The sequence below is a fragment of the Chelon labrosus genome, assembly GCF_963514085.1.
Source record: "Chelon labrosus genome assembly, chromosome: 13".
Taxonomy (NCBI): Eukaryota; Metazoa; Chordata; class Actinopteri; order Mugiliformes; family Mugilidae; genus Chelon; species Chelon labrosus.
Genome location: NC_140346.1, coordinates 8965533 through 9026480, shown reverse-complemented (window position 1 = coordinate 9026480; position 60948 = coordinate 8965533). Strand labels below are relative to the sequence as shown.

Below are 60948 nucleotides of genomic sequence, written 5' to 3'. Positions count from 1 at the left end.
TTAAACTAAAAAAAAATTTTTTTTAAAAAAACCTATTCACAACCTACCCAGCAGTCATTGACACACACACACACACACACACACACACACACACACACACACACACACACACACACAGTTAGCTAGTGAAAGTAGTATGGTATGTTCATATCAAAATATATGCACATTCTTCTATTTTAAGATATTAATATGGTTTTACAGGGCAAACAGGTAAAATCAGTTTCATAGCATCCAGCTTTATGAAATTTAATTTCCGAGTGTGGGAATACTACTTAGCGCAGAAGAATAACTGCTTTTACTTTTGACATTGGCCTACTATAGGTCTTAAAACACGTCATTATAGAAAAAGTTAGAGATCTTCATAATTTATACTCATATAAGTAATATAGGTCATATGAGTTACTAAGTTCAATATGTAGTTAGGCTAGGCCCCCACTGAATAATGGAAAGAATATTTATGAAGGTTAATATATCCCCTGCATCCTGCTGGGTATTGCTGCTGCCATCAAGGAGTGTCATTGCTATGGGGTGGGGATGCCTGGTCTGGTCTAGGTGGGTGGTAAATGTTGACAATGACATTGTATTGTCACAAGATGGTCAAAGTTATTTTCTCCTCCTGTCAGTGGTTTTAATCTCGTAGCTGATTGGTGTACATTGATCACGTATTTTACCCCCAAAATAGCATTAAAGATGCACTTTATAATGTTTTCCAAAAGATGGCAATTCCTTTTTTGCTATCAGACGAAACAACTAAAAAACTAATGATTTCAGACTTATTTCCATGTATGAATTATATTCTGGAGCATCGTGGGATGTCTTTGACCTCACTTATCTTACAGCACAGAGCTCTGTGTGCCCACGTGCCTTCGCGTGAGCCCAACTACAGTATCTGTGAGTGGAGAGGTGAGACAGGCACTGGGCCGCCACGCAAATAACTGTCACTTTGCACCAAACAAGCTTGGGATCACATTCGCTCACACACACACAGGGACATCTCAGTGCAGCGAGTAGCCGAGTGTTTTAGTGGTTTCCTCCCCGGCTCGGCAGACCAGAGGAGTAGTAATCTATTCTGAAGGCGGTAATGAGTGAGTGCACACACACGTAATCCACCCTACCCCATACCAAGACAATCTGGCAGAACCGCGACTCACACGTGAAGAGAAAAGCTGAAAGGAAGGGGGGAGAAGAAAAAGAAAAACAACAACTTGGCCGCAATCTGTCTCTGGCACGAATGTAAAAGAAGACAACAGGATCTAACGGTCTAATATCCTTGTACGGAGCTAAGCTCTAAATACTATTTTATACTGCTTAAAAACATGATACACGGTCTTTGGTGTTGTTGGACAGCTTTGGCCCAAAGTGAAATATTTCTAGTCGAAAGCATTCACTTCCATAAACATTCATGGTGCTCAGAGGCTGAATTCTCCTCCAGTAGGTTAATACCTGGACTCATGACATTAAATACAAAGATTCACGTCTCTCAGGACAAACTCTAATACCGGTTTAAGGCAAAGTATCTGAAAACTAATGACAAAATTGCCATTATTCTTAGCTTTATTTTATGTTTAGTGCTTATTGGCTTATGGTGCTAAACAACCTAAAGATCTTAAGAAAGCTGCTAGAATGGCTGTAGGTCCTTCTGCTTAAATGCAATTACTCATGTCCCCTATGGGATTCCATAGATTTGCTGTTGCAAGGCAAATTCCCACTAAATCTTGGGTTTATATTTACCTCTTTGTACAAGGCCCACTGGATTCAGATAAAGATGTGAGAAGGTAGATATTGATATCATTTTATATCAACATCATCAATGGTTTAATGTAGTTACTGGCAGCAGTATGCGCTGCAGCTGCTGCTTGTGTCTTAGTGAATTTGCAGTAAATCCTACAAGTAATGGACGACTTAAGAGGCAAGGAGGAATTATGAGTCAGCAGGTAATTGCTTTAAAATCATTGATAAGCCAGTGAAATCGGACGTAGTCTAAAGCCCACTTTGTCTTGTGGTGGTGGGGGCAGCACGTGGGTGGGGGGCCTTTTGTGGACTCTGAAAGTAAAAGATTACATTTTCACACTGATTAACGGATAAGAAGCTTTGGCGTAGCTCCAGGCACCATGGGACATGGCGTGTGCATGAGCGTCCTTGTTCAGTCCAGCGGGACACTGAAGGCAATTATGGTTTTAAGCCAGCGGGTTGGAATCAATTATCACATGCCAACTTCCTCAAGCCCATCTGTCTGAGCAGGTTTTTCACCTAAGATGAAGAAAAAACATTAATCTACTTCAATTAAACTCCAAATATAATTACAGGGAATAAAATGAAACTACATCAGCACATGCACCAATCAGGCATAACATTATGACCACCTTCCTAATATTGTGTAGGTCTCCATTGTGCATCCGAAACAGTTGTGACTCATCAGAGAATGGACATGGTCCTTCTGAGGGTGTCCTGTGGTGTCTGGCAACAGAATGTTGTTAGTGGGGGGCCTTTGAGTTGAGGGGAGGGGTCTCTGTGAATCATTGCACAGATACTTGATCAGTTTGGGATCTAGCGAATCTGGAGGCCAGGTCAACACCTTGTGCTGTTTCTCATGTTTTTTTTTTTTAAGTTGTTCCTAAACTGTTTTTGTGTGTGTGCCTGTGTCATGCTGCATCCTGCTCGGGATGGCTGCTGCCATTGAGGAGTGTCATTGCTATGTTGTGGGGGTGCCTGGTCTGGTCTAGGTGGGTGGTACATGTCTAAGTAACAACCACATGAATGCCAGGTCCAAAAGTTTCCCAGCAGAACACTGTATTGTCACAAGATGATCAGTGTTATATTATAATAATGTTATAACTAATCTGTGTATTTTGATATTAAATACAGTATATTAAAATGCATATATTGCCTCTTCCCTTTTCCTTTATGCCGATTTTTTTTTTTGGTAGGTTTTAGGTGTTTGGCGTAATCTTGAGAAATACTCATAGCTGACAAGAACCAGACCCAATAAGCCTGCAGTGGATAGTAACACTTGATGTGTCTGCTGACCCTGTTATTATCCTCAGCTGTGGGTCTCTACTCATGTATGAGCAGAGTAGTAACACACTGACACTTGGCCTCAGCACCATGGTATTAAACCCTTTGATGACCACATCCCAATAGCATTCACATTACATAACACACGCACAATTATCAATGGAAAGAAGTGAAATAAAAACCACAAGATACGTAGCTATCTCTACAATAACTACACAACGCTCATACTGAAATGATTATCACAATTTATATATCACTCTTGTAGGTGACATTATACTTCGTTAGCGGTTGTAAATGTTTGAAAGGGTCAAGCGGGCCCTCAAGAGTCATTATGTCGTATGTACACAGTTCCATTATGGTACACTTGTGGTTTTAAATGTTCCCCAGCTTCTCCTGAGCTCCTGTGGTCTGTGGGTTGGCGTTAAGTGATCTCCTTAAAGGCCCTCTTCTCCACATACTTCAGCTTGAGTCTCCTCTTGAACCTAAAAAAATGGGGGAGGGTGGAAAGAAACATTTTACTTAATATACACCTTGTGAATTTGTACAATTTGTACCATAGGCTCTTGATGAGACGTTATGTAACAGTAAAGCGAAAGTCCTTACTTGGCTCTTTCTCTGGGTTCGATGAGGTTCCTCTTCTGCAGACTCTTGAAGCGGTCCTTGAGGACGCTGCCCTCTGGCTGCAGAGTCATAGCATTACAAGAAATGAGAGGGGAGAGACAAGTCCAGACAAATTCATGAGACAATGGTCAATCTGCTCTGACTGCATACACAGTTCCCACCTAAGCTATAAAACCTATTCACACCTCAAAGACTCAGATAAGTATTATTTAAAGACATAATGGCAGGAGATAAGAGAGAAGAACTGGGAATTTTCCACCAATTAGATCAAATAAAACCGTAATGTGGAGAAAGTGGGTCGTCACAGTATTACAGAATAGGATAAAGCTTAGAGTAAGACAATACAGAGTGCTGAAGATAATTCACCCCCCGAACGAATCAAAAGTCATTACAGATAAACTGTGTCATTGCAGGCTTAAGGTCAAAGTGGATGAGTAAGCCCAAATTCCAATTGTCAGTGAAGTACCTTGAGCCGTCGTAGGGAGCCAGCCAGCTCGTCACTCAGCTGAACCTCCAGGTCCTGAGGCTGGAACCTGACAGTAAATAAAACAAACAAGCATTTATAATGTGGATAAAAGTTTGTTAGTTGCAGTGAACACATGTCTATGCTGCCAATAAAACTCACAGGAACAATTTCAGTTTATTCAGAAGCCATCATTCATGTTGCTGAAGAAAATTTAAATAATATATATCAGCCACTACCAACAGAAAACTGATTTGGTAATCTGTAAAGCATGTACACAGGCATAACATTATGACCACCGTTCTAATATTGTGTTGGTCACTCTTTTGCTGCCAAAACAGCCATGACCCATCAAGGCATGGACTCCACTAGACCCCTGAAGATATGCTGTGATATCTGGCACCAAGATGTCTGCAGCAGATCCTTTAAATCCTTTGTTGTGAGGTTTGGCCTCTATAGATTGGATTTGTTTGTACAGCACATCCCACAGATGCTCAATTGGATTGAGATCTGGGGAATTTGGAGGCCAAGCCAACCCCTCAAACTTGTTTTTGTGTTCCTCAAACTATTCCTGGACCATTTTTACTTCGTGGCAGGGTGCATTATCTTACTGAGAGAGGCCACAGCCATAAGGAAATACCATTTCATCAGGGGTGAACATGGTCTGTAGCAATGCTTAGGTAGGTGGTACGTGTCAAAGTAACATCCATATGGATGGCATAACCTAAGATTTCCCAGCAGAACATTGCCCAAAGCATCAGACTGCCTCCGCCGGCTTGACTCATTCCCATAGTGCATCCTGGTGCCATGTGTTCCCCACGTAAGAGACACACATGCACCCGATCATCCACGTGATGTCAAACTTGTTACATACTCCACGAGAAGAGAAAGATTTGTACTCCTAGGGCTGCGTGAACAGAATGACGTCATTTTGTTCTGTTTAGGAGTTCTTGCAGCTTGTTCTCCACACATCAGCAGAACTTTTCTCGCGTGGTGTCCCCCAACTATTCTGTGATTGGTCAGAAATTGGAAGTGGGCGTGATTAATGTGGAAAAGCAGAAATGCCAGCGGCCACTCTGTGAGCTCCCAGACGCCAATATTCGTGACAGCTAATCTCTCCTGGGTAGAGATCAGCATAACGTGTGTGGGGGTGACGGACACAGACCACATGGGCCAGTCTTTGCTCCCCACATGCAGCAATGAGCTGTGGCCGCCTTGACTTTGCCGCCAGCTCACCACTGTTCCTTCCTTGGACCAACTTTGACAGATAATGACCACAGCAGACCGGGAAAACCCCACAAGAGCTGAAGTTTTGGAGATGCTCTAAATCGTCTACAATCACAATTTGACCGTTGTCAAACTTGCTCAAATCCTTACACTTTTTCCTGCTTCTGATACATGAACTGTGTGGGCAAAATGTTCACTTACGGCCTATTATATCCTACCCAATGACAGGTGCCATGATGAAGAGATAATCAGTGTTATTCACTTCACCTCTCAGTGGTCATAAATGTTAAGCCTGAATGCTGTAAATGGTTAAATCCTGCATTATTCGAGACTTTATAATAAAATAATACCATCATCCTTCGCATAGCTTCAAAGAGAATATCCACCAGCTTTCCACAACAAAGTGTATAAAATGCATGTGGAGTTTTGATGCAAAACCAGGATAGGAGAATCTAACAGAACACATTCTGAATTTAAATAATTATATTCTTGTAGCTTTACCCATACTAGGGACTATAAATCACAATAACTTTCCCTTTTAACAAACCCATTTAACAAACAGGAACAAGTGTAAAAAGATGTGTACTTGAGTTTGCCGAGGCGTCTGGGCTGAGACTTCTCTGCCTCCTGCTTGGCCTTGCGTTTTATCTGTTTGGTCTCCGTGTTCTGCTCCTGCTGTTTGATGGATGCTTTTATGGAGCGAAGCTGGAAGAGCTGCTGCTGATGGTCAATTTGCTTTCTCTGAGCAAGCCGCCGTTGCACCTGGAATGGGGTAAAAAAAGAAGAGTAAGAGTGAGGTGATGTTTAGATGATGAGCAAAACAAGGCTGTAACACACAAAACTACCAGGCCAGCTGTGACGTCACCTCATGTTACCTGTATCTGGAGCAAATTGATTTTATCAATCTGAGCCATATGAATGAAACATACCCAGTAATGAAAATCAAATGGAGCGTTACAAGACTTCTCAGGCTATGAAAGGCTAGAAAGAGTTATAAACCATCCAGAGATGGACTCTGCTGAATCATGCTAGTCAGTTGGTCTACTGTTAATTCTGGATGAACAGCCAAACAGAGTGATCTCTCTCTGAACGACTTCTGCTAATCGTTCTAAAGCAGCATGTTGAATCGGATGAAAAGCCTGTGTTAGGCGTCCGACAAGCGCCACCATTTGTGAGGCACACATCAACAAAACTATAGCTGGAAACACTCAGACATTCCGACTCTGGCCAACGGTAGAAGTCACTGAACTAGTTCATTTGTGTACTTACCTTAATTCTGTCTGCCTTCTCCTTCTTTCTCTGTCTCTCAGTCTTCTTCTCCGCCAGTGAGATGGCTCCCACTGCTGCGTCCTCCTCGTTTTCACTGGCAGCTGCTTCCTCCTCCTCATTCTCCTCCTCAACCAAACCTTCCACCTGCTCACGAAGGATCACCTCCTGAAAAATACAAAAAACACATGTCAGATCAAAATCTAAATCCAGCTGTCAGCTGCAGCAGAGGATAAGAGCTGGAATAAACGTCTGTACCTCTGTAGCTTTGTCTTCTTTCTTGACAGCCAGCTGCCTCTCGATTTTGTCCTCTTCCTTTTTTTTCTTGACCTCTACTTCGTGGGCCTCCTGAAGCAATGCCTAGGTTCACAGAGTGAGTAAACGAGCGGAGGAATGAACAGACAGTCAGTGGATACAGGAGCAACTTAAGCATTTACATACTAAACTATGAAGCAGAAAACAGGACTGCATGAATAGACTTCTCTGTACAAAGGGCTCAACAAAATAACAAAGCCTAAACAAAGGGTTTTCTTGAAGATGTTTCACCACTCATCCAAGTGGCTTTAAAGAAAACTCAAGGCGCTGACTTTGTTTTAGCAGCTATTCTAAGCCCTGGATGAAGGACAATCCTCTCGACATACCTGGTGAGAGAAGAAGTCTGGGTTGTATGATCCTCCAGGAGCGATCACCTCCACAGCGGGGAGCACGGACGGCTTCTCATTCAACTTCTCTGGACGCTAATGAATCAATCATGCAGTTTCATTAGTTAAACTCCAACGCCCCAACTCTATGTGTCTAATGTCAAATGGCTGCCTTAGACTTAATCATGTTAAAGCCGTTATTCTCACCTTAACCTGCTTCTTGCCCGTCTGTTGAAGATACCAAGGATCAGCTGATTCTTTGGCTGTGATGGAGGAAACATACAAAGGTTTTATGCATGCATAATAAATGTGTCACGTCAAAACTACAACGTCAAGTCAGATCCCTGTGGCAGCCTTCCAAGTTGTTAAGCTTTTAGTAGACTGAACTGCAAAGGAAGATAAGCTCTGAGAAAGCAGACCAGGTGGCACAACTGACAAATCCTACTTCTGCATCTGCCTGGTCTGGCCTGAACTTGGTCTACACAGGGGTCATCAATACTTGCATATTTCAACTAATGTTTTAAGTAGGCCGACATTCCCCAGTTCATTAAGTAAAATAAAAATAGATAGCCCCTTTGTTTGGAGTCCCCCAAGTTACATTGGCTGACAGAAAACTGAGGCTTAAAAAGCTTTATATAAGAAAAAAATGTGCAACAGCTGCTGAAACTTAACTTCTGCATTGAAATGAAGCTTAAGACAATGATACTCAAAGCAGGGGAAATGCACACGTGAATGTGTTCTTATCCCCCACTTGGATCTTTTATGAAAAACCTTACTCAAACTGTCAGTGGACAAAAGCAATCAGAAGTTTGCCATTTATGATCAGAGCTCCATGTGATGGCATTGTGTCTGGCCAGCTTTTAAACCCTGCATGCAATTGCCAAAGACAACAACTGGAGCATTGCCAGATTTCATTTTTTGTTGCGTGTAAGTATAAATAGACTTCTGGCAGTAAATGTTTAGATCACAGGTTATGTCAAACTGAAGAAGTCTCTCCCTAAGCCGACACTGTGGGGCTAGTAGATAAAATAAAATTACACGTGTATCCTCAGATCCCAGAAAACTGTTCACACAACAGTTATCTGAGCTCCATGCTGATCTTCACATTCCCATGAAGGAAATACTGGGAGCGCAAGGATGGAATCATCACTGGACAAACACACACGTACATAAATACACACACACAATCACACAAACACACACTCCACTCACGTGCTTGTCCCCATATGTCATAATAGTCTCTGTTTGGGTTGTTGTTGGCCTCTGTCGCTGCCTTCTTGGCTGTCCTGTCTACAGGCCGTCTGTTCAGCAGCTGTTTCTGCCGCCGTGGCACAACACCTTTGGCTGCCAGCTGCTCTGCCTTCTGGGCAATGCGCCGGAGCTTCTTGGCATTTGGTTGCTGGTAGGACAGCACACTGGTGGGGGAGGAAGAGGAGATGATTAGTTGATTGCGTGAGACGCAATGAGATAAAGGTAATTATTCAAATCAGATATAATGTCTTGTAGTGAAACCCGCAATTATGACCCTGGATATTAAATCTACACTATGGTGTGTGTTTCTATATCCTCAGATCCCAGGACACTGATCACATAACAGTCTCCTGAGCTCCTGTGTGTTGTCTTCACATTCCCATGAAGGAAATACTGGGAGCGCAAGGATGAGATCATCACTGGACACAGAATCAAACTTTTAAATATTAAACATTAAATAAAAGAAAAACTGATGTTTTAATCTCTTATGTCATGTATGAACTGCTGTAAAACCGCTACAGTCAAATCAGACATCAGATACAATACTGGGTGATGAAACCAGCTAAACTAAATGCATCGCTAACATACCCACTCATAGTCCATATTAAGAACGATGGGTTCAGCGGAACATTTCGTGTAATATTGTATTAAATACCAAAGTCCACCATATTTTTAGGCAGTTGTGCACAAAACTTTAAATTCACCTTGTAAAACATACCATTCCTTCACACCGAAATAATTAACTACTACTACTATTACTACTACTACTTCAGTTATTGGTACAGTTTAGCCACAGAGGAGAATTGAAGATAAAACACAGATACTGACTCTTTAGGTGGTGGTACTTGGGAGTCGTGCTGGAGGATCAGGTCTATCCTCAGGGGACGCTGCGCTTTTCCTTTCCTCTTCTTCCCTGCGACTGGCTCTGGTGCTTCACAGAAAAATCAGATTAACCAACAAGCAAAAACCTTCAAATAACCATTTTTCTCAAAAGGGAGCAATCATTGCATTGACTGGAAACTTCTGAACAGATGGACTATAACTTGGCCTTTAAATGAACTTGTGATGCTAATGGCACTGACTTTTGCAAATCATAGATCATGCAGATCACTTTTCTGAATAAACAAATGCACAAGTATAATATTTCTGTTTCATTCAAGCTCTCTTTGTGCACTGTGTGTGTACGTGTGAAAATGCGCCGACGTTTCAAGTAATTTTTAAGAAGAAATGTAGAAACTCCTTAAGCAGAAATGAATTGTTGTCTGCTTAATGATAACGTATACATAAATCACACATTTACCTTTCTGTTCAGGTTTCTCCGGTTGTCCAATATCCAAAAAGAACAAACTGTCATCGGACTTCTCAGACAGTAGACCGCTGAAAAAATAAATAAAATAAAAGTTCACACATGTCATCCTTGAAGTTAAAAAATATAAAATAAAAAATGCTTTTGCGACATATCAAACCCAACAATGATCTGACTAGACAAGGGCCCAGTGGCCCTCAGGTTCAGTCATAGACGACTGGAACCGCTTTTCAGTTAAGCATGTCCCAGTGTGAACCAGTGAACCAGTGGGAATTTCTCGATTTAAATTGATTAAAAACAGAGAGAGACCGCTATGCCACAATGACCTAAAAACAACAGGTAATGTTCCAGTACAGGTGCCAGCATTAGATGCGACAGAGGTATTATTCCTGATATCTCCTCTATTGTGATATTAGAAGTATTAGTGGGAATGTTAAGAGTTTAACGTTAAACCGTTTTGGTCCTCACCACATACGGAAACTTACCCGGTGGCCCTCTCTTGAAGCCTGACGTCTTCTAAAAACTCCTCTACATCGTTTATATCGCTGTGTTTGCCCCAGTTCTTTTTCTTGTTTTTGTTGAGGCGTTTTCTTCGACTGCTGACCAAACCTGATGGGTCTGAGGAGCCCTTTAAAGTCAAAAAGCCTGGCTGCGAGGCTACCACGCGTTTCAACCTCCTGGCAGACGCCATGTTGGAGGAGTAGAGAAAGAAAACAGTGCTGGGTTTCTTCTTCTTATTTAGTGCCGTGGTGAGGGCGGTGGCGCCACCTGCAGGACTGATACAGTAAATGCTGTTAAAGTGGTTTTGTTAGTAACTTGTACTTTATTAAATATGTGTTGTTGTTTTTTTCTCCCCATCATATTTTACAAGTTAATCATCATTTTTATTTATAACGGAGTCACGTCTGGATCTCGATGTAAAGGGACCACAACGAAGAGACGTATTGAGTTGGTTTTAAATTATATATATTTTAAAATGTATACATATAAATTTGAATAAAACTAGAAATATAGTATTAAAAGGCTGAAAACTGAATGGCATTCCCTGTATCTTCGACCACTGTTTGTGTCTTAGTTGCCCTTTTTCTTCTTTGTAAAATACATTTGATTAAATAAATATTCTAATAATTTCTTAAACTAACAAAAAGGTCATAATTAGAAGAGAGAAAAACTTGTGCCATGTGACATTGCCACCGAGTTTGGTTGTGTATGTTTATCATGTATCAGCCTGTATGTGATGTGTTTGTTCCAAATGCATCATGGGAAACGTGTCTCCTCTTGCTTTCCTATGTTCTTTTTCCTTTTTTTTCCTCCCTTCATTTTATAGCGAGAACAACGCTTTAGACACTCAAGAATAAATTCCCATTTTAAGCTGCAATCTTTCACTAAGTTTTGAAAGGTAAGTATGATTACTTGGATAAAACTCCAAACTATCATTTAATGTCATGTTAGTTTCGTATTGATGTGTTTTTTTCGTTTATTTTCGGTGAAAAAGAAAACGCAGAGCAGTCGAGCTATTATGTGCCTGCTCGGGGAGTCGGGGACCTAAAAAGCTCCGGTGAACTGGTCGAATTTGACTCGAAAATGCGCCTAAAGTGAGGGGTCATCTGACAAAATATTGTTCATCAGTTGATCCCTTGACATGTCTAGTGTCGTCTTCAAAAACTATATCCCACTTTCATGCCGCAATTTTTATATTCTTCCGTCGTTTTTATCGTCAACCTCTTCGTTTGGTATAACGAGTTTTCCTTCCCGTTTACATTCTTCATGCCTGTAGCCAGCCATCGTCTTTGGGTGCGTTCGATTTTGGACACATGGCAGCCGGTGTGGGCGGGATCGCACGGTTTTCCTTTAAAATAGCTCATTCTGAATAAAAAAACAAGATTTGTGTGTAACCGGGCAGCCCATGACGAAGAAACGAACGAACCCTTGCTCAATGCGCATCGGGCGGGGCTTATCAGGCAAATACTGTGCTGTGAGTGGTCGAAAGGTTCATAACATCCCGCCCCACAGGCCCGTATATAGGATGTGATTGGGTTACCCGATAAAGAGCTCGACGGTGATTGGATATTTTTGCTGTCCTTCAAAATTTTTTTTTAAACAGCTATTGCATAAGCCGCCTCAGGGTATAAATCGAAAACTGCAGTTTTCTTTTTACAACGCACTCTAACCGAAAAGTAGAATTTGTTATGTTAGTGTAAAGTTTTAAATTACCGTTTGTACCATCCGAAATTAAATTTCCCTTATCACATCTTTTATCCATCACCTATTACACTGAACAGAAGAGTTTAAAATTATTTCTGTTACTGAAACAAATGTTCAAAACGTCTGAATATGACTGACATTAAACGAAGTTTTTTAAATTATCTTCTTCAGGTAATCAGTAGTAGCCATGGCCCGTACCAAGCAGACTGCCCGTAAATCCACTGGAGGCAAAGCCCCACGTAAGCAGCTGGCCACAAAGGCTGCTCGTAAGAGTGCCCCTTCCACTGGTGGTGTCAAGAAACCCCATCGCTACAGGTGAGGAGGCTTCAGAGGCGGCTGTTTTATTCCCCATATTTCACATATTACTGCAAGTAAAACCTGAGGCAGATGGATATAGCAGTTTTCATCCAGACTCCAAATAAACTTCAGAATCAGAATCAGAATCAGCTTTAATGGCCAAGTATGTACACATACAAGGAATTTGACTCCGGCAACTTTTTTCTCTAGTACAGAAACAACTTAAATAAGTGAAATAAAAATAAAATAAAAATAAAATGAATCTCAATCTGTACACATAAAATATAGTATAAGAGCAGATATATACACCAAACCAGGGTTTTGTACAGTGAGTATACTTTAGAAAATATTTTAATTTGCTCAGTAATGCACTTCATACTAGATATAATCAGGATTTTAATGTGGAGGACTTTTCTGAGAGAAATCGGTGACTCAAAGAGACAGAGGTGTAACAGCTGTTATTGTGCAGAATGTGTAGGATTAATACATGTGTATTCATAATAACATTAAAATATTGAGAAAATATCAGAAAAGTACAAAATAATTCTCACTAATCTCTGACTTAACTAGCTGAAGGTGATTTGTGTAGCTTGATATCACTTTTTTTCCCCCCTATGTACTGTGAAGGCCCGGTACTGTGGCTCTGCGTGAGATCCGTCGTTACCAAAAGTCCACTGAGCTGCTGATCCGCAAGCTGCCCTTCCAGCGTCTGGTGAGAGAAATCGCCCAGGACTTCAAGACCGACCTGCGTTTCCAGAGTGCAGCCATCGGAGCTCTGCAGGTCAGTACAGTCCCTGTAGAAAGTTATTTATCTAGGACCATGTTGAAAACATGATGAAACATTCCATCAGAATGCTTAACGGTTTATTCTGCCATCTGCAGGAGGCCAGTGAAGCCTACCTGGTGGGTCTGTTTGAGGACACCAACCTGTGCGCCATCCACGCCAAGCGTGTCACCATCATGCCCAAAGACATCCAGCTGGCACGTCGTATTCGTGGAGAGCGTGCTTAAAATGTTTTCTGATTTATATGCGCTCCCCTTGTCCCTTCACCACTCCTTTCTCCCTTTTCTTCCTCTATACTTAGTAGTTTGGTTTGAGGTTCTATATATATATCATATGATTGTGATAACCGTAAGTGTGTGATCATGTCTTCTTCGGTGCTACTAGTAGCAGATTTTACTTAGAGGGATCTTCACGTATGTTTCAAACTTCGAATCACAGTTACACTCATCAGTCCTAATTAGTAAGCGCACAGGAATGCCTTGTTACCTCTGTGAATAAGGTATTTTTGCAAGCCAAGAATAGTGTATGATCTGAAACGGGCATAGGAATTAGCATTAAGGTTGAGACATTTGCATCTTCAGGCGGACACACACATTGATATAATGGGTCTTCGGATTTGTTCTTCTTTTCTTTTCTTTTAATAGAAATTTGTTGTAAAAGTAGTGTGTTTTTTTTTTTTACAATAATGGTGTATTTCTACTGTTAATGTTTAATGTATCAAAATACAAAAGATTGATTCTGGTTGTCAATTAGAAACGTCATTGTGCTATGATGACACTGCATGGTTTGACAGACTACAAGCGGCATATATGTAGCAGACCTATGTTGATCATACTTTGATTTTCAGCCACGTTGTTAAGTCCAGGTAATGTTATGACTTTTGTTCCTCTCTCAGGTTGGTATGATAACCCTTTTTTTCTACTGTGTTTTTGATTTATGTTTTCAGTCATTTTTAAGGGCAAAATATTTGTACTCTGAAATTCACATACAAACATAATAAACAGATTCTTGTGGTTAAATGAGCTGTGTGAATGGATATTTGCAATTAGGGCGTTAATCATATTTGTGCAGAAAAAAAAAAACAATGGACAGAAAATTGATCTCATGTCATCTATTGACATTTTTCAAGCAGGTGAGTGAAATGCCTTTTTGTTTTTGATCATTAACAGCATCTTTGGACTGTTGACGTCACCTTTGACCTCTGAAATTGTCATATTTCATATTTTCAAAACTAAATTATTTGATAAGTGCAAAATTGAAATACATTGTTAAAAAATTGTTTTAGCAATCTGGAAAAAACATTGATATGTGCAGCTTATGAAATAACAAGAAATAACACCCACACATAACTTTTTATTGTTTCTGCTGGCAAAAATACCTGTCTGGAAGAAATTGTTCTTTCTTTTTAAAAGTTGTTGAATATATTTAGAATGATAATTCTTATCCAACAGCACCTTTAAAAAACTAACTTTTAAACGCCTTGTCAGTTTGACCAGTGTGGACACATTCGTTTCAAATACACTAAAAACACAGTAGCACGTCTGTACCTTGTCCCCTCAACATAAAATAAAGCGTCGATAAATGCTAACAAGGCGCAGTAAAACTATTAACCCTCTTTTGACCCGCATGTGTCCAACTATCAGAGGAGTAGTCGGTGAAATGTTGTGAGAACACTGTTGCATTGTGGGACAGATGATTGACGCGGCGGCCATTTTCCCGCTGGACGCTGCTTCCCATTGTGGATACGAAGAAGAAAATAGACACAAGCGAAACATTTCTCACGACTTCAACTCACTTTCCCCCTAGGTAAGCCACTCTAAATGTGTCGCCGTGTTGTTAAATAAACTTTGATTTTTTAAAAGTTGTATTATTTTTCATGTATAATGGCATTTAAACCAGAAAAAGCTGTAATTTTGTCGTGTGGTAAAATAACACAGGCGGCTGTCGAAACGACGGTAAAATGCAGTCTTGTCTGCAGCCGTTGAGATGAGGGGAAATGCTGTTTCAAATTATGCGCCGGTTCAGCTCGGTTCTACGAAGCCGTAAGAGACCGTTCAGCCTCCCTGCGCCTATCTATGAGTTCCTTGAAATGTCTTCTGTGTTGTTCTGTTATTTTCTGATACGCGGGAACAGCGATTATTTCTAAATTTGAAGTTGTTTATGTGCTACTCCGTTGCTCTTCTGCCCTGGGTCTTTATCCCGTTTGCGCATCAAACCGCCGCCATCATCAGAGCGGGGTGGGCGGACCTAGCAACAGTGGAAGGCAGACCGTCGAGCCCGCCCCCTTTTTAGATTCTGAATGCCGATTGGCTCACATGTTGTATTTTTAGATACGTTTTGGTTTATCAGCCAATAGCATTGTCGTCCAACGTTGATTGATGTGTGTCATTCCGATTGTGAAAGTGAATGTAACTTTACGCACTAAAAAAGTTATTTCAAGTTGCCTGTTTCACTTTAAAAGCTTGAATTTATCTTTTTATCTTTATACATATGTACCCTAGGGGAATTTAATCATATTATATAGGAAGTGACCACCAAATTAGTAACATTACACTGGTGAAGAAGTAAAAACCCAAGGCAATGACGAAATATTGGATTATTGACGATTGCGTTCATGCGTTTGTTGTTGCCATTGAAGCACTCTTTTTTTTTTTTTCAGTCAACAAAATAAAGATATTGAAGGAAAAACAGAAAACTACTTTCTGACACTAACCCGACAAAATGATTTTCTCTTTTCCTCTTCTTCTTCAGGTAATCAGTAGTAGCCATGGCCCGTACCAAGCAGACTGCCCGTAAATCCACTGGAGGCAAAGCCCCACGTAAGCAGCTGGCCACAAAGGCTGCTCGTAAGAGTGCCCCTTCCACTGGTGGTGTCAAGAAACCCCATCGTTACAGGTGAGGAGGCTTCAGAGGCGGCTGTTTTATTTCCCATGTTTCAATATGTTCAACATGTTACAACAAGTAAAAGTTGAAGCTGATAATATATTTTTTCCTCGTGAATTTGTTTCCCCTCTCAAGCCCAGTAGTGTATTTTTTTTTGAGATTACACATAGTACATACAGTGAGCAGGAGTCATAAATTTGGATTTGTAAAAATTATTGGAAACATAAAAAGTACAACATAATTCTTACTAATCTCTGACTTAACTATCTGCAGGTGAAATGTGTAGCTTGATATCACTTTTTTCCCCCCTATGTACTGTGAAGGCCCGGTACTGTGGCTCTGCGTGAGATCCGTCGTTACCAGAAGTCCACTGAGCTGCTGATCCGCAAGCTGCCCTTCCAGCGCCTGGTGAGAGAAATCGCCCAGGACTTCAAGACCGACCTGCGTTTCCAGAGTGCAGCCATCGGAGCTCTGCAGGTCAGTACAGTCCCTGTAGAAAGTTATTTATCTAGGACCATGTTTCATCGTTCCACCAAAATGCTTAAACAGTTTATTCTGCCATCTGCAGGAGGCCAGTGAAGCCTACCTGGTGGGTCTGTTTGAGGACACCAACCTGTGCGCCATCCACGCCAAGCGTGTCACCATCATGCCCAAAGACATCCAGCTGGCACGTCGTATTCGTGGAGAGCGTGCTTAAAATGTTCTCTCTTCCTCTTGATCTTTCTCCTTCTCACCTCTTCCTGCCCTTCCTTCACCATTCTGTCTCTCCGTCCCTCTGCCCCTCACTTGCCCCCCCCCCCCTCCCTGTGTTAGTAGTGTGTAGAAGAAAACTGATTATATTATAATTAAAGTGTATAGTTGTGTTTTTCTTAGTGCTCTCGGCAGCAGACTTCTAGGGTACTCTCTTTTTGTGCATGTACTGACTCTTTGGTGATGAGATCTCCTCAAGCACACATTTCCCAGTTTGCACTGTTTCTGACTTGTGAAAGAGGGAATAATTAATGGATACAATAAGGAGTAAAACAATGCAAATTCGGAAGGGACAAACAGGAGGAGAGGGTGGGTATTTAGCTGCTGGGGAGACTCTCTTTTCTGCAGCAGGGTGCTAGAAGAACTTTCCTGGTTCTCTTCTCCTGTTTCCAGTCCTCTTCAATCCTCCACTCCAAATCGAGAACAAACCATGTTGGTCTGTGCTCATGAAAGCCCAGGCTGGATTTCTGGTCCCTGCATGTGTCTGCATGAGTGTCAGTTCTGATCACCACAGCAACATCGTATACAGTCTATCAGCATTTTTGGAGGAGTTGATTTATGATTACCATATTGATCATTGCTCTTATTTGTCATGTTAGATTTTGTTTTCCTTCCAAATCAGTCTCACATGGGATTTTTAAATTTTTTTTTTTAACATCAAACCATTTGTGGATGACACAGAGTTGGGGGGATGAATCAGATTAAAACACAGAGAACAAAAAAAAGCGGATTTGAAATATATTTTCTACTAGAATGTGATGCTACTGACTCCGTCTGACACCAAAGTTTGATTTTCTTGTAGGCGCTTGAAGAGTTTAACCTCACCTGTTTTTGTGGTGTTCAAATTGGTTTCATCGGATTATTTAAAGCCAAAGCTTGAGAGCTCAAGAGCGGTGTCAGAGAAACTTTTTTAGCAGTTTTTTAATAAAGGACCTGTTTATAGGAAAGGTTCGTCAAGGTTTGTAATGTTCTCTAAAACCAAAAGTTCTCAAAGTGTAAAAAGATTTTTTTAAAAAACAAAGTAACAGATTAAAATGTGACGATGTATTCTAAATCAGTGTTACGTGACTAATAATACTAGTCATGTTTTCTGTACACGTCCCCCCTGTGCTTCTATATTTTTTCTCTGGATCCAGTGATCATCTGTACACCTTTTCTCAGGTTGTCTTGTCACCCTTTTAACTTAATTTTAATTTTTTCTTTTTTGCTCTGTTTGATTTTCTTTTTTTTTGAAATGTTGAGGAAATGTTTCAATTAAACAATGTTTGTAATTTCCAGATTTGTCATATAAGGTGGTAATAAATGGATGTTACACACACTCTCCTGTTTTAGTGGTACATTTACTATATACCATTTGGGTTTACACTCTTCATGTTAAATTCTGGTCTAAGTTCTTCATGATAAACATTGCAAAACAAAATAGAAGCACTGATGACATGAAGGGCTGCATTCTTAACACTGGGTTCGATTCCATCTGGGCCTTTCTGTGTGGAGTTTGCATGTTCTCCCTGTGTCTGCGTGGGTTCTCTCCGGGTTCTCTCCAGGTACTCCGGCTTCCTCCCACCGTCCAAAGACATGCTGGTTAGATTAATTGATGATTCTAAATTGACTGTAGGTGTGAGTGTAAGTGTGAATGGTTGTCTGTCTCTCTGTGTTAGCCCTGCAATAGACTGGTGACCTGTCCAGGGTGTACCCTGCCTCTCACCCAATGACAGCCGGGATAGGCTCCAGCTACCCCGCAACCCTCCAGAGGACAAGCGGTTACAGAAGATGAATGAATGAATGAATGAATGGCTCCAGTTTACACAGATGTTGACCATCTCGTGTTGATGCCAGGTTTGCTGGTTTTACCACTAGATGGCAATAAAACACAGTGTAACTAACTCATTCACACTGTAGCTCCTTAGGCTGAGGAACAGACTTCTTGCTTAGGTTGCAATGTGCAGTAATTAAGAATGAAGTCAGTATTATATGATGAAATGATTATAAGATAAATTATATTGCTATATTATTAACTATGGCTTTACTTTCTTCCATGCAAGCCTGGATGTTTAGTTTGTTTTAAAGAAACACGATGAACGTCTACATTTCAACTGAACTTAAGTCCAATGGATTCTACTTCTTTAACCATTTTTTTGTGTGTATTTTTTATGTACCTCTCTTAAACCAGCGCACAAACTTCACAATCACGCATAGAGATGTGAGATGCTAGCATTACAATTAATATCCCTGTCTGGGTTGACATCATTCCCCTCATCAGTGTTTCATTTCATCCTTCTACTTCCTTGATTAAAAGGGATCAAGCCTTGCCCTCAGCCATATTCATTACAATGAAACACACACACACACACACACACACACACACACGCACACACACATTTCCTCGTATCATCGTGGCCTCAGCTACACTCATTACAATGAAACACACATAGACAAACAAACATCTAATCAAACACCAGCCTTTAATCCTGTTGTTTTGAATGGACATCACAACTACAGTGGTGCGGACTTACAAACGCGCATGTACACCCACAAAGAAGTATTCAGTGGGGTGAAGGTAAAGTGTATCAGCGCTCAATCTGGTGTCACTTTTGATTGACAGTTCAAATAACTGTAATACCCACGCATTTTGAGACATTTTTTGTCTTCAGGGTTGGTGTATCCTTATATGTTGTTGATTTTTTCCATGAGGTTTGCATTTGAGCAACTAAAAGTGGCCAAAGCATTGTAAAATTTCAAAATCTTAATTTAGTACGTATGTATTCATCCTCAGTGCATTGTGACACCTGTCAATTTCAAAGTACTTTATTTGTCCCTCAAAGAGCAATTCAGAGCAAACAGTTACAAGCGAGCACACAAAAACAGATAATATCCACATGAGTTCACACAAAGGAAAAGGCTCTAGACTCTAAACAACATGACAGTATCACAAAGTCTGAGCACACAGACCAGTGGCAGAGGCCATCAATATCCACAAGACACACGCACGGGCATTTTTATTTGAGTTATCATTCCGTAAACAAGAAAACTGACAATTTCTTCTAGCATGATAAAACACAAAACATTCCTGATGTCATTAGAGGAGTCTCCAGATGCTTGAGGAGCTTCCAGTGCAGTCAGACAACAGTTTGATGGTGACATGTGACAATAAATACTATAGACTGCCCTCACAGCATCAATACAAATCTGTATTCTGCAGTTACATGAATCCAGTTGCTGAATGTTGTTTCAATGCATCTTGGTGTGTCTGGAATATTTTGTCTTTGGACTCTGTGTATCATGTATAAATTCTATAGATGGACATCAACATCCATATTATTCTTCAGCTTCTGTGTTCCACTTTCTTTGGGAATCACTGGAATAAAATATGGGGATTAGCTGAAATGTTTCAATCTTGTCCTATTTTCTTGTCTTCTGTATTCAGAAAATTTTCCTTCAATCCATTGTGAGAGTGATAGATCAGTCCGGCCAGTCCATCAACTGATATATGATTGGTGTAAGATAATCATTAGGTCCTGCAAAAGTTTCTGTTTTGTAAAAAAAAAAAAAAATCTGAGGGGATTTGAATCAAAATGATTCATATGTATGAAAAGAAATGATGAAACATCCACGTTTGCTGCCCCAAAATGCTGCACATTTTTCCCAGATTACACTGAAAACCGGTTTCCCACAATTAACCAGTTAATTATAAATGCAATCATTCCATTCTTTGGATTAAAAGGAACAAACAGCTAACTCCTAGCTAATCTAACAGCAGGATTACATGGCAGCATATCAAAAGAACCACTTCTTTCAGGATTTGGATCTGAACACTGGCATGTGGGACTAGAAGAGCCAGGCGTTTGTTGTTCTAAATAAGTCTTTATGAATGAAAGTATGAATTATGAATACTAGATTGTTGATGCACAATTTGCAGTCAGTAAGTGCGCCCTGAAAATGAGTAAAACAGATCTGTGGTTCCTTAGTCACAGATGTGCCTGTCTTGTTTTTACTGAGTGCGTTGTATCTTTGTTGATGAGAAACATTCAGTCCAGAGGGCGGCTGTGGCTCAGTAGGTAGAGAGGGTTGTCCACGAACCAGAGGGTTAGTGGTCTGATCCCTGGAATGTGCCACATGCCGAAGAGTCCTTGAGCAAGACCCCAGTTGCGTGGCACTGGTGTGTGAATGTGTGTGTGCTTGTTTGAACGAATGGATAAATGCGTCTGTGACTGTAAAGCACTTTGAGTACCAATAGGTAGAAAAGCGCTATATAAAAACAAGGCCATTTACCAGAGTGCTTTTAAAGTGAAGGAGCATCGCGTGAGACTGTGACCACAGATAAGCAGCATGCTGCCCTAATTGCTGAGCACGTAATGGATTCTGCATCCAAAGAGTTGCGTAGATGTGTTTTTTTCTAATTGTATGTCTTTGTTCACGTGTGTTTGGGTGTGTGTGTGTGTGTGTGTGTGTGTGTGTGTGTTTGCTCACAACTGTGCGTTCACCTTCTCCAAGGTCTGCGTAGTGCCGCTCCATCTGTGGCACTCAGGGGATTACAGCCAATCTGTCTGTCTGCCGCTCAAAGTGCTGACCGTCAGACCAGCACCAGATTAACACAGTGTCGGGATTGGGAGGGGTTGGGGGGTGTGGGGGTGTAGGCTGGCGGGTGGAGCGTGGGGTGAGGAGATGGGGGTGGGCAGAGGATAGAGGTGGATGGATGCTGAGGAAGAGAGAGAGAGAGAAAGATGTATGTGTGCGTATGTTGGGGGAGGTGGCGGGTGGTGAGGCACAGGGGGCAGGTTGAGAGGTCGACCCCAGATTAGTACACAACTGGTACAGTGTGTGTTTGTGTGTGTCTTGTGGGGGCTGAGTGGGTTATAGACATACAGTATAGAGGGACAGAAGGGGAAGAAGGAAGAGGGACAGATGTACAGTATACGGCGGGTGGATGGGTGGGGGTCATGGTTGACACACAGCTCAGTTCAGTGAGGGGCTGCTGGTCTAATTTCTTTATAATGTAATAGTTAAGGTGTACAGTAAGTCTCAGCTGATCGCCTGTGAACACTTACATAATCTCAATGTGGGAACAAGAGTTGGAGATTATATGCAGATTTATATTATTATATTTACAAAAATACTGCATTATGAAGGCCTCATTATGCTTGGGCCCGCTCAAGGACATGCTGGTTAGGTTAATTGGTGATTCTAAATTGGCCGTAGGTGTGAATGTGAGTGTGAATGGTTGTCTGTCTCTCTGTGTTAGCCCTGCGATAGACTGGCGACCTGTCCAGGGTGTACCCCACCTCTCGCCCGATGACAGCTGGGATAGGCTCCTGCAGACCCCGCGACCCTTAACAGGAATAAGCGGGAACAGAAGATGAATGAATGAATGAAACCCAACAAATCCGACTGGAATACTTAGAACTGTTTCAGACACTCAGACACTATTAGACAAACAAAGTGGACTAAAGCCATAGGAATCTGTGGAGCTTTTGCTCATGTAGCCACTGTCCAAGCATTCTGTGCCCATTTCTGTCAATATGTTGGATAAACTAATTTCTAAATTTATCTGGCAGAGAAATAGACTCAAGATAAGACTTAAAACTCTTCTTCTACCAAAGGAGAAGGGGGTCTAGGGCTTCCAAATTTTAAATGTTATTATAGGGCTGCACAGTTAAATGCAGGAGTGGCCTGGATTAGAAATGATCAGGAATGATCAGGGTATATCTTTATCAACAGTGCCCTTTATCAACATGATCATCTGTTATTAGTGCTAAAGTTTAAAATTAATGAATAAAACATACTCTGAAGGTTTGGACTATAGTTAGAAAAAAGCTTAGAGGTCCATTATCTGTGCAGAGGGCCATGCCAAAGGTGGGTACCATAGAATTTCATCCCTCAGTGTGGGATAGTGGGTTTACAAGGTGGGTTGATAAAGGCTTTAGCACAATTAACTCACAATTCAGTGGAACAGAGTTCAAGTCATTTACCCAGCTTCAGGAGCAATGTCAGCTTTCATCCAATGTCCTGTAGAGATACTTTCAAATAAGGCAATAAGGCATATTACAAATCACAAAGAAAGGGAGTTGCTTAGCAAAAACCCAATTAATATAGAAGATTATTTTATTTGTAGGGTGGAAAAACACCTCCTAATTAAAAATCACGTTTGTCATATATATAAGGCTTATAAATGATACCCTGCTAAAGACTGAAAGTATTAAGGGGAAATGGGAACTGGAATTAAATGTTATAATTACAGATAATGTATGGAAAGAGATGTGTTAAAATTGTAAAAAGGACTTAATAGTCAGTTATGGAAAGAATCTGACTGGAAATTAAAAATATGGTATTTTAATACACCTCTCATAATTTCAACGTATGTGAAAGAATCTAATGTAGAATTGTGTTGGAGAAAATGTGGAAACATTGGAGGTCATTCACACATTATTTTGGGACTGTCCTGTAATCCAAGGATTCTGGAAGAGAGTCAAGGAAGAAACTGACATATTCTTACAAGTGAACTCCCCATGAGACACACTGATATTAATACTGGGAGCTACACCTAAGGAGACACGTGGTTCAGATCAAAGATACATGTTACGGATACTTTAAAATTATGACTGTCTGTCATCTGGAAGGATCCAAAACCACCCACCATAACTCAGTGGGTGCAGACACTGAAAAGGGTCTACACACAATGGAGCAAATGACTGCAAGTCTGCAAAGGTGGAACTGTATTACTCTGTATTTGGATGACTGATGGAGGAATATTATTATAAGACTGTTGTGTTTCTCTGTGATTGATATTGCTGTAATTTCCCTTGGTACAAATATCTATTTTCCATGTGATTTACCTTTATGGTATTTCTATTGCATTCTATTTACTTGTATTTTAATTCATAGGGCCCTATGTTAGTAAATGTTTTGTGATGAAAATGAAAATATCTAAATAAAAAGTTAAAAAAAAGTTTAAAGTTTGTCATCCCTTGGGACTGTTTCTGTTGAACTTGAACACACCACAAAGACCACAGCCAGCAACCAACCAGCAGGTACATTGTGCATCCACATCATAAGCATTTTCTCTCACCAGTGCAATCCACCAATTTCATTTCAACATCCGGAATCAGCTGAAAAGCCCCAGACTACGATCAGAAACCTGGTGTGTAGACGGCCTGATGCTGGCCAGCTAAAGTCCAGCATTCAACAGGCCAGGCAGGTATCTGCTTGGGGCCCCAGGCCAATGAGGCGATACCACAGTCTGCCTTCGTTTAGCTCTTTGAGAATACACTACCAAACAATACAGTGTGCTTTCTAAATAAACAGACTGCGTGTTCATACTGAATGAATAAAAAGCACAACAGCTTTAGTGTAGGATACGTTTATTTTTTCTTGTGCCTGTGGAGTGAGGACACTAAGTCCACGTGGGATGACTAGCTGAGACTAGGAAGGCACGGTGGTATTTTTTTCTGTGTGTGCTGGGAACTGTAATCATTTGGGAAGGGTGGTGAGTAGATGAGTGGACAACTGAGATTACTGTAGGGTACTAGTGCAGCACAAAGAGACACGGCGAGCAAGGGAGTGGGTGGGGTGGAGACGATAGGGTTGAGGAACCCGAGGGTGGGGTGTGTGGGTGGGGGGGAGTTGCTCCTAGGGATTAACTGTGTTCAGACATTAACACAACCTGGTACTCAGCGAGCAACACAGCAGGGTCCACTGCAGCATACACACTGCTTAACAAGAACTGTAGCTATTGACAGCGATGGGAGGGAAAGACAAAGAGATGCTAAGGGCTGGGTGCTACATGTAGGGTTAGCACGACTAATGACTTTTTTATACTTTGTAGTCGTCACATTTATGCCAGGATGTGACTCCATTTGCCTATTTTGCTATCAGAATGAATAAACTGACCTGATCTGTCTCACACTGTAAGGATCTGAAATACAAACCTCAAAAACAACTTACTCTTTAAATGCTCCTCTGGACTTCTGTCAACTATTGCTATTAGCAACATGCTAGCAAGTTTCTCCACACCTTCATTCCTGTATCTGAGCAGCATCAAAACCCAGAGTGAAAACGCCCAGTTATCCGGCTGATGGTATCAAGGCCTTAAGGAAACAGGGGCCAATACGTAAAGATATGAAGAATCACACAGTTAAAGTTTATTTCATGTACTAATGTTGGTCAAAACTAGTGTGGCACAAAAACACTCTAGAAGTGAACCTGTGGATTTCAGATGAGAAGTGAAATAACAACAAAACACACAGCTGAACGGCTTTAAATGTGCCTGTAAGAGCAACGTTGGACCGGTTCAATGCATTTCACCTTCTTGTTCATGGCTGTGAGTTTAGCTGCTGTGCAGTAACAATGCATCGTGTGTGGTGTGTTTGTGTATGTGTCTGTGTGTGTGCTTGCTTGTGCCTCTCTGGCCATGTGCTTCTCTAGTCACACTGCTACCAGACGCAAGAGGGGCGGGTGAGGAGAACACACACCGCCCTCCTGCAGACACATGGTTACGGGGGGCCTCTCCACAGCTCCCTCCAACGACCAGCCATGACATAACAATATGCTGCGGGCGAAAACACGAGTAAAGAGTCACCTTGGTGTCGCGGGGGTTAAGGTACTTTCCCATCGCTCTCAAATCAGGACCAACTGCTTCTTTATCTGACTTACATTAGGTAGGCAACCACAAAAAATAAAAGGTGAGGATCTAAAATGTTATAGAGGAAACAATGAAGCAGTGAAAATAAAAGCCAGCAATAAAAGTGAAAAGGGAAGAATTTTCTTTAAGGAATGTGTTTGACTTGTATGTTAAACACTAGTTATAGAAAGTAAAAAAATAAAAAGTTTGGTATTGTTGAATGAAAGCAAGAAAATGCTTCCAATCCAAACTGCATGAGACTGACTTTCTTTCTTTCTTTTTCACCGCTTAAAGGACAAAATCTTCCATCTTATGTATGTTTTTTACTGAGATATAATTTAAAAATTCTATCTATAGATTTCAATTTTTTTTCATGATTTTGTGTGATTCTTTAGACAATGAGCCGCGCGGCCACAGTGTTCAAAGATGTGAGATATACGTCAAGCTTGATGCGGTGTTTTGGCACACTGGAGATTATGTTTCTTATCAAATTCTATAAAGTGTACGTACATACAAGAGAAACATGGTAAACATTAGCATGATTGCACGGCTGCCTGTCCCTCACAAACAGACTGGTTGTTGATGTGTTTTTGGCAGACAAACTGACGTGTAAATAGCCACTGAGTCACAAACATGTTGACTTGTTGTTTCCAGAAGGGTTGTGAGTGTGTGTGTGTGTGTGTGTGTGTGTGTGTGCTTGTATGTGTGCGTCTGACTAATATTTTGTAACTTAATGGAGGCACCCCTGACCACCCACCCCCCACCCCATCCCATCAGTTTGTGATTGGTCTGTGGCTCCAGCATCGGGGATTAGGCCATGTTTCCCCACTTTACGTCCCCGGTTCCTCTCGCTCGCTTCTCTTTTCTATTTCTCTCTGCCTTTCTCCCCGCATCACATCACATGATCCGTTACATCACGGGATTGGGGTCAGAGCTGGATTAGGGCGAGCTACGCCAGCGAGCGAGCGAGAGAGAAAGAGGCAACGCTGGAATTACTGAAAGTGAAGGAGGAGAAATGGGTGGGTGGGCGGCTGAGGCTTCACAAATGAAAAGAGAAAGAGATGAGAGGGAAGCAGGAAAGATGGGAGAAAGTGAGAGATTGAGACAGAGAGGGAGGAAGAAGCACTGGATGGCACGGGAGGGGATTGAGATATGTGGGATAGGAGGTTTATACTAAAAGCAGGATTGAACAATACAAAGGTCCTGTGGTGTCGTGTGTGATGCTCTAATGCAGTGGGGGAAGCTCCAAAAGAATAAAACGTTTGTAAAGTGTTCCAGAAGATGAAGCATGTAATAAGTCTGATAAAGAAAACAGCAGGGAGCGTGAATGTGGTGGAGTGACAAGGGCAAAGGTCAACAGCTCAGACGCAAACTCACAAACTGCACTGAAAGTCTGTCCTCAGCCACTGAGGAGCAAAGGGAACTAAAATATGAACACAGTGTGTATGGCCCTTTAGATTATTATTTTTGTATTAATACCAGGACAAGCATCCATATTGTGTAATGGAATGGCATTTTTATTTATTTACCACAAGAAGAAGAAGAAGAGGAAAATGGTATCCTGGATCATTGTCGGATTTATTTAAACAGGTTCGAACAGTGACTAAATGTGCCTCTCCATAATAACAACACATGCCACAATCTGACACACACAGCTTACAACTGTACAAAGGCCATTTCAAGGCTGATTCATCATTCCACGTTGGCATCAGTTTCTCATTGTCCATCGTTTTTGTTGAGTGAAGGATAATAAGAACGTATGCACTTGAAAAACAGAACAATTGATTGAACAAACGATTGCGAGGCACAGGCAATGGATTGGGTGCACATTAACATTTGTGTTTTATACACTGCACAGAAGTTCTTTGTCCTTTTTGTTTCCACCGCAGGGACAGAGCTAAAGGACAAACAAAAAAAAACAAAAAAAAAAACAAGAGTAGCCTGTCAGGTTGTTCTCATTGACTGTATATGAAGATTCCTCAGGGACATCATCCAGAGTTTCCTGAAGAATCCTTCTGAAGCTCAGTTGGGTGTCTTTGGTAATCACCATCTTGGCAGTGCCTGAGTCTTTCAAACTCGTGTCTGTTTCATAAATGTCATGTGTGATGGCACCCGCCTGTCAGTCAGATCAGCCACACCCTTAATCATTCATTCATTCATTCATCTTCTGTACCCACTTATTCCTGTTAAGGGTCGCGGGGTATGCTGGAGCCTATCCCAGCTGTCAACATATATGGACTGCATCAGTTGCAGAACTTCTAAATATCTGTGTAGATAAGATTCAAAGGTGTATTTGTTACATTTGTCATTTCATTTTATTCAGATTGGTTTTGGAGCCAGTCAAGACATTAGCTGTGTCATCTCATGGTATACCTAAAGTAAAATTACTCAGACAGAAATGACATGAGAAATGTGAGCCTGGGTGATGTATGCAAGGTAGAAGCAATGGCTGACATGGACTCTCATGAAAATATGGCCAAACTATTTCACTCAACGAAACCTTCAAATGCAAGCTGACACATACACGCAAATCCTGAGAGCAGAAAAAGAAGATGACTTGCAGATAACATAAAGAATCAGTACAGTACAGTATAGATGGTGTCTGACACAGGCCAGTTGCATCACAGTGTTTTTGTCCTGGTAAACAGGACCTAAATTGACCCGCACTTGCACAGCAGAGGACAGGGTGAACCTAGGAGAGCCGGACTACAGATTAGACTACATCACACTGGCATCAAACTGGAACTAGAGCTGGGGTTTGTCCAGCTTTCTGGGCCTTCTGAGGGTGTCCTGTGGTGTCTGGCAACAGAATGCTGCATGTCACACAAGAGAGGAATTGCAGTTTCAGTATTACTCCTTTTGGTGGGGTATTTGTAATTGTAGGGCGAAAAAAGCTGCATCCCTATTCATTCAGTGTTTTCCTCACAATTTCCTCCCTGTACTAGTTGTACATGCTGATGTTTGGAGGACTTCATCAGTGTTATGTCAGGGTTTTTTTCTATTTTTATTTGTGAGAGGTCAAAGTTTAATTAATGATACTTTATGTCCCATGGATGCACTGGGCCCGCGAGAGCATCTGTCACCGAGGAGGGGGGCATTGGAACCAATTTGTCATCTGGAGAGGGAGAAGACTTTAATCCTGCCGATGAAAAGAGAAATGTCCAGAGAAAGATGGACATACAAGTGGAGAGATGATGAGTTGAGAGTGACGGCCAGGAGCAAGAAGAAGATGAGGGTGAGAAGGAGGAGGAAGAGGAGGAAGAGGGAGACAGTAATCCTGTCTAATTCACTTAGTGTTGCGCTGAGGGAGCAGGACACTAAGAGGATTTGGGACATTCTCTAAATTAGATCAGCAAGAATAACAAACTGCAAGGAGAGGTAGAGTGGAGGGAACGAGGGGGCACACTGCGAGAGGTGGCATGGAGGAGGGAAGGTGGCATGAAGCAGGGACCATGTGAGGAGAAGGTACGAAGGGAGAGCAGAAGAGATAAGTTACATGCATCAAGATAAAACTCAAATGAAAGCTGCTGACATTAAATAAGCTGAAAAGGTTTGTTGAGAGTTTGAATCTTTTTGAGCAGCCTAATGTTGGTAGTGGCTGCCTTCATTCAGTTCATTCATGAGTCAGAAAAACAATGAACAAAAAGGCATCAAATAGGTTAAATGGATGAAAACGTGGATAATACATCAAAGCACCTTAGCGTCAGTGATTCTGACTAAAATTCGTGCTCAATAGAACTCAAACTCAACGCCAAGCGCTCCTGTAATCCAAACCCCTGTTTCACTCAAACATATCATTAATCTGTGGCTCTAAACTCTGACTTTTACTGTTAGTGATATTAACTAGGTGTTAAGTTGTAATCTGCGGTAAAGCCCTTAGCAGAAGTGTATGCTGAGGTTGACAGTGGCTGGTTGATCCATTCATAGTGTAATACTGATCCTGTTACCACTGCTAGCCGCAGATCACTCACACCTACTTACACTGCAGTACTGTGTGATTTAGCAGCATTACCGCACAATTACAAATCTTATTTAACTGATGAGCGATGCACATTTTTACACCATTACACATAATCCAAATTATGACAATTTAAATGAATGCCGTTTGATATGGATTTGACCGGCTACAATGTGTGTTGGGTGGTGACAAAAGACAACTGATACTAATAATACAAAACAGACAACCACAAATGAGTGCTTTAACCACCAAATGTGTATTTCATAGATTGTAGAATAATGTTTTTGTGGAATGGCTGTGCTATCTTTAGCATATTCTAATATGGAAAGTGGTTTCTCCTGTATGGTTTTCCAATCATTAAGCTGAGTGAGGCCTGCACAAACAATAATAAAGCTGCGAAACCTTTTCATCCAGTTTTCCCTTCATTCAGCAGTGGCCTTAGGATTGACAAAATGTACTGTGCTTAGGTCATGTGCTGCCTTCTGGGCTTACATCCATAGGTCACTCACACGTAACAATGCACAATAGAAACCAGTAGTTCAGCATCAATTGTATATTAAGAATGATGAAATCTAAAAGATTGCTGTTTTTGCATTATTGATGAGCTGCTGTTATTTGGATGAATGCAGTACCACCTTGGGACACCTGTTAAGGTCTCATAATACAAGGGCTGAGTCTAACTTTAACAAATACGGACTTGTATTTTATTCACACAATATATTTACATATATTTACACAATTTACATAATATCTATTTTTGTCTCTCTTAAACTCTGTTTCATTAGATTTTATTCTTCATTTTATTTTATTCTAAACAGAAAATAGTAACACCTGTGTTTATGGGCTCGTGAGTTTGTGCATCTCGCTGTCTGTGAAAATTAATTATATGTGTGTGACAGGTGCTGGCTTTTATTCATCTGCACATGTATGTGTGATGAGTGCGACTGCATGCGTGTACGTGTTTGTGTCTGCGCGTGTGCTTGGCGCGTGCGTGCTTGGCGGCGTTGGGATTAGGAATCGATTAAGAGGAAATTGGACTGAAGGCAGGCAGGAGGGAGGGAGGAAGAAGGGAGGAAAGGATGAAGGGAGGGAGAGGGGGAGGGAGGGATGATGGGGAGGCCGGTCAGTTCTAGCGGCAGCAGCAGCAGCAGCCTGTGCCATGATTACAGTGTGCCTCCAGAGCAGGCCGGCCACCAGCTTGTTTGTAGGGGATTAGAGAGAGGAAAGAAATGAATCATATTTCTAAGTCCTGAGTGTATCTGTGTCTGTGTCTCTGCGCTTCACAGTCCATATGCTGCTGCTGGGGGATTATAGGAGCACACCGCCTGCAGGAGGGGGTCTATCTATCTATCTATCTATCTATCTATCTATCTATCTATCTAGTTTTCTTTGCCAACAACAACAAATGCGTAGGCCTAAAAAACTCAATATACTGTATGTGCAGTACATGCTGTATGCCACACACTGTTGCCTTTTCATTCCAAGTGTAATTGGGTAAATGAACATTAAAGCTTGTTAGTGAATGTAGTCTACTGCACTCTGTTAATGAGCTTTTGGGCTAGCCAGTGTTATGCTGTGTCACCACGAGGCTGAACCCAACTCTGTGTTCTCGGGCTAAATCCCAGTCAGAAGTCTCTCTGTTACTGGGCAGCCTGAGGAATGAAGTGCAACACCAGGGCCGAGACAAATAACACTGATTATGGCCCAGTGTAAGATGTAATAATCTGAATATCTGTCTGCTTGGGTTAAACCACAGGGCCTTATTACGCGACATATTGTATTTTGCAAAGCGAAAAATGTTGCCTAACGCACAGGCAACATAAACTTGTAGTTAATTAATGAGACAAGGACGGAACTACAATAAATCTACAGCTCTGCAAGCAACACTGCGACGGCGTACACCATCAATATGCTAATGATGACAATGCTAACATTCTGATGCTTAGCTTGTTGGATGTACGTTCTCCCTCTAAGTTTGGCATTTCTACATGCTGGCATTTGCAATTAGAGAACGATGAGGAATTCATTAGCTCTCCTGGTAGTTGGTATTGCTCAAACAGAAAAGCATGTTAATGGTGTTGGTTGAAAATCAAGGTGAGTCCAAGAGTCATTATATTCACCTTCTGGGGAACATGAATGACATGAATGTCTGCAGACTACTATGTACAGCAATCCTTGTGATATTTGCTAACACTGCAGTCAGGACCAAAGCGCCATCGCCAACAAGGCCAGCATACTGGTGTGCAAACTTGAAAAAGAGCTGAAGGAGCTGTGAAGCCTGTCATCAAAATATCATGTTATATCAAAACCACACATCAACAAAGAAGCGACACACATGGAGGGTCTATGAATACAGGGAAGGGGAGTCCATCCCACAATTTAAACTTATTGTGTATATGTTTGCTGAATTATACTGACTCAGTTTACGGCGCTGTCATTTGCACAGCAGGGAGGAATGTACAAACATTTCAGCATCATAAAGCTTAAAGATTTTCTTGCCATATGTCCGTATTGTATCGCTGTGAAAAAAAAAAACCCACAGCCTTGTTTCAAGATATATAAGCTAATAGCGCTCCTAAAACCTTTCATCCAGCACTTCTCGCAACCCCCGTGGTGCTGACCCTTTGGCCTATCTGTGGCAGGAACGCAGAAACATTCAGCAATCCAAAATAATCTGCCCGTCTCTCATACTTCAGTTTGGGATTGGTGAAGCAGTGGGACTCAGTATTATGGTTAGTTCTAATCTGTTTTCTGTCCTCTCTGCCCTGCTCCCTCTCATCTCTGCTTCATACCCACTGAACCTCGTGTATAGATTAGTGGAACACTCCCAGAAACGGATTCCCAATTTCCTCTCTGTAGACGTCGGACGCTCCCTTTTACTCTGTCGCAAATGGACGGATAACACATGTCACAGGGCAACCCTCCCTTGATTCAACACTTCGGTGATTAAACAGTCGAACGACTTAAGGAACACAATGAGCCCAGAGTTCAATGAAGTCGTTTAATGTCTCAGAAACATCATAGCTATCTAGCATGGTAGTGGTGAGACCGGTCAAACACGGGAGACAAATGAAATATACAAAATAATTCATGTCAGAAAAAAAAAGCAGAGAAAGCAATAGATAAAAGTACAGTAAATAATTAAGAAGCATAAATAGCTTTGTGTCCTATTACTGCTACTTTTATTGGATAAACCCCTGAGTTTGAAAAAAAAGAAGAAGAAGCAGAAAACCAGAAATATATAAACAGAAAAAATAAAAAGTTGGCAGTTTTCTAGAAATTAAGAAAGAGAGAGAGAGAGAGTCTGTTGGGTGGAGCGCCTGCATAACAACACACTGCTGATACCAGACATGATTGCATTTTCAAGTTTTAATATTTACAAAAGAAACATCAAAAAAAGTATATTAGCAATGTCCATGTCAGCTGAAGACATAATATTAATGATAATACTGATAATAATATCAACTTCAAAACAAATTACCACAATTTTTTTACTTCAACGAATTCACAAATTTTAAAAGAAACATAATATTGTTTAAGTCTAATACAAAAAAATAAAAATAAAAATCAAACGAAACATCAAACACATAAAGTGGTACCCATCACTCATATCACATCTTTACAGGTTGGAGTCAAGAGAGGCACCGACATCTCTGTGTAAAGGGGGGGCTGCATGGCCGCCCTGTCCCTTCCCTTTCTCTGGTGCGGTCTTCTCTCCCATCAAATACCTCACTGGAGCAGTTCATCAACAGAAAAAAGTTTATGATGAAGCCATCTGTAGATTCACGAACTGCTTCAACAGTCTGCTTACCTCATGCAAATACGGTGAGATGAAGTGGAAGAAGCGTTACTCGGCTGCCAATAGCCACAATATGACCATTGTTGGACAAATTGTGTGGAAGTGATCCTATTAAACTAACAATGAGCAAGCCATTCCGCTAATGATTACAACCATGCTCAAAGGCAACGGGTTTGTACTGCAGTCACTGGAGTGACCAGCTCTGCGCACAGGCTGCAGAGGGTCAGTATCATACAAGGCTATTGGGAAGCATCAGCTTGTGTCTGCTAGACATGTTTCACGTGCTAATGAATTAGTGGCCACCCAATGAAGACACCGCCTTTAGATGTCTGTTTGGGTATCAAAGCTTTTTTTGAGTCAGCGCGCTGATTAGGAAAAAGCAGCTTTGTAAAAGAAATACACCACAAAATATACAAGACAAAATCTAGAAGGAAGAAATATTGTAATCTTGGACTCTCATCTGTTCTTGTGTTTGAACAAGTCGATTTCCAATCTTTTCTATGTTAGTCCTGCAGACAACTGTCCCTGTGCTGTGTTTAAGAAGTTAAAGAAAAAGATCTAGCTCAAATCAAGTCAAGGCCAATCAAACAGTTTCTGAATTCAGCTCTATCAATTAAACCAAATGTACAAAATTTCTATGAAGTGGCCTCTGCTGTTTTGCATGTTCTCTTTAAATTTTTTTGCCATTAGAAATATGGTTGATCCTTGATTTCAAGGCAGATTTTCTTGTTGCTTAAAGTAAAAACACTACTGTCGTCCTTTGTAACAATCACTGAGCCAAGCATCAGCAGTTTACTTCCACACATATATTTGAGAAACAAGATTATTTCGGCTGATTAGTTCTTCAGCTGGTATGATTCATAGATTGTCCCGAGTTCTTGTCCTTTTTCTAAAACACAACAAAAGTAATCTTAGGTTATCACCCTACTTTGATTTTGTTCGATTTCTCACTTCTTTCCCCACCACTCTCCCTCTCTCCTTGTACCTCACTTTCTGTTATTTACAAGACCTGGAACTTCCAGGAGTTCTGGTCTTTGTAGTCCAGACAGTCAGCGGCATTGAAATTCAGCTTCCAGGCAGCTTGGTCTTTGTAGTCTAGACAGTCGACTGCCCCAAAGCCCAGTGATGCGGCCGTGTAGCCCTGGGAGGAGAGTGAGGCGGGAGACTGGCTGAGGGGCCCACCCATTGAGGAGGCTGTGATGGGGCTCAGGGCTCCTCCGGTGCCTGACAGCTGCGGGTGCATTGGAGACAGGTAGGAGCTACAGTCCAGGCCAGTGAAGTAGGAGGAGGAGCCTGCATAGCTCTGACTGTAGGCTGGGGCCTGGGTGTAGGTCATGGGGTAGGTGGTGGTGCGCTGCATGCAGGGGGTGGTGGAGGCTGACAGTGGGTCTGGCAGCGGAGAGATGGAGGCTGGGCTCCAGATGGACACGGTGGCACTGGCAGAGCTGGAACTGGGGGTGATGGAGGTGCCTGGAGGAGGGGGTGGAGGGCTGTAGGGTCCATTGCTGGGGTTGGCACTGGCCTCTGCGTTGGCTTCACGAGCAGGAGATGCCTTCTTCTTAGGGGGCCGTGGTTTGGACTGGCCTGTGCTCTGCTGCTGCTGCTGGCGGCACTTGGCACGACGGTTCTTGAACCAGACCTTTTGGGTGACAAAGATGCATTAGTGAGGATGAGGTTAATTATCACGATTTCAAATTTGAGACATCACCTGCAGAAAATAACCAGATATGTTGTAAAAGATGTTGTTCTAAGGTAACATGTCATTCCTTTCTCTTTCTGAATCTCTTTCTGTTGTTTCAGTTTTTCTTTGAGCATGTCAGAAGTAAAATAAAACAACATCAATATATAATATATAAAACACTGTAGCATGTTACCTGGACTCTAGACTCCGGCAGGTTGATCTTGAGGGCCACCTCCTCCCTCATGAAGATGTCTGGGTAGCGGGTTTTGGCAAACAGAGCCTCCAGGATGTCCAGCTGTGCCCGTGTGAAGGTTGTGCGTTCTCGACGCTGTTTACGCGGGGTGCCTATATAAAAAAAACGATTATTATTATCACTTTGTTATTATTATTAGCATGTCTTGTTTTAAGTATATTATAAAATTATGTTACAAAAGGTCTATAGCTGTGTAAGTCATTTATCACACATAAACACATAAACAACAACTCAAACAATCGACGATAAAATATAATTAATGTCCTTCAACAAAAACACCACAAACGAATTAATACATAAAATTATTTTGGCGTTTTCTCTTTAATTCGCAGCATAAATAATAAACATTTTCCGATTATTAGTCGTCTCTGGTTCCAGAGAACATAGGCCTATTTTGTCTGTTTGTGCGCTTGTTTTTATCAGCCCATATTTCCATCTCTTATCCTGAGAAAACATGATGCTGAACGAATAATTATTTTTCTCTGGCTGGAATAAATTAATGCAAATCTCGCGGTTTTATATTTGAGAAATGGGACCGTTCCGATCGAAATGATCTACAGAAACCGACGTGCACTCACGTTACATCACAGATACCGACTTTTAAAACTGGCTTTTAAACTTGGTTGATTGAAACTCTTAATCTGCAACAAGAAGGCCGAGCTCTGCAACGCCTTCTGTCGTCGGTCATTCAGAATCTCTTCTCGAGGATGACAGATGTTGATCGGAACATGTAGCCCATCACAACAATGTAGCAAGACTTCACGTCACGTAAAAAAAAAAAAAAAATCATCATGGCACACAGTAAAATACAATGAGTGCGCTTTTGTAAGTAGGTTACATGATGAGAGTAGCAGATTGGAGTGTGTTTAATTCTGTGTGAGAACAGGCTGTGATTCCATTCACACACATTTTCATTGTTTTTTGACTCTATAATCCGCTGAAGTTATAGGTCAAATGAACACATGTTCTGATTCTTAAATTCATACATGGAGCAAAAACGTAGAGCTATATTTTAACAAGCGCCACGAATAAATCGATCCTCTTTTTGTTTAACAGGTTTTACGCAAAAGAGTCGAACTCCTTCGTTTTCGTTTCAGTGTATTAATACTTTTTAAAAACTTGAAACAATAATGGGATGACAGATTTAAATATCCATTTAAATAGCAAATATACAGTTTTAAACAATGTGTTATTACTTACTGGGATATCCAACGGCGGCGGAGTGGAGCAGATCCATCCCGGGGCCGGACAGCGTTAACCCGTTCACGGCGTAATGGGGTTGCTTAATGTAGGACATCATGCCTCCTGCCGGTTTTAAAACACTCCCTCACTCTCTCACTCTCTCACTTCTTCTCTCAGACCGGGGGCCGGGTCTCCTAACTAGTCTCCAGGGGGTGTCTCTCTCTGTCTCTCTCTCTCTTTCTTTCTCTCTCTCTCTCTTCCCCCTCTCTCTCTCGTTTATTTTTTTTCTGTCACACCCCTTTCTGTTTTTCTTTTTGCTGGGTTGTTTGTCAGTAAGTTGTTGTTTTTGATTTTCCAATAGCAGGCTACTCTGACTTAGTGCCGTCGAGCCAGACACCCGTGGTCCTAATTGCAGAATTAACCTGTTACACCGCTAAACCTGTTTTCACCTTACGCGTAAAAACCCCAGCAGACTACGGACTGGTGTGGTTTATGCTTTTTCTGTTCAAATAAAAATGACAGCAACAGAAACTCAAATCAACCGAAGGCTATGAATTATGAGTCCTCGCCAAAAAAACCCTGACCATTAAACTAGACCTGCTATCTGCTGTTTCATCTTCAGAATCGTGCGTAATTGCGGTGCGCACCTATGTCGCAAGGTGCCAAAAACGGTGATGAGCCACAGCAGTTCGTCGTCTGCGGTCTAAAGGCAGGTGAAAAGTGTACGGGTCCCTGGCGGTCCCTGGTCCCTGAGTAGAGGATGCGGATCTGCCGGGTGGACGAGTGAGGCGAGCGAGAAGAGACTGGCTAATTAGAAGTAACTTCTTACCCAAGTAGACACCCTGAGCCCTCCCTTCTTTTCTCTCTCTCTCTCTCCCTCCCTCTCTCTCTCTCTCTCTCTCTCACTCTCTGCTTCTCTCTCGGCCGCGCCCACACATATTTGCATATATTTTTTATTATTCATGGCGCAGTTATGTTCGCCATGAAGTGTTCAGAGAGAAAATGTGGCACAAATTGAGCTTCTTCAAGAGTTGATTATTTTATATCTTTATATTTAGACTGCAACTATTTAGACCATAATTCAGCGCAATTCCGTTGTGGCAGCAGACACTTGTTGATATGCAACCTGCATAACTGTTGTTTAAAAAGTACAGTCATTTTAAAAAAAAAAGAAAGAAAAGAAAAAAGAACAAACAAATATTTTGGTGTTCACAGAGGCAGTTCAGACAGTTACTGGAAAACATTTAGAAGAAAAAGCGCCTGATATCGTTATGAAACGTTTTTGAAAATGCCCCATACTCCTGAAATAATTGGCCGACTCTGTCTGAGTGTGGAGGCAGAGGTAGAGCAACAGAGAGGTGGAGAAGGGGGTACAGGGCGGATTAAAAGCAGCACAAAGACCGCGTTGTTCTGCTATTAAATCCCCTTGTGATCCCCAACATGCTCCCTCAGGCCCATTCATCAATGCATTTGCTACAGCCAATAATAATAATAATAATAATGATAATAATAATAATAATAATAATAATAATAATAATAATTTACAATTGATTAAATATTAAAATAAGTTTGTATTATGAATATTATAGGTCAATAGGCTACAGTGGAACTAAAAAAAAGGCTATTCTACTGTTAAGAAATGGAAAAATCAGGAAGGCCAGTAGATCCTTATGTAAAATATGAAATAACCGATCACTATATTGTATTATTTTATTTTAAGGACACACCTGAATATGTTATACAATCTATATATGGTTTATATTCCTATATTCATCTTAAAGGTTATTTCGTTACGTTATTAATTTGTACACAAAATTATAGGCCTCGTTTATGTTTGTTAATTAGTTTCGTCAGCCCCGGTGTGTATTATTATTATTATTATTATTATTATTATTATTATTATTACTATTATTATTGTTATTATCAACGCTGAGCTGTGTGTCTCTCTGTTTTGGCCTGTGCCATCCTCCGCAGCGAGACAATTTCACAGTGTCCAAAGCCGATTCTCTGCGCTTGTTAATTGAATCGGATTTCTTATAGTTTAAAATCCACACACACACACACACCCATGTAGCTACAGCCCAAACTGTATAAGGGGTTTATCTAGCTCTGTAAAGCCAAAGCGGAGATATAAAGACACACACGGAGCGACAGGGAGACTTTACCGGCGTGTTTGAACGTTTCCAAATCTCGAATAAAATGTCTTCACCTGCTGAGGTGTGTGTTTCACTGCAGCGGGGCCTCCGCGCGTGAGTGGCTGTGTTTGTGTGTGTGTGAGCTGTGGACGTTTGGATACCTTGTGTCTTCAATGGACGCCTCACTACTATCTCCAGGTACGCTTTATTTGTTTGCTTGTTTTGTTGCTTTAGCTCGGACTGTGTGAGCTACACTAGCAGGAGACAGGGCAGCTATAGCTACCTGTGGGGAGTCAAGACGAGACCTCCAACTGTCAGAAAGAAAAAAAAAACGGCGGGAATAGAGAGACCTCAGATATGCCTCAGAGCGCGCGCGCTGACGTTCACGCGCACTCTGCACGCACCTGCTCCCCGCAGACTCTTCTTCTTCTGTGTTTAATACTGTAGCACCCCTCAGAAATATAGCTTTTTTATTTATCAGTACATTTTCATGCAATGTTTAACGGTATTTTCAGTTAAAATGCAGATCTGTGTCCAGCATTATTTTTATTTTATTTTATTTTATTTTTTAAAATGAACTTTTAGAAAAAAAATTCACCAGCAGCCATTTTGCATTTTATAATAGGCTAAACAAATAGCAGGCTGAAGTTAGCAGCGCCAGCCTTATATTCAGTCAAATAAAATAGCATGGCGGTGGAAAGTGTCACAAAAACAAGAGGTCTGAAAATGACGTCTGTGAATAATTTAAAATAGTCTCTAGCCCTCTGTGTGACAATTAAAGTATTACATCGTAAAATATTGATAAAATACAATGTGACTGCTGCTTAAATGAATTACAATGAAAGTAATTAATAACAGTCTTTGGTTTGGCCCACTGTGCAAATATGATCATAAATCACACATTTATATATTAGTTATACTTTACCAAAAGCCCATATATGATGAAAGAAACACTGTCATTTAGATCATTTGCAGCCAAGTATATTTATCTGGCCAGATCTTGAAAAATCTAAATAAATAACTAAAAATCCCTAAAAATTGTCTTGCATACAGCATTCCTTTTATGGATTAAATAATTGGTGGTCTAATTTATTTGGAATTATTTATTTCAGTCATTCATTTTCACCCTGAGTAATTTGGTTTGCAAAAACTAATCTTGTGTTTGTGTATAATGACATAGTCAGGGCCTAAGATTAGTATAAATTAATGCTCTTGAATAAGATAGTATATTATATTGTTGCATGACAAGGGATGCTTTCTGGATTGTTTGCGTGGAAACGGTGATGAAGGACTGCTGGTAGTTTGGACGCGCTAGGACCCAGAGCAGAAGCAAATTAAGGACAACCATCACATAAGAAGCTTAGTACATCTAATCTTTACCCATACACACACAAACACACACACTCACACACAGGGACACGCACACACACAGTATTTCATAAACATCCCATTTTGAAACAAGCACGCATGCATGTCCCACAGGCAAACACTGCCATTGTATTTTCATTTAGTTTTCATTTTCTCCAAACTCTTTTATTGCCCCTGCTGACCTTTACTTCCATCCCACTTTGTTGAAGAACATTTGCCCATATGCTCCTCTATTTCTCTCATCCTATTTCATTACCAAACGTCCTTCAATGAACTAAGGAGCTGAATGAACTCATTTATTCCAGACAGTTATAGTAAAAAAAACAATACTAGGACAGACATATTTGCGTGATACGAAATGCTTCATCAGCCTGTTGTACAATCAAATGAAAAAGGATTTCAAACTGGTATAGAAATGAAGTTTGATTATGCCATGGCTTCTGGACAATCATGCTAATGAAATTTTCCCGAGGCCTTTCACTGAGGAAAAAAATGCCCAAACTCCTCCTCTGCTGACATGGTTGGAAAACCAGTATTAGTTGTGGGATACCAATCCTTTATGTGTGTGTGTGTGTGTGTGTGTGATGCTGATGATGAAAACATTTGAAAATGGAGGATCATTCATGTTCGTGATTTGTGACAAGACCATCACGTCCCAAAACACACACCCATGCATTATTCACCCACACAAACCTCAACACACACACTTTCCCAGCTGTTAAGTACCTCTGACATCATGTTGTTCGATACACACAGTGTATTTTTGTATGTCTGTGTGCGCACTCTGTGTTTATAGTGTGTATGTGTGTGTGTGTGACAGTTACACACTCGCACATACACACACACGCACAGAGTTCAGCCGATTTATCATAATATGCTTTATCTGAAAAGTAAGTATCTTACCTCGGGATAAAGGGAGGAAAGAGGGGTTTGTGGCCAGATTGACAGAGGAAGGGTGGATGGAGAGAACCGAGCGCTCACTACACTGGAGCAGAGAGCAGGACCTTCAGTTCTGTCGCGGGATCGATCACTATTGATAAGGTAACTGATCTTAACTACCATGGGACAGTCGGTGGTGCATTGCATGAGAGGGCTATGGTGGTGTGTGTGAGAGAGAGAGAGACGGGGCGATAGAAGGACAGATGAAAAGGAAGGAGTGTGAGCTTGTTGTGAGGTTCTGGTGCAGGTCATCATTAAACTGGAAGAAACTGGGTGGAAAGTTAGGGCGGATGGGGAGGAGTAGAAGGAAGGTAGAGTAGACGAGCGTGATGACAAAACAGAGCAGAAATAAGTGAAGAAGAGAGAGAGAGAGAAGCAGATGGGGAAGGGGGAGTATGGGAGGGGCGTTGGTTTCAGTCTGAGCTTCCTGAGGGTCTCCCTCTCAATGTTGTGATGGTTTTTAGGTCTAGAGGTCAAACTATTTATACAGGATGCCATTTACAATTGTTATTATGAGTTGTTATTTTTCTGTTCTGCTATTTTCTGATTATGTATAAAAATTCTGGTGTGTGTGTGTGTGTATTGAGGTCAGAGTGTGTTAGCTCCTCATTTAGGCGATGTGAGGATTACTCTGCGTGAGTCCAGGCCAGACCATGTGTCTCTCTGCATAACGCTTACATCTCTTACATCTAAAGCAACTATATGAAATTAAGACCCCATGCTGTGTATAGGTTGCAGTGAAGGGTCCTGCTGTTACAGTGCCATTACATGCCATTAGTGTACATGCATACGCGAATGCATGACATTGTGTGTGTGCGCGTCCATTTAGAAGGATTTAGGTTGTCGGCAGTCTGTCACGGGGTCCAGGTTAACGACACACTCAGGCCGTGGCTGCTTATATAATGATCAACTACATACTGTATAAGTAAAGAAATATAAATGTATAAACATTCTGTATATGCTACATTTGTAAAACCTTGTTGTTTAGATTGTTTGGTAATGTTAGTTTAAATTTCATCATAATTATATATGGTGAGGAATTTACACTCTATACACTGTAGATATATTTCAAAAAAGCCCCTCTCACCCCATTCAGCAGTCTTTGTTCACTTCAAGCTCAGGTCCTGCAGAGAGGAAGAAGATAAAGAGAACATACTCTACAGATTTTCTATACTTGTCTACCAGTTATCCACCATGTACTTATGGAAGTTAGTTGTAACGCCTGTAACAATGTATTAATGTGAGGCATTTATTGAAGATTGTAAAAATGATACGACATCTCCATTTATGCGTTATTTCCATTTAAATAATCTAAATCATGCATTATGTTATTTTAGTTTTTGTTCACTCTTTTCAGCAGAATATTTAAGTTTGATACAGGACCACACAGATTCCTCATGCCTCTCCATGCTACATTTACACTAACTAGTAATGGTAAATGGTCTTGAATTTATATAGTGCCTTTCTACCTATTGGTATTTAACGCTAGCCTGGCATAGACTCAGTCATTAACAGAACATGAGTCAGGTAACACACCTGCCATTTGGATTTCAATATGGATTTCAACCGATATAGAGGAAAAATATTGTACCACTGCACACAACTGGATAGTCCTTCAACCAATCAGAGCCATTTTGTTACGAACAAATTTATAAACAAATGATGTGTATTACTCTTCTGTCCATCAGATGATTTGATTTAGCAAAATCAGTTCCCGGTTAAGTGACTCCAGATGAATCTCAGGGATACGGGCTGGCTTCAAGCTAATTCAAAGCAATTTGCAGTCACAATGACACATCTACCCACTCGTTCACACAAACTCAACATGGGGTTCAATGTCTTGCTGAAGGACACTTCAGGGATCAAACTGCTACCTACTGAGCCACACCCTTGCGTTTGAACAGAGAAACTTGTGATGAATAAATAATTTTCATCTGTTGTGGAATAGTCATGAGGTGTTCAGATGTGCTGAATTTAATCTCAGCACAAGTCAGCCTTTTCAAAAAGAAAAATGAAGCTAGCCTCTACAGGGTGCAGGCCCTTTAAGTGTATGTAGCAAACGAGGGAGTATCAGCCTGACCATGAGTTCATCTGTAAATAATGTCTGGCAAGCATCTTGATCAATTTCACAGACTGCAGACCCCCTGATGCGTGCCTGTATGTGTCCTGCTGTCTTCTCAAAGTCGACAGATCTCTAATCTACTGGAGACAGCAGCAGGTGGGGTCTGCATGCTGAGTGTGTGTGTGTGAGTGTGTGTGTGTGTTAACTGTCATCATTTAGCCCCCTGCTTGACCACTGTCTGGGGTTTTAGCATGCTAACACCTGTTCATGCCCTCATACTCATACACTTGTGGTAATGACATAAGCTGAGAAACTGCAGTTGCATCTGTATATCCAGATTGTTCTCAATCATGGAGAATTGTTTAATACTTGAAGTGCATTTAACGTTTGTGCACATAGCAACTCTGAAAGAACCTGCAGCTCCAAGTTCATCTGAAAGGAAAAATGTGCATACAGTATTTTGTTATTATTCAGAAAAATCCAGAATTTATAATAAGTGAGAAATAATTTGGATGATTATAATCAGTTCAGATCAAAAATATATAAAGAATACAGCAGCATTTATGCCATGCAGGAGTTTGTGTTCAAGACAGTTTGTACAGACATTAGATGCAGCCCTGTGTACAGAAAAAATGTTTTTTCATAATTTACACAAACAGGCTAACAAGGTGCATAGCACACATTAATGTTCCCATTGCTTTAGAGGACTGGATGGCGGCGTTCACACATTCTACATTATTTCATCCTAAAATGTAATGATTTATATTTAACTATATATTTTTCTTAAGGCATTGCATATGAAACCATGCATGAATACACATCTTAGCTTAATTTTAACAAGTTGAGGACTGTGTGTGTGTGTGTCAGTGTGTGTGTGTGTGTGTGTGTGTGTGTGTGTGTGTGTAAACGCCCCCAGGCCATGTGTTTTGGGAGCATGTGTGTGGTGGGGAAGGGGGGCGCATTATTGGTGAGGCGGTGAGGGTAAGTGTAGCATTGTACAGTACCCCCCCCCCCCCCCCCCCCCCCCCCATTGCCCCCCACCAAAGCCAACATTGCCACCCACCCCCACCTGCAACCCCACCACCCCATATGGCAGTAGACAGCAGTAGTAATCATGGAAGTGGAGCAACAGGCCCTGAGCCTCACTAATCCTCGGCCACACTCCGACACGTGCCACACTGATGCATACACCCACCCTATGCACACATGGACACACACACACATACACAAATCTATTGGAATGAAGATACAATTTATATCCAAGTTCACACACAACAGTTCATGAAGACACTGCACACAAAGCATCAAACAATGCAGATGAAGAGACGGCAACAGCGTGATGACTGCGTTAATTATCTTCACAACTATACACATGTATTAAGGTGAGGTGGACCTGCTGCTGGTGCCTGAACGGACCCAGGTTCACATGCACCGTGCCAAACACATCCCTCACACTGCTTTATTCTCACACAATTAGTTTTTTGCACAATTACGGTTTAATCTCATCCAGAGCTATAGCTACGTTAAATTAAAACTTGTACAGTGTGGCAAAGAGGCGTAAAACACCAACGCAGAAACACAAAGGGTCCTTTTTGATTAGCGAACAGCACCTTGCCTTAATGCACACACAAAAGCACATGCACTCGCACACACACAAACAGAGCCCCACGCGCACGCACTGCGACACATGCGCACACACACACACACACACACAAAACCTTTTAACTGTGACGCACAAGGAGACAGGGCCACAATGGCTCTCTTATTGTTAATTGGCTGTTTAATCCTGAGGAATGTGCATGATTAGTACCCACCAGTGGGTCAGGATCTTGCTCAACACTCTTTTTCACAATGGACAGGCTGTAACAGAGACCGGGGAGCAAGCACACAAGCCGCTGCGCGTACACGGACCTGCAGCACAAAAGTCTCGTCAAGAAAACACACAATCGAGTGTCAATATATGTGTGCGCGAAGGCCACAGTGGCCTCACATACCCTTGCACAAGGTGACCACACATGCACAGCAGTATACCCAGAATGCAACTGAACTGTGGGGAGAGAACCTGAATTGTGCAGGGAGACACACTTTGCAGGAAAAGCAAACAATAGTCAGGTGTTGTGATCGAAAATGTTAGCTTTTTTTTGTGTTTGTTTTAGTTAGCGAGCTAGCGAGCTACTGGAGTTATTATCTGATATGTGTCACGTGCTACATCACGGGGCTTTTGCATCACAATTTCAACTCTGACAGTTTAGTATTTCATTAAACTGTGTGAGGGACTATGTGCCTCCTCAAAGGTGTATGATAGCAATGCTAATTTGCATGTAAACATTCACCCAAGATGCATTTTACTTTGCAGGGATGAACTGAATTCTGTGCAAATGCTCACAAATGCTGGAGTGACTGAGCCCTAGTGTTTATATTGGTGTCGATGTGTAGGTGATGCCTGGTGCATGCTACAGTAGCCTGCATGCATCACAGAGTCCTCTGAGCCTCAGCACATTTAGAAAAGCTTATACTATACTAATGGAAATTAGATGATAGGATGATATGTAAACTACTGAGGGATGGATGGAGGAAATGGACTTGCAGAAAGGGTTAACATGACAGTCGAGACTGGTTACAGGTCTCCATGTGTGTGTTCCGTAGGAGGTCCAGGCAGGCTGCATCACTGCTGACACACTGCTGCTGGTAAATCCAGCTTAGTGTGTCTAAAACAGGCCCACGAAATCTGCCACAGGGCACCTAATGCTAGGGCCGCTGTCACCCTCAATCACTCACACACACCTAATCCCCATGCTGTGACCCAACACACACACACGCGGCCCTGCTACCCAATGCTCTGGGCCCATTCAGCTTGGCAGCCAGTCCCAGTACCAGGAGACGCCAGACACGGGGTCAACATCTCATATGGCAGGGTGGAAGGTGGGGGGGGTGGGGGGGGTTGTGGGGGAGAGGAAGTAGTACGTGACGTGCCGGGGTATGAGGTGGAGAAGAGTTCAGGCCATGAGGTGGGTAACGGGTGGAGGAAGTGATCAAGGTGAGGCGAGAGCAGACAGAGGAAGAGAACGTCTGTGAATTAGGAAGGGTTAAAGAGGCAGAGGTAGTGGAGTGCTAGGATATGGAGAGAAGTTCGTGGAGGTGAGGTAGAGGAAGAACATCCAGTGGGCTTATGGAAGTGAGGGAGGAGAGGATGTACTAGGAGGTGAAATAAGAGTTTGCAGAGTACAGAGAAGTGGGCAAGGGTTAGGGTTTTAACAGAAAGAAAACCTTCAGTCAGCACTCTATCAACCTACATGAGGAAATAAAGAATGTCTATTAAAGTCAAAGCACTCCAGATCATAAAGCTCCTAAAGTTACACAGAGATAAACATAATGCAAATTGTGGGACTGTTCATTTCTTGTTAAAAGATGAAGTAATGTGGCTTTAAACTATTAGAGACTACTTCCTGTAATAATAAAATAGGCAGTGATTATTAATAACTTTGTGAATCCAAGGTCAACATAGTACAGACTGACATCTTTTAACTATGATCATATTCTATAATATCACAATTCAAAGGTACTCTACAGTCACGGACTAAGACACTTCCAACTAGCCTGTTTTAAATAATAAATTCTGTCTCTTGTGGTTTTACATGAAAAAAAAAAAAGAATTTAACTGTTAATTATGAAAAGCACAAACAACATTAAAATGTGTACTTCATTTTATCAAAACAAGCTCTCACCTCCTCATCCTCCTTTCTACTGTGTGTCAGAGTGAATAGCTTTTTCTCACAGAAGACATTTTGCTGTAATACATAGCCTTTTGCTGAATTGCTTTTAGTTGCCTGCTAAACCTATTTAGGGTCCTGCTATCTTGTATAATGGTAAACATGCACACGTGCAGACTCACTGGGACACTAGAACGTCATTGAAGCTCATTAATGCTAACAGTGAGACAGAGAGAAACGTCTATGTCACCTGTCGAAACATGTCAACATGTGCCAGTGGTCCAGTTATTTGTCCAATATGGATGCTTTTTTTTTTTTTTGCGTGTGAGAGGCATTAATACAACTTAATGGCAACATGGTGATGTGAGTGCACTGATTACTGTGAATTTCATGATCACAAATCTGAATGAGGCGTCTCACTCTACATTTACTCCTACAGTATGTTCCTCCATTTATTCTGCACTCCTGAAAACTAAAGCCTCCTGGTCCTAACTGTTTTTTTCCCTTTGTGTCCTTTGTTTCCAGGTTCCTGTGCATGCAGTGAGTGAAGATCAACCACTGGACTTAACAAGTAGCAACCTTCTCTCTAGCTGATACTGTTCGGTTTCTGTGAAAATTAACTGACTCATGTGTCACTTGTTGAATTTGAGGCCCCTAAGATGGGTGTTATCATGTAGTTGAAATAGACCAGGAGATTTTAAACGGCATGACAGGTCCCTTTAAATGCAACCTTGGTTTATCTAAGAAAGACACAAAAGGCTCATGGTCGTAAGGTAAGTGGAGAGGAGACACTAAAACGAATTAAGAGGCCTATCGGTGTAACTTTGGAGTGTCTTTCACTTGTAGCTTTAACGAGACTAGCGCCGCTGTTTACGGCTTTCACTGTGTCACTGATACAAGCCTCTCAGACTAAATCCTGACTGCGTCTGCAAACAAAATGAGGATCCACTCTTTGAAAATCCCTCTTCCCAGATGCAGGCGTGAGTAAATGTGACCGGTCAGATGATCCCAAGTGTATTAGTCTTACCTTTGAAATCATTTGGAGATTACAACATGAAATCTGCCGAATTCCAACACGTATCTCTATCCTTAGGCTTCTAGAGATTACTAGCATAGAGAAATTGTTCATTCAATTGCACTGACTATTGAGAAACTGATTTGCAGGCAAGTATAAGTATTATACAATACCATAATATGTGTTAAAGTCTGTTATTTTATATATATATGTATATTTTAAAGTTGTATTATTCTGCAAACTAATAGCATGTCCCTATAATCTGTTACTGTGTCGTTTTAATAAAGTAATAGCGTTTGTTCTCTGTCATTGTGTTCTCTGTCGGTAGTGAATGTGTGCGTGCAGTACACTGCAGTGTGTAGTTGCAGACTGTTAGGTGACATTCAGTAATTGAACAGGACAGTGAAACGTATCTTTAGATTGGTGGGTCACCATGGCGGATAAATCCACAGGCACACATAACAAGATGCAGCGCCACAATTGGCTGTCTGACACACGCACATGCAACCTCCAAAGACGTGGAAGTGTAGCCGGTTACAAGAGTCTGAACAGGTTTCCTCAAATAGAAAAGAACAAATAGACACAGTGGACTCTTATGAAACAGGCACTGGTAGCAGACACAACAGTGCCATCCAGTGGTCATATGAAGTATCTCAGTGCAGCAGACAGCAATTAAAGCAGCCCAATAAATTACTTTTTCAGCACCGTTTTAGTGCTGAAATAAGAGAGTTTGGTAGTAGTTTTCATTCACCCCTGTCTGAACCCTGTCAGGATCTATTATGATATGATCTGGAGGAGTCTGCTGCTGTTCAATCCTCTCTTAACCTGTCCTCCGGTGACGCTACCACCCCACTGATGCCACCTGCTGATGAGCAAGGGTAAAGTTTCAGAGATTTAAAGAATCACAGGATAATTCTTCTTTCTGTTGTGTTTTATTATGACAGCTGTTTAAAAAGGGTTGAGTCCAAGGACAGTTTTATTGCAGGCGGTGTTACAAACATACAGTATTAAATAAGCTGTATGATGACTATAAACCAGCATCTAACAATTAATGCTAGTCACACACATAGTATGAAGGAGGAATGTGTTGCCATGTGTGTCATCGCATCACTGCTGTATATCTAATTTTTTAATTGGCCCATTTGAGATGTCTATGATATTACTATGACTCTAACCTATATCGATCCTTCACAACAGAGTTTCTTCTTCAGGTGTGCATGATTAGTCGTCCTAGATGAGCTGCTGGAAGGCTGTGTACTAGTTTGCTGGTAACAGTGTTGCTAACAGGCTTAAATCCAGCACACTGAAAACGAAATACTGTGAATTATGAATTATGGACCGACGTTCGTGAGTGCACCTCTACTCCCGCTCTGCTATGGCGACCAGATGGGCTTCAATCTCTGCCTCTGTCAACATCCTGCGGGGGGAGGAGAAGAAGAAATAAGAGAAGAAACGTGAAGTGGGATTGACACACAAAAAAAAAAACAAGCATGAACAAAGTTAGTGCACAATTTTAGGTTGCCATTTTATTAACTCGACATGGACGACTAATGGAAATTAGCCTATAGTGTTAACTGTCATTTACAAGATCTTTTCTGTTGCTCAGTGAGCCCTGTCCCTGAAGAAACATGTGAAACCCGTCAAAATAAACTCATGAGCCAAAGTGCAAACTTTCTTATCTCTTCAAAACATAAGTATCACTGAGAAGGTAAGCATAAACTGAAACAACAAATAAATTAAATCATGAAACAACATCAATACAAAAAGTTGGAATACACAAACAGTTAAAGCAAATATTAAAAACTACAATAAAAACCACATAACATACACGATAAAGTGATATTTCTGTCAGGCTATTAGATAATAGTCCAGAGCAGGTCAAGCATGTGAGTGAGGTTACCTGAATTTAGGCTTTTCTTTGGTGACTACGCCGATTTCCAGCTCAGTGGCCTTGAAGTCCAAAGACAGCACAGAGGACAGACAGGATATAGCCATCTAGGAAAACACAAGAGCTGAGGTGACGCGTTTGTCCAGACTTTAAAGATGATTACTGTCAAGGTTACACTGAGCAGTGAACACATGGATGTGAAAGCAAATACTCTTCTGAACACATGCCTTTAGAAGAAAACCTGGTTTAAATGTCATTCTTCAAAAGCCCTCTCATCCCTGTGATGGCTGTCAGCTCTTACAGACATAAAGTAGCAAGTGAGACAAAGCAACACTGACATGCAGATGTTTTGACAGTCAAAGGTTCAGCAGAAATACTGAAATAATAGGCTCAGCCTGACATCGGCAAGAAAAGATGTCAGCTGAAAAACATCCTAAACTCAACTGTTCAGACACCGGTGCTCTGACGGAGATAAAAGGCAAATACATCAGAGGCTGGTGTCACTGCTGGAGTGTGTGCGAAGCTGCCTCAGGACACCAGGGCCAGGTAGAGGCAAACAAGCACTTAACATTATTATAATGGCAATATCTTAAAGGGGAATTACCGTTTTTTACAATCTGGATCTTATTTCAGGCATAAAATAAGATCGTTTATTCACCCATATAACTTTGGTGTCATTTGGAGTCGAACGGAAGATATTTAGACCCAGTGGAGCGCCGCGTATATCGATATAGTGGGAGTGACTGGGGCACCGGAACGCAGCCTCTAAATAACACATTATCTACCACGAAACTTGTTCATTTCACCAATATTTTGTTATCGTACGCTAGTGCTATTCCCCGTTGAGTCCGAAGTTACCTGTTATCATCATCTGGGGTCTGTAGATTGACCTACTAACTTCTGACCTGCATGATGTCGTCTCTAAGTGCCACGACGGTCGGTTTGTTTACCTGTAATTTACTACTGCTAGTTTTTTTCAACATGGCTGAATATTTTTCCGATTCTGAGGTTGTGGACGACGACTTTGTTTATGATGGACGTCCTTATCGCTTTGAGACAGAGTATACGGATGAGGAGCTTGTTGAAAGGAGGATGCGGAGGCAGAGTGAGGAACAGCTGGCCAAAGAACAACAAACCGCTGCACGTCCGTGAATAGATAACAGGTAACTCCGGACTCAACGGGGAATTGCACTAGCGTATCATAACAAAATATTGGTAAAATGAACGAGTTTCGTGGCAGATAATGCGTTATTTATCTATCTATTTATTTATCGTTAAGTATCTATCTATCTATTTAGAGGCTGCGTTTTAGTGCCCCAGTCACTTCCACTATATGGATATACGTAGCACTCCACTGGAACAAAATATCTTCCGAACGACTCCAAATGACACCAAAGGTATATGGGTGAGTAAACGATTGTATTTTATGCCAGAAATAAGGTCCAGGTTGTAAAAAATGGTAATTCCCCTTTAATGTTGACTTATAACTGCAAAGGGCTCCGCAGCATCAAGAATACACAGGGCACAGATATAATTTAATGTAACTCTGAAAAGGAGCCAAGCAGTCTGTGACATAAAAGGTCATAGAGAGTGTACAGAAGAAGAAGGATATAGATTTAATAAGCACTATTCTTAAACCTAATGTGTTTGCAGCCTGCAAAACAGACCTACATGCCTGAACACTAGGTAAGCTCAATATTTGCCGGGTCCCTCTGTCTTTTATGACTGCCATCCTTTGACTTAACAACGTCCAGTACAGTAAATAGTACATACAGTAAATAAGAATTCATTCTTACAGGGAAACCATAGTTGTAATGTAACAATAAACCTTTATAATAATAGAATCACTCATCGATCTAAAAATGGATGTACTTTAACAATAATTCACTACAAAACTTTCAACATTCACATCACCCTGTTTCAGTAGCTTTTACTTTACCTGCACTGTCCTGTCGTGGGTCAGCTCTGGCTTTTTCTTCAGTTTCTTCTCCAGGTAGCTGTTGGCCTCTGTCTGTTTGGCTCCAACCGCTGTAGCTCTAAAGCCACAGTAGTAGCCGGCCGGGTCACATTTATACAGGACAGGACCCTGCTGGGGGTCAATAGCCAGCATGAGCATACCTAGGTGCAGAGGTAGAAAAAGGGGGTGAAAGGAAATGTTTAAATTATGTGCTAAAATGATGGTACTTTGAAGTACGCAATGTCATACGCTGTTCTTGGACAAACTGCAAGCCGCTTCCTCTTGGATTTCAAGCCTCTCCTTAAATCCACAGTGTACATGTACTGCAAATTAAATATGACCTATGTTGACAGTAGCAAAACTGCCATCTTTCAATATGAGTGCAAATGATGATGTGTTGGTTTACTCAAGCTCAGTGGAAAGGGGAAAAAGCTGAGAACGGAGAAACTTAGAAGGTGCAGCTTCATTATTACCCTTGCAAAAGGAAACTGATTGTGGGCACCGTCCAGATACTGAGCTGCTGAGTGCAAACAGTAGAGCATTTTCTCAAATTGCCAAAAGAAACTGAATTATTCTGCCCCACAGATTTAGATAAATCGGAGACAAAAGGCTGAGAGGGAAAATGACTACCGAGCACCATTATGTTTTACGTAGTGTTCTCTAATTTATGTTGTTTTTCTGTGTTTTAGTCAAACAGTATTTAGACTCATCTTTACTTTTTGCACCCTAAAGCCAGCAGAAACACTGGGTTTGAAACACCCACCTCATCACAGGGGCTGACACACAATACATCTTGGTACATGTAGGCAGTGTTATAACAGCTGTGCTTCAACTAATAACAATTACCATCAGCACATCCCATACATCAGCTGAGTATCCAATATTAAAAGTACATTCTTCCTGCTGCACCAAAGGTACTTATACCTGAGTACCCTCAATTTATTATGTAAAACACAACATTATAATGTATAATGCAGTGTATCTTATTAATATGAGACAATAATAAGAAAAAAGACAGGAGAACAAGTTAGTATAAATGTGACAGCAGACATGAAAGTTCCCACTCACAGCAGCCTAGAGGTCTCATTTCAGCGTTTTGCGTGTAGACCTGGGAGATGTCAGCCAACCTACGACACAACACGTCTGCCATGATGTCATAACCAAACTTATATTTCCATTCGCCAGCTTCCACTCGGGCCCGGTGAACCTGGGAACGACTGTCCGCTGCACAAGACAAAAGAGGAGAACCATTAAACACAACATTAGGGCGACTAATAAGGGACAATTATGTCACATAACTGTGTATTACACTCTCATCCACCACTCTAATGACAAATCTAATGGACTTATAGCAAAAAAGGAAATCACTGGAAGCTTTTGTTGTGTTTATCCTTCTTATCAGCAAATGCCAGGCTTCCTGGTGAGTCATCTGTTAAAATGCTAGCATTTGTTCATGGTTAATATATCAAAGTATCACAGTTACTCGGACTACGATTGTGCATGTGATGAATACACACCGTTGTGTCCAGTCATCACACAACCAATGCGAGGAGTCAGTTTGTACATGTTGGTCACGGTGGAAGAGTCCAGCAACTTGTCCTGCAATGGGGAAAAGGAGACTTAAAATCCAACGTAATGAAACAGATACTGCGCCGACAGTCAACAAACAGCACATCACCGTTCTCCATGTGCCTGCGCACACTTCCTTTCACAGTCCAAAGTGGAACAGTTGAATAGTTGTCTGTGTCTCCATGTTGCCCCTGTGAGGGACTGGAGAGTGTCGACCAAGCGGCCACCTAAAGGCCTGAAAAACGAAGACAACGTCCAAGTGCCTAAAGCTGCGGCTTGTGAAATTGCCACTTGAGGATGGCTCCAAATGTGAGTCAATCTTCATAGACTTCCATGATAAAAATACCAAAATTTACAGAAGAATTAAATATGTTTATAGCGTAATACAAAACAAGAGCGCTAATTTCCTTAGCTAATTTTTCCTGGCTATAGTGAAAGCTCGCTTGCTAAAACATTAGGCACACAAGTGCAAACAAACTCTAATATAACAGTCCTGAACTAAATCCCCCACTGTGAGTATTATAATGTTCAGTTTATGTTGAAACGGTGTAGGGAACGTGGTAACTCAAATGGATGATCACTTTGAAATATGTAGTTTGTGGTGCAGTTAAACTGGATTAAATTAAATACCAAAGTGTTTCTGTTATTTACCCTAGCCCACTGACTAAAATGGGGATGTAAAAATAGTAGAAAATAGTAGATGTGTCAGTACAACACAGTACAATTCAATAATACTACGGTTGAATCAACAGCTCTCTGTTATTTTGAACAAAAGCTGAATACCATAACCTTCATGAAACTGAGATCTAGTACAGGATGGTTATAATACAAGGGATACGTGTTCACCAGTGTACCTAAACATCTGGCACGTAAGTGTGTATCAAGGATTAAATTTTACTATAATTAATGGCGATGCTGTTTTGAGCAACAGGTAGGTTCCATTGCAGCTCACTCACTGGACCTGTCTGCTTCAGCTCCACTCATGCCCCAGCTCTTTGCCTATTTTGGATTAGACAGGGGTTAGGTGGAGTCAAGCACTGCCAGGATGGTAACGGCCCAAGCCACCACACTGTGCTTCAAAATCACTCTTCAGGAAACCTAAGGATGATGTCAGCAGAGGGTTTGTCCATCTTTATAGACGGTCAGTGGTAGCAACCCGTCCAGGGTCGAGCTGGGATAGACTTGAACCCTCTGTGACCCTGTATAGGATAAAGGCGGTATAGCTACATTTTACTAGCACCTGACTTACAGATGACCGATGAGGCATAGTATTGTTTAGATTGTGTTTCATTTTTGATGAGGCTTTTGAATAAAGGTATCGTACCATATGTCGCTTTCAAATCCATTATGGTTTCAGATTTTTCGGATCAAATTTGGACTCACTGAGATTCATAGCTAATGATGACATTAAAACTCAACACTAAGTGAATGAGCAAAATTACAAGAACACTTCACAATAAAAAGACTGTGTCCACATCCTCCGTGTATATTGTGTGGTAATGTGAGCGATGGTGTGTTTATAGCAGGATCCATTTCACATAATATCTTATTCCAGCTTTTTGCTGACATGCCTCAACTCATGTGTGGCTTCACTGTTGGGCTTCATCTCACACCATCCTCATCCTCCAAGCGAGATGTGTTTGAGTTTGTGTGTGTGTCATCTTACCGGTACTTTCTTTTGTGTGACCACCACAACGGTGTCTGTCCCCCGGACTCCCACTGATGTCAACCCACTCTGAGAGATGGCTTTGAAGGCATACTCTGCACACAATGCAAGAGAGAAAAAAGTTAGAGTATTGAGGAACTACAACTTTAAACACTAATATAATGCTAGCAATATTACTATAGGATGTAACATAGAGTTTAAGATAACTTTTTTGAGTTTAAAAAGTCCATTTAAGGTTAATTATTGATAAATAGGAACAATGGTTGTCATTTTTTTTTTATGCTAGACACATTAAGCTGGCATGCTAACCACTATCATGCTAACGACATTAGCTTCCCGCTGTCTCTCCTATTGTTTAAAATAGCAGAAACTGGTGTACACCCAGAAATGTATGCGTCCTTCTGTTGCTCAGTAAGCTAGCTCTTAGCTTACTGTTAGCTAAAACACCGGTAAAATGTCTTTCGGTCTTACCGACTTGGTAGAGGCGGCCCTCCGGGGAGAATATGGTGATGTGTCGGTCGAAACCTGCGTTAGAACCGCGGGACATTTTCTTCCTCGTGACCTCAGGTGAACTTCACGAGAACTCGGTGTATATAGATCTGTATATGTACCCGAATAAACTATTGTTCTTTAGTTGTTGAGAGTCAGTAGGTATGAGACAGCATGCCTGCGCTCCTGCTGAACGATTACCAGTGAAATGGAGCTACTTCCCTGAGAGATTTTTTACTTTCTCTTTCAGTTTTTCTCTCTCTGCTCCATGGAGCTCATTGTTATTGGACGGCAGCAACGAGGAAGCGCAGCCTGCTTTACCGGTTACACACTGCCACCCTCTGTTTTTACCTGAACACCAAAACGATCGTGACCCTGGGCTGTTAAGGGGGCGCCTTAAAAAACTAGATAAGGAGATAGATCGGAGCTTGTCACGAGAAGTTGTAAGAGGGAGGGATGAATGGACGAGGGTGAGACATCGACTCTCGCGTCCCTCTGTGTGAGTCTGCTGTCATTTGTCCGCACACGCAGCCAAATGTCCAGCCGCAGGGTGGGCTTCTGTCTCAGCGACAAGAAGCGCAGGAGGATGAACCTGGACGCTTTTGCGGAGTTCTGTGCGTAAGTTGATTTTTAACTCGATTTATAACCATTTTAACATTTCAACAGTTGAAGCTGCCGTCGCCAGTAGGTGAGCAAAATTCTTACCCGCAATACTGATCCCAAATAGAAAACGTGTAGTTAGAAGTAACTGCCGCAATAACACAGTTAGTGTGCAATCGTTTATGGACAGCAAACACAATCACAAGTCCACAGATCAGATGACTCGCCTTTTAAACAACCTGTAAACCTTCCAACATTTTTTCCTGCAGGGGCCATGGAGTGGAAGTGCTGGAGGTGAGTGTATTTCTCCTCACATGAAATCAGCATAACTGTGTTTACATGAAAGAAAAGAAAAAAAGAAAAAAAAAGAGCTGGGTTAAAGGTGAAGAGAGAGATTTTGGTGCTGTTACAACAGCTGTGGCTCAACAAACTCACTCAGTCCATGGTCAGATCATTATAGAAATAAAATAAGATTCTAGTGCATATGACAAAGTGGGCAAAGGGACAAAGGGAGTAGGTATTTCCATATTGATGGCACAATAAAACAAAAAGTGCAAAAGCGTTATTTAAAGTAGAAAAACTGTCTGTGTAAAGTATTTCTCTCGGTGTAAAGAGTTGGAACAAGCTGCTGTTGTTGCTATAGAGTCAGACTATGAGGAATAAGATGTTTTGAGCAACCACAGAGCTTCTTGAGGGGAAATAAAAATTAATTTTAAAGGGAAGTGTTCTTGTGTTAGTGACTGTGTTTGTCTTTGCGCGTCTTTGTGTGTGTGTGTGTAAAGGTGTCGTCATGCTTTTTTAAGAATGGCAGTAGCGCATCATGTCACGTACATATGTCCACAACTTTAGTGATCAGTGTCACAGCCACCTGCAGCCTCCTCTTGTTATCTGCCTGTAAACAATGGCTAACTGGTTGTAACTTCTCAGACATTTAGCAGCATGTAAATATCTGTATGAGCCTGAAATTAGCCTGTGTGCTGATATACAGCAGTCGCTATACAGGAGCTTGGCACAATACAAAGATTGAGTGAAATTAATGAAACACTATTTCAAGAGCAAATTCAGTATAATTTGTAAGAACAATTGCATAAACGATGTCTTAAAAGGCTGCATATATTCCATAAAGTGGAATATAACTTTATTATGAAATCTTCTCAGGGTTTACTGAGGGCAGGTTTGCTGCTGTTGTGAATAAATGACACGGAGGTATTATCAGTGTTATTGATTAGGCCTGCTCCCTGCTCTGACCAATCAATATGTCAGTCATTAGAAAAGTCTACAAAGAATATGACTGAAGCTTTTTGACTCAAAACTAATTTTCTTTACCTTCTTTAAACTTTCATTCAAAGTCTCCATTAACCATCTGACGGACAGTAATCCAGACAATAATTTACCACTTGAAATACATTTTGACACAAATTACGCTTTTATAACACACAAGTGCAGGTGCAACAGCACATCATAAGTCATTTACTGTGGATACATTCCTGCAGGTAAAACATGCATTGTCTATGCATACGTGCTTAAGTGCTTTTATTTGTTATTTCTATGGAAGATTGACCTGACTCAGCCGCTGGAACCTCAGGGACCCTTTGACGTCATCGTTCACAAGCTGTCTGATGTCATAGTGGAGGCAGAGCACGACAGCCAGTCACAGCAGCTCCTCGCCAACTTCCAGGTAATACTGCAGTAGTTCAAGATATTGCTGTCCAAATGAACGCCAGCTAAGACTGTGTTCACAATGTGCTGCTGGAGTAAAGGGGCAAATAGGGCAAATAGGGCAAACAAAAACTTTTGCAATTTTATTGTTATCTAGTATTAACTAGTCAATTCAACTGGCAAGCTTGAGGATTTTTATTTAAATAAGTGTAAGCTGAGTGACCATTTATTGACCCAGTGAGGAAACTAAATGGTCAGTGAGCCTTTGACATACTGATGAAGGTATATGTAAGTCGTTGCATTCACTGTATTACAAACTGGATGTCTATAGCAACATCAAAATCACGAGAAGTTAATGTGCTCCATCGCCAAGCAGTTCTACACAATGTGTAATGTGGACCTAACAAACTCATGTTTAACTCTCCTGTGTGTGAAGCAGCTTAAAGTTTTTTACTTTGCAAGACTTGCAAGTAAAACATACTATGGTAGAACTAGTAAAGAAAAGACAAATTGTTATTATACTATTATACTACTATTATACTACTGACCAGGTACAAACTGTGCAACACACAGATGACACTGTTTGGATCTCAGGGAATTGAGGTTAAAAAATGAATCTGCAATTACCACAATAGACTTTAATTTAGAGTAATATTAAAATGATGGCCCCCGCGACCCTTAACAGGAATAAGCGGGTACAGAAGATGAATGAATGAATGAATGAATTAAAATGATGGCACTGAGGATGTTTGTTAATGAGCAGTCATTAAGTTAGTTCATCAGTAAGTGTTCTGTCTTTCACATCACAGAGCTATGTGTCAGCTCACCCCAGTACCATCCTGCTGGACCCCCTGCCTGCCATGACTCAGCTACTAGACCGCTTTGCCTCCTACCAGATAATGAGCAAGCTGCACAACAAACTTCGAGGTGAACTGCAGCACCATGGTGTAAATACTATAGTTTGCAGGTTGTTGATAGACACTAACACTTCTCTGTTCTGTTTGTCAGACTGGCGCATCTGCAGTCCTCCTTACCTGGAGGTCCACAGTGCCAGTGAGCTGCCGTCCATTCAGCAGGCCCTGACAGCTCGGGACCTGAGCTTCCCTCTCAGTCAGTTCACTCTCTGAAATCCATCGTTCTTTTATACTTTCTCCTTAAAAAGAAAAAAATGTTTCCTTTTTTTCTCTCTTGACCCCAGTTTGTAAAACCAGGGTGGCACATGGTTCACTTTCCCATGAGGTATGTGTCTTCTCATGGAGTTTCATTTCCATCACTGTTATTTATTTGCTCCATGTTCACTTCATGTTTGTGGGCTCTCCGTAGATGTCCCTGATCTTCAGTGCAGGCGGTCTGGCTGATATCCATCCTCCCTGTGTGCTCCAAAGCTTTGTAAACCATGGAGCTGTTTTACACAAAGTTTTTGTGGTAGGAGACAAACACTACTGCGTGGAGAGACCTTCACTCAAGAACTTCCCGTCAGGTCCCTGTGGTCAGTCTTCATCCAGCCAACACTCTTCTTTCTCTTCCTTTAGAGAGCTTTCCTCTCTGTCTCCTCCTTTTCTTTACCAAATTTCTTGCCTTGTCCATTTATTTCCTTTTGTTCTGTTGTGTCTCTCCCTCCCCTACCCTCAGCTACGGTGTTTTTCTTAATTATCCACTTCTGATTGCCCTCTGCCTCCAGACAGGAAGACCATCTTCTTCAACAGCCATCAGGTGTCCAAACCAGAGTCAAGCTCCGATCTCACAGCTGTGAGTAGCAACAACTTATATTGTCAAAGAAAAGCACATTTGCTGCTTTTAATTGTTTATATGTTTCTATTTGGACTCTCAATAGGCTGAAATTCATGTAAATTAATTTTTTTTCTTTTTTCCAAGCTGGATGAGCAGATGCCGTGTGTGCCTCCTCCCAGCTCGGAGGCCGTGGCCGCCCTGGTGAAGGAGCTCCGGGTTCAGCTGGGCATGGCCTTGTTTGGCGTGGACGTCATCATCAACATACACACACACACGCTCACCGTCATCGACATCAACATCTTCCCAGGTAAGCAGGTGCACACAGTGACACACAGATGCACTCAGAAAGATAGTGATACAGTGATGTTCTGAAACACTCTTTTCTCTGTTAGGTTACGAGGGAGTGCCTCAGTTTTTCTCCTCTCTGCTCAGCCACATCCAGTCAGTGTTGGCCGCCTCATCTGGACCTCTGGCCGCTGGATCTCCTTAGTGAGCACAAACTGCACGTGGTACTGGGCTGCAACAGCTAATCATTAAGGCACCTTAGGTGGAACTGGGGCTGATCAAAGATTGTTGAGTGTTTCAGTGTTTTATGGACCAAATAGTTATAAGACTTTTTTTATTTGCAATTTGCGACTTAACCTTAAACTCTACCCGCTGTAAATCACACTATTGACATTGTGCTGCTTATTGTTTCTGCTCCACGTCAACAAAAAAAAAAAAATTCCAAGCAAATTTCTAAGTGTTGGATACACTCTCCGTTTATTGATTGACAAGTAGCATAGAAGGAGATACAGCAGGCACAAAATACAGCACTCTGATAGGCCAGTAATATTACAAATTGTGTTTTTGTTATAATTTTTTCCTGTTGTTTGAAATGTCCTCTATGCCCCCGCCCCACAGACATTTCCTACAGCTTCCATGCTGGTTTGTAAGATACATTTTGCACTGCTATAGAAAAAGAAAACTACAATACATTCATTTTTCCTGTGTTCTCAAGTGAACAAACGCCTCCTCTTTGGAATAGACCGTAATGAGCTCCTCAGTGTTGAGTGTTGTGTGTTATTACTATGGTTTACACAAGCTGACCGGCTACTTTGCCAGTGTTCAAATACGTATTGTAAATCTTGGAAGTGTAGAAAACAGATTATATTTGTATCGTGAGTACTATATGATGCATTTTGATTACATATTAAAAATAAATGAAAGTATTTATTATTTTTTGGCTAATTATTGCATTCACATGTGCTGTAGTCTATATTGTGTTATTGCGGTAAGTGGGCCTCGAGTGGTAACCCTGTTAATCCTGCACCATGTGCACGTCTACCCAGTGTCCTCTTGGGGGCGCTGTTTCTTCATATTTAAAACGACCTTGGCTTACAGACCACTTATCTAATATTTACACAAATAACATGACAGCCATGAAAAGTGTGATGTAACACTACAGAGTGGTTATCAATGCTATTGTCAGTGTTACCAAAAGACAACAAATGGCTTTAGTGTCTCCTTCCTCCTTCCTCTCGACTCCTCCTTGGCTTGTTAAGATAAGAGTGCAAAGCTGGCTGTGAACCTGAAGTGACACTTTTAGACCTTGTAAGCTCTAAGTACATCACAACCTGTCGCGGCACAACACCAACCACACAAAACATCTGATGTGTGTGTAGGTGTGTGCAGATTTCCAATCACTACCTCCCGTTTTTGCGTGTTTTGCTCGTGTCACCCCGGTTCGCCTCAAACAGTCTGGTTTTAACAGTGCGTGAGCCAAATGAAACACAATCCTTGGTTCTACTCTATCGCCAAAGAAATGAAGAGGAAATCATGACTTACTCCTGTGTACAAATATTAGTAATACATATTGTTAACAGTCGGAACAGCAGGAACAGCTTACACGTCGATTATTGCACAATATATCTATTAAAATACACATATTATAGTCGGGAACCTGTTGTTCCCGACAAGAACAC

General features: G+C 41.4%; 6 protein-coding genes across 6 annotated transcripts; 3 read left to right on the top strand and 3 right to left on the bottom strand.

Annotated features, from left to right (window-relative positions):
* Positions 1-2278: 2278 nt before the first annotated feature.
* On the bottom strand, positions 2279-10503 carry nop53 (NOP53 ribosome biogenesis factor). Its single transcript, XM_084558683.1, has 12 exons — positions 10276-10503; positions 9785-9861; positions 9313-9415; positions 8446-8648; positions 7441-7496; positions 7234-7329; positions 6851-6952; positions 6596-6760; positions 5913-6088; positions 4103-4169; positions 3619-3695; positions 2279-3497 (listed from the first exon to the last, which is right to left on the bottom strand). Exons 1-12 carry the CDS (start codon positions 10479-10481, stop codon positions 3437-3439), a joined length of 1389 nt encoding a protein of 462 aa, XP_084414809.1. The 5' UTR covers positions 10482-10503; the 3' UTR covers positions 2279-3436.
* A 544-nt stretch (positions 10504-11047) lies between these two features.
* On the top strand, positions 11048-14095 carry LOC311498799 (histone H3.3A). Its single transcript, XM_084559537.1, has 4 exons — positions 11048-11189; positions 12167-12310; positions 12920-13073; positions 13175-14095. The coding sequence occupies exons 2-4, from the start codon at positions 12183-12185 to the stop codon at positions 13301-13303; spliced, it is 411 nt and encodes a 136-aa protein (XP_084415663.1). The 5' UTR covers positions 11048-11189; positions 12167-12182; the 3' UTR covers positions 13304-14095.
* Positions 14096-14774: 679 nt separating this feature from the next.
* LOC311497962 (histone H3.3A) lies at positions 14775-18028 on the top strand. Its single transcript, XM_084558371.1, has 4 exons — positions 14775-14882; positions 15828-15971; positions 16283-16436; positions 16528-18028. Exons 2-4 carry the CDS (start codon positions 15844-15846, stop codon positions 16654-16656), a joined length of 411 nt encoding a protein of 136 aa, XP_084414497.1. The 5' UTR covers positions 14775-14882; positions 15828-15843; the 3' UTR covers positions 16657-18028.
* Positions 18029-34080: 16052 nt separating this feature from the next.
* LOC311497874 (homeobox protein otx5-like) lies at positions 34081-36314 on the bottom strand (the record flags this gene model as incomplete). The annotated part of the gene is made up of 3 exons (XM_084558239.1): positions 34081-34719; positions 34955-35106; positions 36215-36314. 3 exons carry the CDS (start codon positions 36312-36314, stop codon positions 34081-34083), a joined length of 891 nt encoding a protein of 296 aa, XP_084414365.1.
* An 11971-nt stretch (positions 36315-48285) lies between these two features.
* On the bottom strand, positions 48286-55231 carry psma6l (proteasome 20S subunit alpha 6, like). Its single transcript, XM_084558776.1, has 7 exons — positions 54977-55231; positions 54506-54600; positions 52788-52869; positions 52339-52494; positions 51253-51431; positions 49326-49420; positions 48286-48842 (listed from the first exon to the last, which is right to left on the bottom strand). The coding sequence occupies exons 1-7, from the start codon at positions 55050-55052 to the stop codon at positions 48785-48787; spliced, it is 741 nt and encodes a 246-aa protein (XP_084414902.1). The 5' UTR covers positions 55053-55231; the 3' UTR covers positions 48286-48784.
* Positions 55232-55382: 151 nt separating this feature from the next.
* Positions 55383-59474, top strand: LOC311498253 (inositol-tetrakisphosphate 1-kinase-like; the record flags this gene model as incomplete). The annotated part of the gene is made up of 10 exons (XM_084558775.1): positions 55383-55612; positions 55864-55888; positions 57150-57272; positions 58063-58180; positions 58262-58363; positions 58452-58492; positions 58577-58742; positions 58935-59002; positions 59129-59291; positions 59377-59474. The coding sequence occupies exons 1-10, from the start codon at positions 55455-55457 to the stop codon at positions 59472-59474; spliced, it is 1062 nt and encodes a 353-aa protein (XP_084414901.1). The 5' UTR covers positions 55383-55454.
* Positions 59475-60948: the final 1474 nt, after the last annotated feature.

Bases quoted from the DNA above. Each gene is read 5' to 3' on its own strand.
- nop53 (XM_084558683.1), bottom strand. From the start codon at position 10,481: ATGGCGTCTGCCAGGAGGTTGAAACGCGTGGTAGCCTCGCAGCCAGGC. The intron at 6,761-6,850 runs GTACAGACGTTT...TGTATTTTTCAG, and splicing joins AAGAAGACAAAGCTACAGAG to GAGGTGATCCTTCGTGAGCA. The intron at 4,170-5,912 runs GTACACATCTTT...ATTTACTGTCAG, and splicing joins AGACGCCTCGGCAAACTCAA to GTTCCAGCCTCAGGACCTGG.
- LOC311498799 (XM_084559537.1), top strand. From the start codon at position 12,183: ATGGCCCGTACCAAGCAGACTGCCCGTAAATCCACTGGAGGCAAAGCC. The intron at 12,311-12,919 runs GTGAGGAGGCTT...TGTACTGTGAAG, and splicing joins AAGAAACCCCATCGCTACAG to GCCCGGTACTGTGGCTCTGC. The intron at 13,074-13,174 runs GTCAGTACAGTC...TGCCATCTGCAG, and splicing joins CAGCCATCGGAGCTCTGCAG to GAGGCCAGTGAAGCCTACCT.
- LOC311497962 (XM_084558371.1), top strand. From the start codon at position 15,844: ATGGCCCGTACCAAGCAGACTGCCCGTAAATCCACTGGAGGCAAAGCC. The intron at 15,972-16,282 runs GTGAGGAGGCTT...TGTACTGTGAAG, and splicing joins AAGAAACCCCATCGTTACAG to GCCCGGTACTGTGGCTCTGC. The intron at 16,437-16,527 runs GTCAGTACAGTC...TGCCATCTGCAG, and splicing joins CAGCCATCGGAGCTCTGCAG to GAGGCCAGTGAAGCCTACCT.
- psma6l (XM_084558776.1), bottom strand. From the start codon at position 55,052: ATGTCCCGCGGTTCTAACGCAGGTTTCGACCGACACATCACCATATTC. The intron at 51,432-52,338 runs GTGAGTGGGAAC...CTCTGCACCTAG, and splicing joins AATGAGACCTCTAGGCTGCT to GTATGCTCATGCTGGCTATT. The intron at 48,843-49,325 runs GTAACCTCACTC...CTCCCCCCGCAG, and splicing joins AAAGAAAAGCCTAAATTCAG to GATGTTGACAGAGGCAGAGA.